The 72,089-nt window shown below is 46.1% G+C and overlaps 1 protein-coding gene across 1 annotated transcript; it reads right to left on the bottom strand.

Moving 5' to 3' along the window:
* Window positions 1–34,793: 34,793 nt before the first annotated feature.
* POFUT1 (protein O-fucosyltransferase 1) lies at window positions 34,794–58,962 on the bottom strand. Its single transcript, XM_078651778.1, has 7 exons — window positions 58,794–58,962; window positions 53,644–53,765; window positions 51,337–51,519; window positions 50,436–50,548; window positions 49,638–49,830; window positions 40,613–40,855; window positions 34,794–37,646 (listed from the first exon to the last, which is right to left on the bottom strand). The coding sequence occupies exons 1-7, from the start codon at window positions 58,885–58,887 to the stop codon at window positions 37,458–37,460; spliced, it is 1,137 nt and encodes a 378-aa protein (XP_078507904.1). The 5' UTR covers window positions 58,888–58,962; the 3' UTR covers window positions 34,794–37,457.
* Window positions 58,963–72,089: the final 13,127 nt, after the last annotated feature.

Here is a 72,089-nt window from a genome sequence, read left to right as displayed (position 1 = left end):
TGTGGGGTACATGCCTCTGTCTCGTGTGACATAATGAAAAAGAACAATCAGAGTCAAAGATGATGGTGCATTTTTGTACCGAGGGTACACACATGATAAAACGTGGAGATGCTAGGGCAGATATGAACGTTTTGAGAGAGAAGAATACAATTTCAGTGTTATTGCAGATGTGCAGAGTGAGATTGGATCCAAGAAAGAAAAGCAACATAAAACAGTTTTCAATGGGCCAATGAAGAGCAGATGACACATAATATATGAAATATATGGTTTGGAGCTATCTTGTTAGACAAAATATGGCACACTCATTCATTCACCAGAGAGTTAGTATGGTGCTTAGACCAGAGCCTTGCGTTGTCATATTGGAGGTGCTGGGAAGAAGAATAAAGAGTTAAAAAAGAAACTGATTTGGAAGAGTTAGAAAATGTGAGAATTGTAGGACTCGGGAACACGTGCAGGACTGTAGAATAGCCTACAAAAGGGCCATAGATATCAGGTAGAAAAGGAAAATAGAACTGAGGCGTAGGAATCACTATTAGTTGCAGTATAAAGTACAACGAAAGACTGGCAAGCATTCTGGAAGGTGGTAAATAAACCGTTTTTTAGTAGGTAACAGACACAGGCTTGGATGTTGTTGGGCAGCCTGATATCTGGTTGGATCATTCCTCCACTCAGGTTGACTCTGAGACTAAGGCTAGTGAAAGTAAAGACTCCGGACCTCTCAAAGGGCTAGGGGCAGAATTATGTGAGGTGATGGGTGCACTAAACAAGTGCCCAATATTTAAAGCCTTGGGCCTGAACGGTTCCCAGTAGACCTATTTAAGGATAATGTAACTCTCTGGGTAACGCTTCTGAACAATGTTTTTAACGCTTGTTCCAGGATAGGGCCACCAAAGTCGTAGCCTCATGCTATGATTGTCCCCATTATCAACAACCATTGAAAATCCAATAGGTCTCGCCTTTGATTAAGTTAAAGCCATTTGCTTTGCTAATGGTATTGTATTGTAGCTTTACATTATTTAGTGTATATTTGTGATATGTTGTTAGCTGTGTAGTATTTTAAAACATAGCATTAGTAGGAAAAGAGCCGTTTCAGATTTGGGAGGTGAATGAATAGAAGAATAGTATGTGTGTTAATTTTGTATAGTGAGGATTACAATAGCATAAGGCAGACAAAAGGGGCGAGGGGAGAGCAAATATATGCACATATCATAAATATACACTAAATAATGCAAAGCTAGAATACAATACCATTAGCAAAGCAAAAGGCTTTAACTTAATCAAAGACGAGACCTATTGCATTTTCAATGCTTGTTTTGTTAGTCACGTAGTGTCACGCCCCTGTACCTCACATTGTTTCCATGTCCCTAAACTTCTTTTCGTTTTGACTGAAAAACTCCTGCCTGGGAGAGACCATCGGACACTGTTCACTGAGTGCAAACATCCAACTCCAACCAGACTGGTCTATCTTCACAGTGACGTGAGAAAGGGAGCTCAGTTGACTAATGTAAATGTTATCCCTTGTAAACAACACCATGTCCCCAACTTGACTGACAATCGCACAAGCTTGACAAAATACCAGTAATCATTGTTAGTTTTGATGGGAAAACGTATTTCATTTAGCTAAAACCGTCACTCATTGTGAGCTGTTACTACTAGAGAAGGGACACCGATAACACCACGTGACCACCTGCTCCGCTCTAAACAGCATCTATTAATCAGTGCGCTTACACTGTGAGGAAAATGGAAAAAGATACTCCTGCAAACAGCTGTGGAAACAGTTGATAAAAAACCTAGAGAGGCACCAGAAGGGGGAAAAAGAAGGAAGCTATAAGAAACTAATAGTGCCCGCAGCAACTGGACAAAGAGTGAAGGTGAAAGAGAACTGAAATAAGGCAGGGTGTTATCAGGAATTAAGATGAAAAAAACTGGAAGGACTGCTGATTAGCAACCCAATTATTTCAGGGCTGACTTTACGTGACTGCGAAGTTGCATTTTCCATTCTAATCAAAGCACTACAGGTCATTAGCTAAGATTGCATCTGGTTACTCGATTAATCTCGTGCAGCAGTGCAAGTGAGCTCTTCCGTGGCAGAGGTCACGCTACTGATACTAGTGCATGTGCAGCTGTATCCAGTGATAGCTGTGTGGACAGGGGCCTGGCAAGCACCAACAGCTCTTAGGTGACATCACAGGCCCGAGAGGCTGAGGTCCGCTTTCTGGAGAAGCGCAGCAGTGAGACAGCAGGAAAGAGGACCCGAGCTTGTTAACAAAAAGTGCATCTTAAGACATTCATAACACTTATATAAACACGGTACGGCACACTATGCGAGTCAGAGAACAACCCCTAGGAACATTTTCTCAAACCTACTCCTATGGAGTAGCGTCCATCGTGTAATTTAGTTGGGAGGGTGAATATCGGAGTCCCAGATTGCCACAAGTAATCAGATTTCGAGTCAGAGCTGGAAAAAAAAGCATTGCCCTAGCCAATATTTTTATTAATGTTATATGTCTCACATTTAAATGCGAGACATATACAAACGTCCGCATTGCCCATGTGCCCTTTAAAAGTGAAAGTGGGCATGCGTGCTCAATGGAAGCGATTTCCAATCGCGAGGCAGCATTTGCCAGAAACCTAACCCTCCCACGTCACGGCAAACCAAGATGGCGTCGGCCAGTCGAAACGGGCCGTCCTAAAAGTGGACAAGGTGGAAACCAAAAACCCCGGTTGCCAATCACATGCCATCGTTTAACATAAATGCTGACGCGAGCCAATAGAAAAAAAGGGCGTGGCTTAAAGCCCCCTTCTGAAATCATATCGATTCCAAAAGGCCCTTGCATGGTGAAGGCAGCCCATGCGCGCTGCTAACGCCAGGCGAGACCTAAAAAGGGATGCAGAATTGATCGTAGGTTCTATTGCCCTATATCCCTTATGAACTCAAATGCAAAAGTCATGGGGAGAATCTTGAGCGATCTAAAATGTGGGCACAAAAAGGTTCTCTAGGATCTCCAGTATGGCTTCCAGCCTACTTGGGCACGGTAGAACAGTGCCTAAACCTTTATTTGATCATTAACACATGTACAAATTAAGAAGGGGAGCATTTTTGGACCTCTGCTTAACTTCTGACGTAGTCAAAATCGCTCTAAACTATGGGGCGTTATGACAGGGCTGGGAATGGAGCCTGCTATTGTGCACTCTCAGGCAGCTTCACGTAGATGTAACAAGTGGGAGATATGGCATAAACGGAAAACATGTTCTTTTAATATAGATAGGGTGTCAGGCAGGGGTCCGTGCTGGCACCCTTTTTGTTCACACTATATATTAATGGTTTAGAAAGCTACTTAGTGAAGCAAAAGGTAGATTTTCCATATGTTGGCACTTTATTAGTTGATGGCACAGTGTTAATTGCCCGGATCCCAAAGGGATTACAACTTCATTTAAGTCGCTTTACATATTTCATGAAGGGCTTGGACCTAATGGTTAACCAAAGATGCATGTTATGGTTTTTGGCATTAAAGAAATAAATACAGTTCATATCGGGTAAATAACGTCACAATCCTGACAGTGACAACATTCCATTATCCAGGGGTCCTATTTGATGAGAAGTGTACATGGAAGTGAATAGACAATATGGTAAAAATAAAGTTAGAGAGTAGCGCTGAGGCACTTTTACAGTTCGCCTTTCGATTTGGTGCTAAACCTCTTAAGGAATTTTAGTTGCGGTATATAAGGCAAAACGTTTACCAATAGCTTAATATGGAGCATGAGTGAGGGGGAATTTGGACTTTACCCCTACCCAACAGATCTTCCCAGGTTGCAAAGTATCTTTATGCCGGCCTTTGTTGGTTACGGCTACATAAGGATGCGCCTGCACCACCCAATATGGCTGCCATCTATGCCTCCTGCAGATGATATAAAAAATACAGAGCTAAACACGCCCATGCCCTCCAATATGGCCACCGAATATTCCCCAGGTGGATCAACCAAATAAGTGCCAGCCACACAGGAGAACCGTGTTGGGGCCGCGATCATAATAAAAGAGGGACCAACGGCACCCTATGTTGTCAGAGAAGGACCAGCGAGTGAGTTACGTGTGGAAGACGGCTTCTGAAGTAAGGAGACACTATAGAGCGAAGATCAAGGGGAGAAACTTCCTTCAGCAGAGGACCGTGAAGCAGTAACCGAGGGGAACCGGGAAGGCGACATCAGACCAGACGAAGAGGGAGACCTCTTTTGGAGCACTGCCTTTAAGTCCAGCAGGCCCGAGTAGTAGTTGATGCTCTGGCCCATGTGCCACAACCCAGTAGGGCCGTGGTACCAGGCAAGCCCTGTCACCACACGTGGGGTTATTTGAAAGGTGGTGGCATGGGTTACAAGGGCACAAGTGAGGGGTTCGCTGAACCACCTTCACGAGCGGGAAACACTGAACTTTGAACACATGGTGGCGGGAACATAGATTTTTGAGGCAACTGCTGGTGGTTTCACTGGGTACCTCGACATATATGTCATTCATAATTGGGACTAGAATATCTCTCTGATTATATAAGATTGCAACAACTTCTTCTTTGGATGTCAATATGGGTCAAAGAAGAGACTATTTTTAACCATTTGATATTATTAGATTCTTTAAAGCTTGATAATGCCATAAAGATCCCATGGCTATCTCATACATGAAAACAATTTGCTATAAATTAAATCTAAAAGATTTATTTAGTAATCCGTAGATTTTTTCCTTATCTTTTAAACTGATTCTAAAAGCTCATTTTTTTAATGATATGCAGAAGTGAGAGAGATCATATAGAAAGTAATAAACATAGGGTCTCATATCACAGTCCAATTAAAGTTGTATCGGGTACAAAGCTGTATCTCTTTTGGATAACAAAAACTAATCATAGATATCTGTTACCCAGATTGAGGTTAAATGCAATACATTTTTGGTTGCCTTCCCAAAGCCATTGTCTTACTCTAATCCCTTAAGTGACTGTCTACTAAAGCAGGGTCTATTTTTTTATCATATAGTACCCCAGGCCAATTCTGCCCACCCCTGAGGCTTGAGACCCTGATAAGCCCCAACCAGCTATCATAAAAGGAATCTGTTAGGTTGACCAAACTGTCCCAGCTGTTCTTTTTCTTGCTAGGCCCAAAAGTGTTTCTCTCATAAGACATCTCCTCAGTGAGGCGCAGCTCCCCCGAGCCCCACTCTTCTCCTTGCACTAGATGAGCTTGTCACTTCTCCCACCTATTGAGAGATAGCTAACCACAAGAACATGGAACACTTGTTGGCTTATAAAAGTTTCCCTGAAGTGACGCAAATCCTGTTCAATAGATGTTCAATTTCATTATGATTCATGGTCAAACATCCTGTGACCTTTTGAGAAACGTTTTGGAGCGTGGGTGTCACTTATTTTTTCTTAAATATTTGTGACCAAAATGCGTCATGTCTATAGTTCAAAAGCTCCTGATAATTATTTTAAAAAAAAATCTTTATGTTTGACATTTTCCAGACAAGAACAGAGTTACATAACAATGCATCGTGACATGTATAACCAAATACAAGACAATTTGTAGTGATGTTGTATTCATACCCTCAGTCCAGTTATATGAGGCGTGTCTCATCACGTCCACATTGTTCAACAGTGATGAGGAGTTTTTCGCATTAGGCATTGTGATATTACTCCTAGAACTATCCGAGGGAGCTTAGGCATTAAAAAAAGCGCAAGTAAGTACATAGGTGTCCAGCACAACATTATAGCTCAGCAGTAAGACAGACACATGGATGACCTGATCACATACATAGCCTGCACAAGTAATGAATAAACATTATGGAATCACTCCAACACCCGAAGGACCTATTTACAACCTTCAGCAGTTACTCACCATTCGGTGAGGAGGAGCCCGAGCCTCCCTCCTCCCCTCGCATGAGGTACGTTTGTAGCGGACCCCATATATCCCTTGGCCTAGAGGCCATCGGTAGCGTTTCAGCATATATGGAGGTTTGCTCCTGACAATAAATACCGTCTCATAACCACTCCTTACATTTTGATGCCCTCCCAAGCGGCATGCCACCCTACGTTTGGCCATTAATAACATAATATCCAGGAGTTTTCTACTGTGTCATCCAGCATGCGTTCAAGGGCCTCGTGCACCTGCGTCCAGTACTCCCATACCATCGGGCTTTCCCACGCCAGATGCATGAAACCCACCCCAGTCCTATTACATCATTCACATCTGTCATTATCCGAAAGCCGATATTTATATTTTTTGGCGGAGGTGTAATAAAGACGCTGCAAGAACCTATAATGTATGACCTTGAATCGGCAACTAGCTGATAAATATTCTGTGACATTACAACAATACTTCCAATGGTCGTCGGTGATTTCCTGTCCCATATCATCGCTCCAATGCTTGCAAGCCGAGCCTTCCACCCCCCTCTGTTGAGCTCGTATACTACGATATAAACCAGACACCAAGTGCTTTCCTTCAGGGGAGCTAAGGATGAAGTGCAATGGAGCAAAGGTTTCCGGTTCATGGGGAAAATCGGGAAGAAATGCCCTCATTCCTTGCCTCAATTGTACATAGAGAAAGACCTCCAATGGCGTGGGCCACATACCTTGGAATAAGTGCTCCACAGAGCGAAACGTTCCTTCATGAAACAGGTCCCCCCATGTAGTGACATGAAGACGCTTACATAAAGCCTGAAAGCCCATTTCTCTGAGTAGTACTATTTGCGGGTGATATGTGAGTGGAAGTCGCGGTGAATACAGCAGTGGAAATCCCAGCATACGCCCCGTACGCCTCCACGCGTCCACAGTGCAAGTTATGGTAGTGAGTGGTGTCTCTATAGCGCTAATAGGGCCATGTATAAGGCCATTTAGAGGAAGGGGGTGCGCCAGCCAATCTTCAGTTGCTAGCTGTGGCATATATGGTGTAGGTACCATCCAGTGATACACGTAATGAGCTTGCGCACTGATATAGTAGGTTTCAAAGCCAGGAATGTCGAATCCACCCCATCATAAGGTTGGGCGAGGACTGCCCAGCTAAGTCGTGGCTGTTTACCGCCCCACAATAATCGTATTAATTCAGTGCGTAGAGTTTTAAAGAAAAAAGCCCCAGGGTAATAAGGAATGTTAAGAAACAGATATAGAAATTGGGGGAGAACCACCATCTTTATAAGGGAAGCTCGCCCGCCAAAGACAATGGCAGAGAAATCCAGCGGGTGACATTATTGGTCAATCTTGTGATTGCTGTACCGTAGTTCAATCTGAGTGTTTCCTCCCTATCCCTAGAAATTTGTATACCTAAGATCGGAAGTGCACCATTCTAGAGGAAAATCCAACGGGAATGGGGATACAGCAGGTGTGAGCGAAAAAATTGTGATTCTCCCCAATTAATGCTGACACCCGATAGCTGTCCAAACACCAGAAATTCCCTCAAAAGGGGATTGATATTTTGCTGAGGTTCCCTAACATACAGCGTGATATCATCCGCGTATAGTGACACCAAAACGTGTTGCTGAAAACACTGAAAGGCCCTTTCTCTGTGGAGCTGACGCAGCCTGGACGCTAAAGGCTCAATCGCTATGGCAAAAAGTAGTGGGGAGAGCGTGCACCCCTGCCGGGTGCCACGCGATATGGAGAAAGCATGTGAAAGATGACCATTAATCAGTACTTTGGCAGAAGGCCGATGGTAAAGCAGCTGCACCCATGAGATAAATAGCGGGGAACCCCATCCTATGCAAGACTCCGAACAGGTAACTCCACTCCACAGAGTCAAATGCCTTAGAGGCATCTAGGAAAACGGCCGCAACCGGGAATTCCAGCGCCACGGTCTATATCAGAGAAAACAGAGTCTGTAAGTTGGGAGTGGTAGCCCTGCCAGGGAGGAATCCCGATTGGTCAGGGAGAATAATCTTGTCCATAAGGAGCGTCAGACGCATAGCTAAAACCTTGGCTAATATTTTGGTGTCACAGTTGATAAGTGAAAGTGGCCTATAGGAGTCACATACTCTGGGAGGTTTACCAGGCTTTAGCAAAGAGATGATGACCACTTCACGCATCGTGGAGGGATGTATCTCCACTTCCAGGGACTCTTCAAATATTTCCTGTAAGACTGGTGCCATAATATCAATGTAACATTTATAAAATTCAGTAGGCAGGCCATCTAGGCCCGGGGCATTACCGTTCTGCAAGGACATGATGGCCTCCCTGATCTCATCCACCTCGAGTGGAGCGCTAACAAACTGTGTATGGACATCACTAAGCCAGCATAGTGCCATGTCCCCCATAAAATCGTCACGCTCTATCTCTCCATGCCGCTGCGTAGTGTATAAGGCAGAATAGTGAGATGTGAAGGTTTCCATGATACCAATAGTGTCTCGACATATCTCACCCCCCCCCGGTTTCTCTATCTCCATTATACTGTTATTGAATCGTGGGCAACGTCTGAGTTCTGATAATGCCCTCCCCGGACGCTCCCCCTCTCCATATCTCCGCGCCACCCAATAGCGCCCTTGAAACTTAACTTCCCTGGCCACTTCTTCCTCATATGCAGATAGATTGGCCCTAAACTCTTTCTGTACCTGTCCGGTATCTCCCCCCACCATCCGGCCCTCTAACCCCTTCAGCTCCTGCTCCAAAGTCCGTAATGTGCGTTGTATGTCTCTCAATACCCTGAAGCTTTTGGAGATTTAATACCCCGTATAGTGACTTTAAAGGCTTCCCATATTAACTCCACGCTGTCCACAAAGCCTTTATTTTGTATAAAGAAGTCCTTTATTTCCTCCCCTACTTCAGTCCGAAAAGCTAAGTCCAACAAGGCATTCGGTTGCATTCGCCATGTCGGCCTGGGCCTATCATAACCAGGTACCTTTATCGCAATTCTTACAGGGCAATAATCAGAATATGTCCTAGCGAGATTTCTAGCCTCACTTAAACCTATGCCTAACCTCTTGGAGAGCAGGCAATAGTCTAGCCGTGCCCATGTCCCCTTGCGTGACGTAAAGTGGGTCCATTCTCGCTGCAATGGGTGTAACCATCGCCAACTATCTACCAGACCTCCCTCCTCCACAATGCCAGCCAGTATCGTGCAAGATTTGTTGATATAGTGTACGGCAGTGTCAGCTCTATCCTGAGCAGGGACCAATGTGACATTAAAGTCACCCCCCCAAATAATGTGTGTCGAACCTAAATCCAAAATTGTACCCCACAGGGATGAGAAAAATTCAGGCGTGTCAACATTAGGGGCATAACAATTTGCAATTGTGACAGAATCAGTCCCCATCCTCCCCCATACAATTACATATCTCCCCTGTGGATCCGAAATCGTACCTGCAAGTTCAAAAGGGGCACGATTCTTAATCAATATGGCAGTACCCCGTGCATATGAGGAATAGGAAGAAAATGCTCTTATGTTTGCCCATCTGTTAGCAAATGTAGTACGAGCCTGAGGATGTATATGCGTCTCCTGCAGCAATGCCACCTGTATCTGCTGCCTATCCAAATAAGCGAAGACCTGCCTGCACTTCCTTGCATCATTCAGCCCTCTAATATTCCAGGATAGCACCTTCAGGTCTGAGTCATCCCCCCCTCCCCAGTCATACTGTTCCATGCTATCACTCTGGCTGCCCATCATCATGGACTGATACAACGCACCTTTTTTTTTTTTTTATTGTATTTATATGGCGCAACAGCTACCCTGAGGGTTTCCTGGCGCCCTGGATCAGCCTTCCTTGTAAGCGTATAGCGGTAGTTATAGATCAAATAACCAAGCTTTCACTCCCTTGCGGAATCGTAGGTAGCAGGGTTCCAGTCTTAGTTGAGTAGGGAGTGAGTTCCATAGTGCTGGTGCTAAATGAGAAAAGGAGCGTCCCCCTAGTCGAGCTCTCTTTACCCTGGGCACGGTAAATTTTGCTTGACCTGCTGAGCGTAGATTTCGCGAGGGGAGGTATTTTCTAACCATTTTACATAGATACTTAGGTGCTGTTCCTGCGTTTATTCTGTACATGTAGCACAGTGCTTTAAACTTTACTCTGCTGGAAACCCTCAACCAGTGTAAGTTTTTAAGATGTTCAGTCATCCTTGTTCTCCCTGGGAGATTAAGGAGCATTCTTGCTGCGGAATTTTGCACCACTTGCAGTTGGTTCAGTGTTCTATTTGTAGTTCCCAGAAATAGGACATTACCATAGTCTAGACGCGACATGATTAAGGCCTGGATGACAGTCCTTTGTGCCCTATCGGGTAGTTGCCATAGTATTTTTCTGAGCCATCTAAGGATGAGGAAGCATGTGGAGGCAGTTTTGGCTATGTGTGTCTGCATAGACATTTTGTCATCTATAATTATCCCTATATTCCTTGCAGACTGCACTGCAGTAGGGGGGTCACCCATCTCATCAGGCCAATGTATTGGGCTCCAGAGATTCTTTTGATTGCCGAATATTAATAATTCGGTTTTGTCTCCGTTCATTTTTAATTTATTAGCCTGAAGCCAGGAGGCCATTTTAAGTAATCCAGCACGAAGGGGAGAGACAGTGTCTTTGTCTGGGGAGGAGAGGGAGAACATCAGTTGCGTGTCATCAGCATAAGAATATATGGTAAGTCCCATTTCTTCGGCAATTTCAGCTAATGGGGTGACATATTTATTGAATAGAAGGGGACTTAGTATAGAGCCCTGAGGTACACCATAAGGAGATGTGTGTATCTCTGATCGATTATTTTTGGAGAAGACCTGATAGGTTCGTTGCCGGAGAAATTGCTCCAGCCATTTCAGTGCCTTCCCTTTTATTCCAATATCTTCTATTCGTTTGATGAGGGTATCATGGCAGATGGTATCAAAGGTGGCACTCAAATCCAAAAGGATGAGTGCCGTCGTGCCTCCCTCATCAAGTTCTTGGCGAATAATTTCTGTGACCCCAAGTAGGGTGGACTCCGTGGAGTGCCCTATCCTAAAGCCCGATTGGGAGGGATGTAGGAGATCATTATCGTTAATGAAGTCTGAGAGTTGCCTATTGACATGTTTCTCTATGATTTTAGACAATATTGGCAGTAGAGAGACCGGGCGAAAGTTGGAAAACACCTCCGGGTCACTGTTGGCCTTTTTTAATAATGGGACCACCATTGCGTGTTTCCATTCTTTAGGTAGCACCGCTTCTTGTAGGGAAGCATTTAGCAGTGCTCTAAGTATCTCATGTGTAGGCGTATCCAGCTGTTTAAGGACATGTGTAGGCAAGGGATCTAAGGGCGAGCCTGATTTAATACTATTCAGGGTAGTTTTGAACGCCGGCGCATCTATTGATTGCCATGTTCTGATTTCTTGTTTTGAGGAGGTCATTTGTTGGTCCTCTATAAGGGTAGTAGAGGGGTACCTTTCTCTAACATCTTTATTTGGTAGGAAGTTAGCGTATATTGCGTTTATTTTATCATGGAAGAAGGTAGCTATTTTATTACATTGGGTGGAAGATAGAATGGGAGGTTCCGGTGTAGCTGCTTCTCCTGCTAGGTTCTTTAGGACCTTGAATAGCATCCCTGAGTGGTTCTGGGCTTCTAAGATCTTGTTTTTAGTAAAATTTCCCCTAGCAATTTTACATGATAGATGGTATGCCTTAAGTGCTAGCTTATACTTTTCTTTGTTGTCAGGTTTGTAATCTTTTCTCCATGACCTTTCTAGTCTCTTACATAAGCTTTTTTCTGCTTTTAGTGTATATGAAAACCAAGGTGCGTGGGAGCAACAGGATTTTTGTTTACTTTTGGTTGGAGGAATACCCGTCAGTGCAGCGTCTGATAGCCAGCTATTAATTCCTGTATGATCCTTAGTTGTAATTTCTTCTACTTCAAGGCCATATTTGGACTTAGATAGCTGTGCCTCCAGATCTGAAATGCACAGTTTCCTCCAATTTCTGACCCACATATCTGTTTTATGTTGGTTTCTATGTGCTGGAGCCCAGATGGTAAATTTGCTCAGAAAGTGATCAGACCATATAATGGGTACAGTCGAGTCCCATTTGATACGGTCAAAGTTAGCGAATATGGGGTCCAGTAAATGTCCTGCTTGATGGGAAGGGCCCGAGTTCCATAGGTGAATATTTAGTGCCTCCAGATCTGAGATAAAGTTTGCCGTTATTGGGCAGTTAGGATTCTCTAAATGTAGGTTTAGGTCACCCAATATAGTGAACATAGATGCTTCGAGTACAAGAGGTGCTATAAAATCAGGAAGGGCCGCCGCCCATTGCCCAGCCGCCCCGGGAGGGCGATATATCAGGAGTCCGGTAAGTGTAGTTTGGGGCGTTAGTGTCAGCTTAAATAGTCCTGCTTCACAATTACCTAACTTTGCGTCCATCCAATTGCATTTGTATACATTTTTGAAGATAATGCAGATGCCTCCTCCTCCTTGGTTGGCCCGATCTTTCCTCACGATCGAATAATTGGGAGGGAGGGCAAATGCTATGTCTGGACCGGAGCTTTCTGTTAGCCACGTCTCCGTGAGAAACAGTGCATCTGGCTTCTGGTCAATTAAGAGATTAAAAATATCATTTTTGTGTTTGGGCAGTGATCTGCAATTGGTTGTTAGGAAGGAGAAATGAACCTCTTGATTATTTAGTTGACGTTCAGAAGGAGGTATAGCGTCCCCTGAGACTCCGGTAATTCCTAGTCGTGCGTGAGAAAAAGAGAACTCACAATGGGGGCAGTAGCTCGTGGGGTCTGAGGGCTTCTAAAGTATCCCTCGAGTGTCTGATGTTTGTACTATTTTGGGCAGGGGTTGTGGCCCTGGTCCCGGCCGGGCGCGGCCGGGCGCGCCGCCGGCGCGCCTGCTGCGCTCGTCCGCTGCGCGTCGAGCTCATGGCCGTCTAAATAGTGCTTCCCCAGGGTAACTCCCGCCCTCCGACCTCTGACCCGTCCCTGCCCCGCCTTCACTCCCTCCACGTCAAGCGGGACGAACCCGTGGTGGAACGGGGAGCCGGCGGGCAGAGCAGAGCGTCAGTGAGGCGGCGAGAAGGTAGTTCGTGTTTAAAATCCAATCTTTAAAAACACAGTTATACGCAATATTAAAATATATTTCCTCTAAAATCACGTTATAATTTCTGCAGGTTCAGTGCAAATTAGCAAAAAGCAAGTGCAAACAGTGCTAGCGGTCATATAGTTTATCATATAGCCGCCCGTCTTACTGCAATCCTGATCCCGTGTGTGTGTCACTTTTCAGAACCATAAAACGCAATGTACTGTCACCGATGTTGTAAACTCCCCGTCCCTGACCTCCCCCCTCCCACTGAAACATCCCAATAATGCCAGTGTCAATCGATCTCGCCCCCTCCCCCCAACAACCATGAAAAGTAATACAACAGGGGTACTCCCATTGGGGGACTCTAACCAGGTAGCACACGGGTACCTCACATCTGTATGGGAGACCTACAACAAGTGGACCATCCCCCTTAAGGCAGTGAGGTTGTCCGGCTGTCCATATCCTCTGTGTTCCACCCTCTTACGTCATCCCCTTGCAGGGGCTCTCACCACTAGATATGTCCTAAGCAGACGTCTGACAAAATAATGCACATTGTGAAAGCCATTTGCGTGCAGGGTTGAAACATCGTCCAATTCGTCGGAGATCATTCCACATCTGAGAGGTGCGCCTCTGATGCGCCCCCCTGTTCAGGAGCCACACCCTTTCTCCGCTTTAGTTTCTCGAGGAAGTCCTCCACCTGCTGCGGCTAGATCGTCTGAGTGCCTTGATACGTTACTCTAAGACGCGTCGGGTACAACAAGGCATATTCCACCTGCGCCTGTCATAGTTTCTGTTTCACTACGGTAAACTTGTGCCTCTCCTCTTGGACATGGGTGGTAAAATCTGGGAAGATAGTGAAGGAGACACCGTCACAGTCTAGCTGTTTCTTTTCCCTGGCTATCCGTAATACAGTGTCCCTATCCCCGTAATTGAGAAGGCGCACTATGATGGGTCTCGGTGTGCTTACAGGAGGTGGCCTGGGGTCGAAGGATCTATGGGCCCTTTCCACAATGAACTGAGGGGAGAGTGCGCCAGCACCAACCACCGTAGTAAGCATCTTTTCGCCATTACCCCTCAAGCCTTCCTGTATTTGTACTCTCCGGCACACCTATAATTCGAATGTTATTACGCCTATTTCGGGCTTCAATGTCCTCGTTTTTGGCGTTTATAATTTTCAACAGTTTCTCCATCTAGGGCACTGCTGTTTTCAGTTGTGCCGTGACATCCTCTGTGTCGGATATTCGGTGCTCCGCTTCCTTGAGGCGTGTATCATGCCCATCCAATTTGTGGGCTATGGCATCCACACGTGTAGCAAGGTTATCCATTTTATCCGCTATAGTCGCAAACCCCTGTTGCACCTTCAACAAAATCGCTTGCATGTCATTACCTGCTCCTGCACTCTGCTCAGGGGGCGCCTCCATTGCGCCATTCTCCGCCTCCGTGGCCTATTGACGCGTGCTCTTTTTGGTCTCAAAGGTGAGGCGCGGTTGGCGCGCATCCGTTCGTCCCATCATGCAATGCCCACACGAACCAGAGCGCTGTCGAAAATCACTATGCGTGCAGGAGACAGAGGGTGCGAGGAAGGAGCCGTGCCCGATGACAAATAAGTCCAGTGGCACCTCAAGCCTCCCTATTGCCCATCAACACTTCCATAAAACAGGTCTGCTCCAGCGTCTCACCGCACATCCATGTAGTGCCTCGCAGTATCAAAACCAGATCGGAGGCTATTCCATACGCCAGGGGCACACACGTACAGTCCGACCCCAGCAGATGTCGTGCAGTCCACCCACCGGGCACCGCTCTCTTGGGCCCAGTCGCCACACACTCTAGCAGCTCAGGGACAGAAACACCCCTCTTCAGGCCACTAGGATCACTCACCAGAAGCGCTTCACACAGCCCTCATAGGCCACACATCAAGGCTGTTCAGACCTGGCACTCCATTCAATGGCAGCCAGCAAGGTATCCCAGTAGCAAGCAGCGCAGGAGATCCACCAGTTCACAAGTCAAATATCAGCACAACAGACACAGGATGCAAGATCTCCACGCTGATGGCCCACATTGGTATCCCCCGTTAAGTTACCAGGCCCTCCGGCAGCCCGCACTTCCGCTGAAGTCATCACGACACAGCCCTGCAGTGACGGCCGCTATGTTGACATTCAGAGGGCGCCGCGCTAGTGGACTCGTTCCACCACTTCCCGGGGTATAGCAGCTCAGAGAAGGATTCCGCCTAGGAAGCACGGTCTTCACAGGATGTAGGCGTTCCAATGTGCCTACCGTTAGTAGCAGCGCTCTGCGGCAGGACAGTGACGCGGGGGGAGCCGTCCGGCCCACTCACCACATGGCCGCCGCGGCTCTTGCGTAGCTCCGCTCCCCCGGGCAAGGCTCCGATCTTCTCCAGGGGGCACACCGCCCGGCACCACTCACCAGTTGGGAATCAGTCACAGTGCGTCCGAGTACGCTAGCTCAGCCACAGCTTGCACCACAAGTGACAGTCGTCGCTATTATGCTGTAGAAAATCGCACAGCTCAGGCAGGAACACAGGAGAAATGTAGGATTAGTGACCGGACTGCAGGAGCCTCACGATGTCGCGGCCATTCCGCTCGTGCGCCACCTAGCGCCCCCTCAAAGGCTCCTGATAATGTCGTCATTTTGTGGTCCATAGTTCATCATTGAAAGAGTATAAAGATCTGCTCCTTAGTCCATTCGACTAACTACCCCGCTGCAGCCTGTGTGGTCTCCTTCAGCCCTCCAAGCATCTTTGGCTGATGCTTAGTCCATTCGACTAACTACCCCGCTGCAGCCTGTGTGGTCTCCTTCAGCCCTCCAAGCATTTTTGGGTGATGCTCTATTTGCTTATTGTACTTTGAAATTGTCTCTTTCTCTCTCCTCTGCATTGCCCTTATTCTAAAACATTATTGCAATTGCAAAGCAATAATGTTTGTTCCTCCTAACTTAACGTGTGCATCCCTAGCATTGCAGTCAAGTGTATTTTGCATTTTGAAAGTATTTCCATGGATTTCAAATATATTTACATTGCATTGCATGAGTTTGTTCTTCACTCCAGAAATGTGTCTTTAAATGCCAAGACTTTGCTAAGACTTCCAGGCTCATTATTGAATTTTAAAAGGGTTCTTCTATCATATAAATCAGAAAGCTATTTTTCTCTATCGTTTACACGTCTATTTTGTCATACATTTGCAGAAGCACCCCCACAAATTAAGCTGCCTTGGTCCAGTGCCCCAGGACCATGAAATTTCACCCTTTTATTGCATTTAATGAATTTGAGAATTGTAATTCTTCGATGGCTAATTTTCTCATTTAAGGGTTTGCCTTCTAGGCACTTGCTCGTTATAAAGATGCATTTTATGTTACTATTTCTTTTTTTTTTAAATATTTTTATTTGCATGTTGTTCATAACTCAACATTACAGTCATGTAATTGGTAGAATGTAATCCCCCTCCCGCCCTTCCCAATGGTACTTTGCTTTAAAGTCTTCATATTGTACAGGTGCATTATCCATTAGTCCCAGAACCCGGTAGTTCACATCGCCCTCTCCCAACCCTTCCCTCCTTCCCATGCCGATTTGTATATTGTTATTGTGTACCTCCCCCCCCCCCAACCCCCATCCAGACCATGGTAATGTCTCCACTTGGACCAAACCTTTTTAAACTTCCTAGGGCAACCCCGTGCCTTATAGGTCACCCTCTCAGCCGCCATGTAGAGGTCTAGTCCTCTTCTCCACTCCTCAATATTCGGGGGGGGGGTCGATGAACCCCAGTGCTTTGCAATGTCTCTCTTTGCCACCACTAGGGCCAGAGCGAGAAACACCAGGAGCGGGCGTGCCAGGTCAACATCATTAGTCATCCCTAACAGGGCCAGTTTGGGCTCTTATGTGATCGGTACCGCTAACACCTCCTTAAAGACCTGGGTCCAGTAGGTTTGTATCACACCACAGGCCCACATTATGTGATAGAAATCTCCGCCCTCCCGTTGGCATCGGAGGCAAGTAGTGTCTGCTGTTTTCCCCATTTTGTGTAGCCTCACCTTATCGTAGTAGGTTCTGTGTAGCACGTTGAATTGAATGAGGCGTAGTCTAGACTTAATCGCCACCTCACGTGGGTGCATTAACACTATGTCCCAGTCTATGTCCTCAAGGGGACCGACCTCCCCTTCCCAGGTTTCTCTAAGCTTCGCCAGGTCTCCCAGCATGTTGTTGGTTAATGTTTTGTAGGTGACTGAGACTGCCTTACACTGTATCTGTTCCTGCAGGAGCCTACCCTCCAGTGGAGCATATTCTGGCAGGCCCTCCAAGTGTATATTCTGCGCCCTCCAAGCATGGCGTAGCTGAATGTATTTGAAGAGCTGTGAGTGTTGAAGCCCAAACTCTGATCTCAGGGTCTGAAAGGGTTTCAGTTCCCCCCTAACTATCACATCTCCTATTGTGGAGATTCCAATATCATCCCACCTTTTGAAGCCCTTAAGTTTAGAAAGTTTGTTTAACCACTTGCAATGCCATAATGGTGTCTGCCGCGTGGGTGTCTTTTCCCAGCCTGTTCGCTTTGTGGCTTTATTCCAGGCCCATAGTGTAATGGCAGTCGCCGGGAGCAGTGGCTTCCCGGCGGTGCCGCCGTATAGGTAGGACAGCAGGTTGTTCGGGGACAGTCTATGCCGCTCCAGGGCATAAGTAGGATGATCTGCCTGTTTATGCAGCCAATCATTGATGGGGGCCATGTGTTCAGCCCAGTAATATGCTTCGAGGTTGGGGAGCGAGATCCCTCCACTGTATTGGTGTCGTTGGAGCGTATTTAGTGCTATTCTCGGCTGTCCACCCAGCCAGAGGAAGGACCTGAGGTCTGCGTGTATTTTATGTAGTATCATGTCTGGGAGTAGATAATATTCGTTTTGTAAGGCGTATAAGTATTTGGGGAGTATGATCATTTTGTACATGGCCGCTCTGCCCAGGAGTGTCAGGGGTAGCTGTCGCCAACGATCCATATCAGCAACGGAGTTTAGCATTATCCTCTCTAAGTTTTTTTTCAGAGAGAGTTTCTTGTCTAGGGTGATGTATATGCCAAGATATTGGAAGCCCTCAGTAGTAACAATCAGCCGGTCTGGCAGTGTCCTCTCTCGGTCGCTCCCTTTGGGGTCATAAAGGACCGACTTGTGCCAGTTTATAGCATATCCAGAATGTCGGCCATAGCGTTCCAGTTCGAGGAACAATTCCGGAACGGTGGTGTCAGGGTTGGTGACATAGAGGAGTACATCGTCCGCGTACAGGGACAGCTTCTCCTGAGCCAGGTCCGTATCCGTCACACGGAAGCCGGTAATCTGTTGGTTCTGTCGGATCCTAGCTGCCAGAATCTCTATAGTGAGTGTGAATAAGAGGGGTGACAAAGGGCATCCCTGCCGTGTCCCTCTTTGAATTTTAATTTCGTGAGACAGTCTCCCGTTCACCCTCACTTTGGCTCGCGGGTTGGTATAGAGGAGACGGACCCATGCCTGAAACTTTGGGCCGAAACCGAATCTCTGTAGCACCCCTTCCAAGAACGGCTAGTGTACCGAGTCAAAGGCCTTCTCGGCGTCTAGTGAGAGGAACCAATGCGGTGTCTCCCTATCCCTCACCTCTTGTAGCCAGTTATGGGTGCGTCTAAGGTTGAGCTTCGTGGCCCTGTCTGACAGGAAACCGGTTTGGTCCAAGTGTATTAGATCCGGAATTATCGATCGCAGCCGCTGCGCCAGGACCGTCGCCAGGAGTTTCACCTCCGTATTTAGCAGAGAAATGGGTCGGTAAGACGAGCAATCCTCCCGTGGTTTGCCTTCTTTATGGATTGGGATAATTATTGCTAGGGACAGGTCAGTGGGGAGCCTTCCCTCCTGATATGCTCCCAGGAAGAGGTTCCTCAGGTGCGGGGCCAATATGTCTGCCGTGCATTTGAAAAATTCCGCCGGGAAACCTACAATGGCCGCAGCGACCTCCTCCACAGTGATATCAGCCTCTAGGGTCTTGAGGGTCTCGGAATCTAATGAAGGGAGGTCTGTCTGCCCCATATACCGGAGAGCATCGTCACATGTGCCCAGGTCCCTGGCTGTGTAGAAACGCTCATAGTAAGCTGCGAACGTCTCTGCAATGTGTGGGTCTGTGTTGACAAGCACCCCTTCTTCATCCCGGACATGTTCCACCCATCTCGCTGCCCGTTCCTTTTGGCTAAGCCAGGCCAGTAGTTTGCCTGACTTATCCCCCACATCATATAGTCGGTGAAGGGTGGCCAAGTTCTGAGTTCTTGCCTCGCCAGTTACCAGTTACCTATATTTTCGCTGCGCGTCTAACAGCTTCCGCAGCGTTCCGTCGCTTCTGGTGGCTAAGTGATCCCTTTCTAGACCCACTATGATATGCTCAACTGCCGCTACTTCCTCCCGTAGTCTCCTTCGCTCCATCACCAATCTACTTTGTATTCTGTCTCGCATCACCGGTTTCAGGGCTTCCCACAGGGTTACACCCGAGTCCACAGTACCTTCATTCTCAGCCAGGTATACCCGTGTATCTGCTCTCACACCCCTGCGTACCGTTTCATTTTTAAGATCCCATGCAGCTAGGCGCCAGGAGGTCCCCCTGGCATATCGAGTCTGTCCTATCGTCACCAGTATCGGTGAGTGGTCAGAGAGTCCTCTCGCCTTGTATTCCGCTGTAACATCTGTAATCAGGTCCTGTCTGGACATAAATATGTAATCTAGTCTGGAGAACACTTTATGTGCGGCTGAGTAAAACGAGTAGGCTGTTTGGTCCTGGTGTACCTGCCTCCAGACATCAGTGACATATGGTGTCAATCATCTGGGCTAAGGGGGTCTGGCCTCCCCTGATAAGTGTCAGTCCTGATCTGTCCCTTCCCCTGTCCATCACATCGTTGAAGTCTCCGCCCACTATTTGAATGGTATCTGCCGTGTCGAGGAGTATATTGGCTAGTACTCTAAATGTATTTGCCTGTAGTTTGGGCGGTGCGTACACTGATATCAGCGTATACATGCGTCTACGCCATGTCCCCTGAACCCCCACGCAAGTCCCCAGAGGGTCTCCCCAGGTGCGGGTGATGCAGAAGGGGGAGGAATTCTGTATGATGATCGCCACCCCTCTAGAGTCAGATGTGTAGCCCGCATGTGCCAATACTTTGTACCTCCCCCTAGCAAAAAGGCGCTTATGTTACTATTTCTAACTGATGAAATTGTGCTTTTTAAAATATTCTTTCTAAGGCTAATGAATTGATGAATATATTTTCTGCTGTGCTAATGACTTGATGAATAAAAGTGCCACTTTAACGTGAGATCTGCGTTCATTACTTTTAGAGAAGCAGTGTTTAAGTGGCCCGTGACCAACATAGAAGGGAAATACTTACCCTTCATCACCATGTGACCAAAGCTCCTCACAGTCTACACTGTACTTTGTTGTTTTTGCAAATTTTATACCTGCATAATAAAGAGTGTCCTGTTGCCAATTATGAAAGAGGGAAATACCAGGTACTGCAGACAAACTCTGCTATATCTTCAGTCCCTCTCTACGATTCATATTTGTGCTGCAACAGTTAACTACATTGAGTGCTCAATTAAATGGAGAAAGTGCCTTGGTCGGGCTACCACGGTTTAAGATCTAATCTATGCACTTAAGCATGACAATGCAAGAAAATGATTATGACAGGGAAATGCTGTGTTTTTCTACCTGTTCTATTTTTAATTCTGATAGATTAAGTCTTAATGTATGCAATTCAGCACTAATTGCATTTTATTACTGGAAAATGCTCATAATAGACTTTTTTTTATTAGTGCCACTTATACATTTGTTTTAATATTTATGTATTGTAAATAATTATGGTTGTATTTATTGTGACATTTATGTCCTATATTGGGCTGAATACACCTTTTAGGAATAGACAATACAGAATTGAACAGTAAAAAAATATACGAGATTCAAATTCCATGGCAGAGTAAGGGTTTAAAACACTTTTCCAGTGAATGGCAGATATATATAGGCGTCATGACATTCTACACATGTAGCACATTTCTAGAAGAGATTATAGGACAAGCATTGCTGTTGTCAGAAATAGGGCGTTTAGCTCTCACTGAAGCTAAAAGACATCTTATTTTTGGTATAAAGATACTGCCAGGAAAATACTCAATTTGAGGGAATGTTGCTCAATTCCATGCGTGTATGCTGCAAATAGTAAAAACTATTTTTTTCCAGTGAAACTTATGATGAATATGTTTAAGGTTTCAAATTGGTCTAATGTGATTATGAATTACATTTGAAAGCATGTGATAAATAAGGTAGCAAAATAAATCATTAGTGCCTAGGTTACCATGTCACAGCTAAAGAAAGGAAGTGCTATTTCAATGCAAAATTTCAATCTATCAAATAAGTTAGTAGTGTATTGTAAGAAATTGGGGTATCAGTTGAATGGGGGGTAAGTATCCACCTCAAGTATTAATCACAATTCTTGTCAGGGTGAACCCTTAAAGTCACTAAATTAACCTGAGAACAACCCCTTGCAGGTTAAAACACAGAGCATACATTAGAGGCAACTGGTAAAGTATTTATTCAGTACTAAAACAGTTATAAAGTTGAGAAGCAAAACAATTCAGTTCCTAAAACTAATTGAGAAACAGTTAATATACAAAATGGCAAAAATCCAATCAGGGGAATATGAGACCTAAATGTAAAACCGTTAGGTACAAATAACGCCAAGAATCACAAAGTGCCAATAAAGTGGCTACTGTAAAACAGGTCTTAGGTGCAATTTGACGCTGACCAAGATGAAGCGCAAGTCGGATACACTAACCAGGTTTGTCCTTGTCAAAGATGTTACCCTCTGACTTTGGTACTTTAAGTCCCAAACCACCACAGTAGTACACTTGTATAGCCCCAGGACGTCGGGGAAGGTATTTAGGTGCTCACAGGGTGGCAGGAGTCCAATCCTGGTTGAGTAGCAGCTGGGCCCTTGCAGTAAATGCATATTGTAGCTTGTTGTGTCCCTGGAGCTTTAGCAGGAGGTTAGCCTTATGACCCTTGGAGTCCACATCTTTGTTCTGGGTTCAAGAGGATAAGTTGGTCCAGTCTTCTAGGCTCATCTCAGGTCTCAGACAGTAGGTTCTGTCCTCTCAAAATCTTCCACAGGCCCAGGAATGTTCTGGAGAGGGAGCCTGTAGGGGGCCCATTCTTCATGATTAGCACAAGCTAGTGCATGGGAACGACCCATTAGGACACACTAACCAATGGGGCAAAGGTTGCTGGGGCTAACATCACCAACTTTGGGCATTTTTAAAATGGCCAAAGTCTTCAGCCACACTTAACTTGGGCTCTGTGAGTGGGTGTGAGGAGTGTTTCTGTGGTAATCCTGGTTTATCAGTCCAAAACTAAACTTCAGTTTAGGCAATTCCTGTACTGACCAACAAACTTACAGACAGATGTTTGGTAAAATCAAAAGTGAGCTTTAATCACACAGACGGTGGCTACACAGAAAGTGATTTCAGTATTGTTTCCCTTCTTTCAAGTGCACCACCAACTGTTCTATATAGAGACAGCATACCTGTCAGACAGGCTGTGGCAGTGTAATGTCAAAGAGAATTGCACTCTGATTGGGACCTCACTGACAAGAAGGACAAAATGGGAAGCAGGCCCAGTTATGAGCTAGATCTGCCTGCGACAGGGAAGCCCTTTTAAAAAACACAACCAGGGTCTGGGCACAGCCCCAGGACATCTTGTCAAGGGGAGGACAACTCCTCCACACACACAAGGCACACAGGGGGATATTATCAACAAAACGCGTTACGTATCGCAAAGCGCGAGTAGCACTTTTTTTTTATCGCCCTTTATCGCTGGTTCACATCGCATCATTAGCGGACTATTATCAAGGCGCCGCTAAGATGCGATGTGAAAGCCAGCAATAGCGGGTTTTAGTGGGAGAAATCCTGCGATAAACCCAGGGTGCTGAAATAATAAGCTTGCTAATAGGCAAACGTGGTCGTAACCTGCCTATCCACCTTCCATGTAATGTATGGCAATGTATGGCTAAGTCATGTTTTATGTAGGCGTCAGGGAAATGCGATAAACGCGCTTAGTGCACGTTTTTTATCGCATCGCTGGATTCGGTCTGCATTGGTAATAGGGTGATGGTGTGTCAGCGACCGTTTTCATGGACTTTTAAGTCAGGAACGCCTACCTTGCATGTCATTAGCGATGACATGCAAGGTGTAATTGAAAACGGTCGCTAACATTATCAAGCAAGCGCTAAAGCAGTTTAGCGCTTGCTTGATAATTGTGCGATAGAATTATCGCCGCTTTAAAAGCGTTGATAAGTCTATCACAAGCCCTTGATGATAAACCCCATTGTCCCTGTCCTGAGAGCAGTTTACACCTCACCCCAGGGGAGCCAACAAGCTACCAGATAACAGTTGAATACTTACAGAAAGACCTCCAGAGGTTTTAGGTAGGAAAAGTGTAACTTTTCTAAAGTACCTGTTCTATAGGGTTGAGACAAAATATGTGACTTGGCTATTACATCGGATTTTGTTGAACTATTTAAAAAGAGTCCTTGAAATATTTATTTCGAAGTTTCCTAGGCAGAGATAACATTTATTAAACTTTAATAGTGTATTCAAATTCTCTTCTATGCAATAGCTAACCCTGCTATAGTGGAAAAGGATTTTCACAATAAGGACGTGTTTAACAATAAACCTTTGTATGTCCCACTTTAAAAAAACACATGCACAAAATTAATTATTTCGTTCGTATATGGTGTGCCATGAGATAATAATACAGATCGGTTGACAATGGTGTTGTTTAGTCTCTTATCTTGTACAAATAAATGCAGTAACCTCGTCCGGTTTATAAGGACATTGTATGTGCATAGTGTAATATGTACTTAGTTAATGACAGCCAACATGGCGTTAATGGCTATTCTTTAGATGCGCACGAGTGGGTCAGTCCTATGGTCCTGCCAATAACCTCAATATACGAACGAAATAATTAATTTTAAACATTGAGAGAAGTTCAGTTGCTAAAAATACGCTTGTAAGCGAGAGCCCATTGGCGGTTCCAAGTACTTCCGGTAGTCTTCAGGGACCAATCAGGTCCGTTCTAGTCCCGTCTCTCAGAGCGGTCCGCTCGATGCAGGCTGTTCGTTTCCACAGGAAACGGTGCGCGACTCTACATTAACATGCGGGGCTTGCCATTTGAGAGCACAGGATTGGTCGACACAAGCACGCCGGGTTTAACCTATCAAAACGCAGAGAAGACGTGTCTCTCTCTGGTCCGCCGTTTCCCTTTTAAAACTCGCGACCCGCACTAGAACACTACCTCCCCCTCGGCTCAGTGAAAGCCAGAGGTAACGACGGAGAGGTAGGTGTCCTATAAACTGCGGCATTGACTTTGATTTAGTCTTTTCTTTGTCTTTCCTTGGAGGATTTTGGGGAATCGGATAAGAGGAGCGCATCATCCTCAGTGATGACAGCGCTTTACCGCGCTAGTTCCTTGAGCTACAAAGAGCCGACTTAAGGAGACTCTCTCTACTCGTTTAAAGGTGCATAGAACTAGTATGCTGTGTCTCACTATTGTTGTCAACGCTTCTAGTATAATATGTACCATTTATGTTTCTATGAGTAGAATGTAAATAAACTAAACAATTTTTAATGTTACCTGACTGGATGTAGAGGTCTTAAAATGATGAATCTCTCTTTAAAAATTGCACATCTCTTGCCTATGGCTACCAGAGTCACCTACCTATATCTAATCTGGAATATAACAATTTTTTAAGATAAACTAAAATACACCCCTTTAAATGAATTTCTTTTAGTGCGTGGCCTCCTTTAGCCTGAGCTGTCGCCAGGTGAGGTGAGGTTCCTGATCCCAAAAATTTGGGTAAGTTGCTAAACAGAACACATTGTACAAATCAAAGTATATACATACAACTGTTACTAGAATGAACATAACTGGTTATTGTGTGTTCTGTGTTGGTTTCTTTTTTTCTTTTTTCTTTTTTCTTTCCTTTGACAGGAGGGGATACACAACCCATGAAAATATCTGAAGTTTGTTTTTCACAATATATGAAGTAAGTGTTGCAGTAGTGATTCATAGGTCCTGACGAAAGCCTTTGAAGGCTGAAACATGTTGACCAGAGAACATCTATGGTAATTAGCAAACCATCTTTCTTGCTATTATCACTCTGTTTTTTAACCATACCATCTTGATGGGCACACTCAATAAAGTTTCCTTTTTGACATCAAGATAGGCATTTTTAAACCACTTGGATCATTTTCCTTTTTCCTCACACATTCTTATATAATTTCTTTGAGCACTGCAACTAAGCCCTATCGGCCTCAAACTCTGTCATTTGTTCTGGTTGAGGGTTCAACCATTGGGTCCTAGGCTATCCTCAATGTCCACTTGAGGAAGTGCTTTTTGGACACCAACTTTTCAAGCATGAAATCCCAAATGACGAAGTTCCACTATTGAGTGGGCTGATGGGTACTTTTCCACCCTTTGTATCTCTTCACTATCCTGTCACTCCAGTTCTTCTTGTGGAATACTTTGTAGGTTCCTAAGTGTTTCTGGATCGTGCAAAGACCTGTGGCATCTTCCGTGCGACAGTAAGGATAATCAAGATTTGAAAAAGGGGGGGGCTGATAAGGGGTCAAACTGTTTAGCTGTGCACCATGCCACAAACTTGTGCCAAAGACTAGTGTATACCGTCTTGGGGAAGGGTCGCTGAGCCACCAAGATAACATCACAGACTTCGAGCAGAAGGTCAAAATCTGTCAACTGCCACCATTTAATCTCCTAACACGTAATGGCAGAGCATTGACAGGTTCGAGTGCAGAACCCTCCCCAGCTGTTGCGACCGAAGATCCTCCCGAAGCGGCAGACTGATCGGAGACGCGATGGACATGCTCAACAGCTTGGGGTACCACACTCTCAGAGCTACAAGGATGACTTGGGCTCGGTGGTTCCTGATCTTCTTGAGAACTATGGGCAGGAGTGGTATGGGCAGAAAGGCATACAAAAAACCAGAGCTACACTTGAGACAAAAAGCAAAAGCGTCTCCGAGCAAGAGCCGCCTTGAAAACTGCAGCACGCAGAAGTACTGACACTGTGCATTCTCGGTGGTGGTGAACAGATCTAACCAACCTCAATCTAGTCTCCACTGCTGAAACAGTCCTTGTACCACTTCAGGATAGAGACGTCGTTCATGATCCACTAGGCATTTTTGCCTGAGTTTGTCCGCTCAGGCTACTGGTGATCCTGCCAGATGTTGAACCACCAGGGAACTGCCAAAATGTTCCAGCCAAATTCAGAGCCACAGGGCTTCCTCACAGAGGGTCCATCACCCCACCCCGCCCTGTTTATTACAGCACCACATGGCAGTGGTGTTGTCCTTGGAACACCTGCACTAGTCTCCTATTGAAGAAGGACAGGAAGGCTTTCAATGCCAGTCAGATTGCTCAGAGCTCCAACAGGCTGATGTGGAGTCTGGATTCCGCCAGAGACCAGAGGCCTCTGCTCTCCACCTCTCCTGGATGGTCGCTCCAGGCCAAGAGTGATACATCTGTCCCTACTCTTAGATTAGATCTGGTTGGGGAAGGGAGAGGGGTCTGGCTCTGACCAAATTGCGGTTTGTTAACCACAACTGCAGATCTTTTGCAGTGCTCTCCAAGATCTAGACCATATTGGAGAGATTACACTGATGCTGCGCCCACTGGAACTTTAGGTCCCACTGCAGAGCATGCATGTGCCAGCGGACATGTGCTACAAACAGGATGCCAGGAGGCCCACCAGCCTCAGAGTCAGTCTTACTGAAATCCAGGAATCAGGCTGAAACATCGGTATCATAGCCTGAATATCCTGGACTTGCCATTTGGGAGGATAAACCCGAAACTGCGAGTCCAGAACAGGCCCGATGAAAGTGAGCATCTGAGAAGGGGTCAGGTGTGATTTTGGCAGGTGGATAGTGAATACTTGAATCACTCCCCGTTGTCAAAGTGGGAGTCCCAAGGTACCTTCTAAAGGAGTTGAAAAGGTACACATAGGCTATAAGGGCTAGGAGACAGTCATTAGTTAAACTTATTCACATCATTTAAAAATAACCAAACTCCAGCCAATCAGGCAACAGCACCCTCTAGAACATTCTCCCCAGAGTCATCTTCACTCACATTTTCAAGCACTGGTGAGAACTGCCTCCCTACATAATAAGGAGAGCTTATGTGGGAAGAATGGTGAGTCACGTGTGAATATATGAATGATACGAATACTGGAGAACGGTAGTTACAAGTAAGTAACTTATTTTGTTCTCCAGTATTGGATCTTTCATTGATTGGCATGCTTGAATCAGAATAGATAGCAGTTACATAATCATTTATATCATACCAAATATAAACACAATAGTGACGGTGGGTATAAATATAATCAAACAAGGGTCACCTTATTGGAATAGATGGCACACTACTGCTTGTCCCACAGCCACATCACTGTGTTGTGATGATTCCAGGCAAACATGTTACGTGAGCGTATGCCTATTTTTCCATGTCAATGCTCGATATATACTTTCAATAGGAACTCCAGCAAATAGGGCTGTTGATGTAGAGACCACTCTAGTAGAGTGTACTTTGACTGTGTCGCTCAAAAGTCTACCAGTCTTAGAATGGCAGAACTGAATAGCGGTTTATATCCATCAAGCTATGCTGTCCTTGGAAACTAAACCACCTCAGTTATGGTTCCCATATGCTGCTAGCAGTTGGTCTGTGTTTCTGAACTACTTAGTGCAATTCAAATAAAGCTTTAGGCATCTCTTTCTATCTAGTGTATGGAGTGATTTTAGTGATTTTAACACTGCTGTCTGCAGATTCAGTAGAACAGGTTAATTTAGATGAAAATCAGTAGGATTTCATCACTAGAAGTATTTTGAAAAAGCAAACTGAAACTGCCTTTTTCCCCCCAATAGTTTGCATGCTAATATTAGGAGTCTTTTCTGTCTTTCGTTTGAGAAGAATGCCTTGTCTTGGAGAGTATCCAAAATTGCCCCCAGGAACATTATCCTCGTTGAAGGATGGAGGAGTAACTTCTGATAGTTGACGGTTAAACCCAAACTTTGGATCAACTATAGACAGGCTGTTGTTGCTTTCAACGCCTGATAGGCATTTGGTGCTTTTATGAGCATATCGTCTAGGTATGGGAATTCCTGGAAACCTTTTAGCCTTAGGTGGGCTACCACTGGGGCTAGACATTTCGTAAATATGCAAGGAGCTGATTTAAGAACAAAAGAGAAGACTTTGAACTGACAGTGAATGGCGGCTGCCCTGAATCTGAAGAATTTGCAATGTTTTGGCTTAACAGGGATATGAAAATACGCATCCTGTAGGCAGAAGGTTGCCATGTAATTCTATGTTTTAATGTAATTTCTGTGATTGAGGAAATGGTTTGTAGGGTTATCCTATGAAAGGACTCTTTTCAGGTATTTGTTCGACCTTCGGAAATCTCAAATACGTCAGCATTCCCCTCATTTCTTCTTTATTAGGACAAAATGGGAGTAGAAACCCATTCCTTTCTCAAAATGTGGGACTTTCTCTATTGCTCCTTTGTATAACATGGCTAACATATACTGAAGTAGATGGAGATGAGGTGGGTGCGCTCCTTTAGGTGGTGTTCGGCAGATTCTGTAGGAATTCTAAGTTATGACCGTATGTGATAAGATCCAATACCCATCTGTCTTCAGTTATTTTCCGCCGTTGATGGGAAATGTTGGAAAATTCTTGCTGCCACGGGCCGATCTGTGGAAGGTGCAACTGCACTTCAGAGGTGTCACTTTTTTCTGCCAGTGTCTCTTGTTTGAGGTGTTTGCCTTTTATTTGGTCGAAGCTGCTGCTGGAAGTGATCTATACGCCGGTTGGCAGGGAGGTCTGTATTGCTACTGACAAGGTTGGTATCCCTTAAATAAGGTAAAACCTGAATAGGATTGAGGAATGCTTGGAGTGCTTGAATATTGTTTTGACTAAATGGTAACACGTGCACTTTTTCTTTTTTCTGCTATAGTTCCAGGTCCTGATGATAACCCCAACAGAAAATCTTTAGGGGCTTGAAATGAGCCGACTGTCTATACATAACCAAACAAGTGTTCTTTAAACTGGAGTGTCAGGTTTATATGGTCAAAAAACATTTTAATGAAAAATGAATTGATATGCTGATAACCTGAACACAGGACTGTTTGGTTAAATATTCCTCCAGGGGCTGTGTTGTATTTTAAGAATCTTTTCAAAACAAAGGTTTCACGCTTTCAACTTTTCCCTTGGTGTTCTGTTCTCTTTCTTTACTTTTTATTTATTTTTCTTTATTTCCCTTTGGAACTTGAGCTGTCTAATATCTTTTAAATGTCTCTAAATACGTTGTGGGATGTAATGTTTTATTTGTGATCAACAAGTAATGGTTTACATGTTTCTATAGCTTTTTATGTGGTCCTAAAATTGTGAGAATTTTCATTGAAATAATAACATGAACTGATTAATTTTTTTAATGAAGTATATATAAAAAAGGAAAAAAATGTGTTTTTCAATCACTATGAGTGACACGTGTGATTGTGAAGAGCCAATTTTTGAATAAGCATCAGTTTTGGCATTTGTGTTGTTGTGTAGATGGTTTTATTGGCCAAGCCTTGCTGATTAAGGGCCAGAACTCTTTATTGATTCAAATATTTATTGCTTCCAAGACATCGTTAAAATGCCTGATATACTTCCCAAACTGAGCCTCTCCAACGTATGGCTTATTTAATATTTTGCTCTGCACTTCAGGTCTGAATGATGTGGTCTTCAACCATCCTTGATGCTTAAGAACCGCAGACCCTGCCAGCTGCCTAAATTTTGTTAATGCTATATTTGTAGCACAATCTATAATCTTGAGTTTCTCTTCCCTTCCTGCAAGATTTTCTTTGCATCACCTATTTTATCCTCAGACAGAAGATCTATATATGCGGCGATGTCTGACCACATTTGCCTGTCCTATCTGCCCAATATTGCTAGTGAATTGGCTGCTTGAACAGTCATAGCTGACCTTGTCAAGATCCTTTTGCCTATATTACCAAGGCGTTTGCCTTCACCATCAGGTGGGGTTGATATTGGTGTTGAAGGATTCTTTGTTGAAGGATTCTTGGACCGGCACTGGGCCTCCTGTGTCAATAGACTCTGGCTTTAGGTATCCAACCAGACATGTAGGCGAATCCTCAGGTGCCTTGTATTATTATTATTATTTTTTTTTTTCAATCAATCCTTATTAGGACAGCTGATACAGTAGCAGGAGTTCTCGATCTATATGCCTTCCTCCCAAAATGTAATCCACTATTAGGATTGCACTAATGGTTTTTTTGCTGGTGAAATCATACAAGAAGCAGTGGGATTGCTTAAAGAGGCAAATGAAATAGTTTTGCAGCTCTCTCTATGAGGCTATGAAAGCCTCCGATAAACTCTGGTAGGGAGTCCACTGGTTGTGGCTTAGGTGGAAAAGGTGTTGGAATGAAAATCGTCCCACTCATTGGGAGTAGACTGATTAACGGGGATTTCCCCTTTCTCCCTGTCGTCGCCCGAGGACGATAGCTCCTCCACCGAAAGCATTCCAATGTTAGACACTGGAGTCACTTTAGGAGTTGCAGGTGGTGACATAGGACAATAAAATCTCAGCAGTAGAGCTGGAGGTGGACGTATCAGAGGTGTTGACTTTGCAGGTTCTGGGAATCCCTTATAATAGCCCCATAACATGCCATGAATGTCTTGACCTAGGGCTATCAGAACCTGAACCATAACCTTTTGAGATGGTGGTTGAGCGACATGTTGAAAACCCCCAACATATACTGCTGAAGTTCCTCTCTGTACTGTTGACTTGGGTCATAGAACTGTTCATAGTAATTCTTCTCATCCTCTTATTTTACATTCAGGGAATATTGGCTGCTCCAAATAGACCATCATCTTCTGACTTCTCTACATCTAGTAAACGGCTTGGTGGCAGAAGATATACCTTGCTAGGTGAAGTGCGCTCTGGTCGCAAAATTTCTCGAATTGTTTTATCCGTCAACGATGTCGTTGCTAGGACAGTTGTTAACAAATGCTGGCGGCTTCCTTCTCAGTGGTTTTACCGCACACTATGGTGTCTTTGTCAACCTCGGTGTTGCCATCATCGAGGTTTCATCACAAATCGTTGACGGTGTCACGTAACCGTCAATAGTGTCGTCAACATCACTTGTCAACAATAACATTTTTAAGGCGATGCTGCTGACTTCATCTTTGCAGTCAGCCTGGATTTTACTACTGCTGGCTCCGAGGAGGATTTTTAAGATGGAAAGCCAGTTTCAAAGGAGTGGTTTACTCTCACCTTGTGGCGTCTGAGGATATTTTCCCCCCTTCTCTCTGCGAGAAGCCTCGCTCAAACACTCATGGTGAGTCTTTCTTAAAGCTTTCCTAGGCACCTCTGGCGACCCCTAGCGTGATCTCTCCCTTTTCTTAGATCTTCCCTGAAAGCAATCTTTACTATCCTCCTCCTCAGAAAGTAGTCTTCCTTGATTTTAATTTCTGCAGTGACAGTAAAAGCCTCCCTTCTCGATCTTTAAGAGTTTTGGTATAAAAATTGCAACAGAACTTCAAGCCTTTTACCTTGTGGGCAGGATGAAGTCAGTAGATACACTGCTTGTGTGGCTCCTCAGAGTGTAACCTCTTTGTTCCACAGGATTTAAAAAATCCTTTCCCGGATGGTTCTGACATTTTATTGTCAATCTTTGGTAAGTGACAGTATAAAGTGGTCTTTACTTTACCCAAATTTGGTTAAATGCTGAAGAACTGAGCAGAGCTCAGGGAGACTCCCTTTCCATGATGTGCAGTAAAAAAATAGTAATGGGAAGATGCCTCTGTGGAGAGCGTTCTAGAGGGTGCTGTTGCTGGATTGGCTGGAGTTTTACTGTTTTTAAATGATGTGTATAAGTTAACCTAATGACGGTCTACTAGTTAATATAGGCTGTGTGTACTTTTTCTACTGCTTTAGAAGGCACTGTGGTACTCGGGCATGTGAACCTATGAAAGATCCAAAACTTGATAAGGCAATGTGATCCCCAGCCAGCCTGTCGCAAATAGGTGGCATGAGTGGAGTAGACACGAAGGGGAGGGGGTAGTAGCTACTTTGGACAATCTGGAGAATCCATCAGTCAGATGTTATCACCTTCAGTGGTGCAGGTGATGGCATAACTTGCCTCCCCTTGGGTGCCCCTGATGTTCTGAGGGCAAACTAAGGAGGCTCTGAAGCTGTGGCTGCTGGGAGAGTGGTAGAATGGCCAGACCTCTGGCTATCTGACCCTTGAGGCCTGTGGATGTGGCATCCTCTGCCACGCAGGGGTTGGGGCATTTGTCTGCAGTGGTGGCTGGGCGGATGGAGACGTGGGTGGAAGCTCCTTCTGTGGCCACAAAAGGAGTGAAAGGCAGACTGGTTGGCGAGGGACCATGGAAAGGCCCAAAGACCTGGCATAAGCACAGAGTCTGCCTTGTCTATGAAGAGATGGGAGCCATCAAAGGACATGTCCATAAGCAAGGCTTGGACATCCCCTGAAAAGCTATAGGTTCTCCACCAGGGATAACGATTAAACCGTCCATCCCAGTTTGTCGTATCCAGTACTCAGCGAATGGTGACCTTAGCTTTGTGTCGCCCCCACCCTCCACCCAAGCTTCCCCCGAGACCATAGACAGCACTTGTGCAAATGAGTCCCAAAGTGAATGGGAGTATTGGCCCAGAAGGCACGCAAAGTTTACCAACCGCAATGCCAGGCTGGCAGAAGAAAACATCTTCTTGACTAAGGAATCCAGTCTCTTGGTTTCCAAGTCCGGTGGAGTGGTAGAGAATGTGCCAGGATTTAGTTTGGGCGTGAAAGCTTGGACAACCAAGCTCTCAGGTTGGAGTGTTGGATGAGGAAGTTAGGTCCCCCTGGGGCGGAGCAATGGCAACAGGCTATTTACCTACTCACAGGAGCCCCTGGGCTTTATTAAAATGGGAGAAGTGCTTCAGATAGGGCGACTAACCCACAGGAATAGGGCACAGGCTCTGACCTGGAGGGGGAATAGCTCCAGTCGGCATGAGACAACACTCAACTGGCTCCATATCGAAGTCCGGATAAGAATTTGGGAAGGCGCGGACGGAGGGTGCCTGGGAAAGTCTGCAAAGGAGCCAGGAAAGTTCGAGATGGTTCAACCGGCAGAGATCCAGATCCATCCATGGATCCAATGGGCCCGACTGACATCGGGTGGCAAGCCCACCAGTGGAAAACCAGTAGGGGCCACACCCAACCCTGCAGGGCCTGAAGGCGCACCAGAGAGGACTGGCTACCCAAATATGAGGTGCATAGCCACATAAACTCACGTAGTTAGGCAGGAGTCGGTCCGGCTCCAGGAAACTCAGGGAGGCGTGGAGACCACCCAGGCTCATCCACAAAGGCAGGCCTTGAATGCCGACGTTCTCGCGTTTCGTCATTTAACCTTGACAGATGGGGTGAAGGGAAGGATCGTTTTGTCTTCTTGCTTTTCTTTCAGGACTTATCAGAATGTTCGAATGACTGCGACAAAGATAGATGGCTCTGCGACCATTCTCAGGACCTTTCTCTCACCTGGGATCAAAACCGTTGTGGCGTCACGGGGCAAGCAGCAAGGAGCTTGAAGCACCACTCCCTCAAAGTCTTGGGGTGCATGACAACAGCACAAGCAGGTCTTGGCATCGTGCTCTTATTTGAGACACCAGAGGCAGAAAAGGTGTGGATCAGTCACGGACATCTGCCAGTGACAGTAGCCACAGGGCTTTAACCCAGCCTTCCTCGCAGACATCCTGCCAAACCGGGAGACAATGTCTCAACAATACCTTTGACATAATGTCAAAAAAGTTTAGTCAAAGAATGACTGGTGGTAGCCATCTCCAACTCTGCACTGACTGGCGAGGAAATAAAATAACGGTCCTCAGCGCATGGGGTGGCGCCTATATAATCACGTCACTTCCAGGTCGGAGAGCATCACGTGGAGCTGAACTCACCACCTACCAGCACACAGGGGTACTGCTCATGGACATTTTCGGAATCTGTCTGACACCTGGGGATAATTCTATGGTAAGAAATATGTGGACAGAAGTCTCGATCAGATAAATGTAATACACAGTGCGGTCTGAAGTGTTTGCATGTTGACATTTGTAGTAGTTCTCTAGATGTATGCTTACAGACAAGTCATTCAGTAGACCCTATTTTAGTCCTACAGAGCTTATGTACTAGTAAAAATAAAAAATATCCAGAAACTTGTTGGTCCAATAAGTCTGGAATGAATAAGAACTATTGAAATAAGTACAATTTAAGCTCATTTCTGAAGACATCAAAGGTTATTTTCTCCACTAGTTTGTAGTGTATTGATACCAGACATCCCTCTGCATCCATCACAACGTCGTCAGAGGACTTGCATTGATTGATGACAAGTAACTCACTGTGAGTAAGAGTACAATGCAGTCCTAATTGACTTTTAGTTAGTACACAAACATTAGATGTTCAAGTGAATCTCCCTTTAGAACTAAAATGTTGCCAGCTCATTTGTCATAATGCCCACATAATGGCAGTTTCCTCCATTTCCAGAAAGTCACCTGTGTCAGTTTTTCATAAGCACTTCCCTCACACACCAGTGCCTTCTTCATAGTCCCTTTAATAATCAGTATGGCTTCTGCATACATTGCTGGCGTTTCAAACAGGTCTTGGTGTTAGGACCCTGGATCTGATGCACACGACTCAATGTCAAAATGTTTTATTGAGAAAATGAATTCACATGATCAAATTACTCATTGCAACAGGTGCCACAGCAGCTTGATAATTTGTATAAAATTGTCACAGCAGCATGATTAACACGAAGAAATATCTGATCCTAAATCTTGGCACCGTTTGATTAAAAAAAAAATATTCAGGGATGTAAAATAAAAAAAATAGGAAAGGTAATTTACAATAATTAGCAGGATCGAAGAATTCATGGTCATGGATCTGATGTTATCCATTGCAAGCAGGTAAGTACTTCTTCTTTTCCTTCCAGGGACACTTCATCTGGTGCACAAATACATATTTTTACTCTTCTAGATGCATAAGTTAGTGTTCTACCCACAGTGTGCCTCTGCCCCGGCATACACATTGTTCCCTCTACCTTTCAGGTGGGAATACGTGCATTTACTTAGACTTTTACCAGTGCACATACACCAGTTTTTACTCTTCTAGATATAGGGTGTGTGTTTACCTGGACTGGTCACTCATCCTTCAAGGGCAAATAAACATTGGTGGCATGCCCAGGCACTCCTCCTGTGAAGATGCACAAAACTTGATAATGCAACATTTGCTCTATCTTTAAGACTGAGTGTCTCAGCAGAGATCTAGGACTGCCATATCATGTCAACAATTTCAAGATATTCATACTAAGTAGATTAACATGAGGCTCAACTAAGAGGAACGCATTTACTAAAGGGATAAGCAGAGCATGGATACTGTTCTCATCGACCTGTACTGGGCAATCTGCCCTCACCAATTTGCATTAATGGCACCCCAAAAGACTTGATCTTATGCTGGAAATCTTTGCAATGCAGGGTTTAGCACCTTTAGCTGAATTATTCTCAAGTCATGTGTGTTTGGCTCATGTCCTGTTTGCTAGTTTTCTCCGAGTACCTGATCTGTTTCAAAGAGGCTTTGAAGTCCCAACACAGAACGTTTCCTTTGAATATACTAGGATAACACCAAAGCTTTAGTTCTTAATTTCACATGCTGCATGACAGTGCTTTGTCTTCTTCTAAGGCGAAAAGCTGAAAGTCTGAGGACAATAACACTTTCTCTTCAAGAGACATTGGTAGACTACACCAAAGCCCCTTATGCTCCCTGGTCCAACAGGGACTCAATAAAAATAGGAACATTGAATACTTGCCGTTCCTGTGACCGTAATCAAAAGAGCCCTGGATGCCAGGAATACGTCATGGTGGGGGCTTGCTTTTAAATGCCCCAAAATATGATTATATAGGCCATTTAAAGCACTCGGCAAGTAACCTGGATCAAATAGGAAACCAGTGTGGACTGGAGAGTAAGCCAGGAGTGGAATCAAGCTTGCATAGTTCCAAAAGTCACCAATATGGTGCCTATAGTATCTGTTTCAGGACTACAACTCAAGGATCACTTCTAGAAAATGGATCATGCAAATGCATTCAACAGTCCTTTTTGAGTGCATTGAAAATCATTGTATAATGGCTTATAAATACACTATCCATAAGCACCCTACAACAACTTGTATGTAAAGTCCAGAGAATGCACATCACATTAGCAGAGCTCATCTAAAGCTACAGAAGTTATTGCTTCTTGGGCATAACCATGAATTTCATCTTATTAGACTACCACTGGGGTTCTTGGGAGAAAGGGGTGCATAACAGACACAAAGTCCTGCAACACTCCACCTTACTCGGTAGGCTATGATAAAGATCCCAGAATACAGAACATTATTTCAATAACAAACCTCTATAAGAGAACAAGAACTTGTTCACGAGAGGTCTTTGTCAGACATTCGTTATATGAGGAAACGGTCTCAACATACCAGATCATCCTAGTACCCTCCATTTTTCTTCTTAAAGTTCTAGGGAGGAATGTACATCTGCTCAAGGTCGCAGCCATCATGCTCTATTCATGAAGCTCCCACTTTCGTGGGGGCTGCAGGAGACTATACCTGCATATCTACAGCTCAATTTCGCCTCCCAGCAGGCAACGTGAAGGGACAGTCCCTGGCATTTTGCAGTCCTCAACCACACTCATACCTTCAAAATGAAGGCAGCAGGTAGCTGCTGCACGGAATGAATTGCAGTGATCAAGTTCTCATGACCCTGACATGTGGAGGAGAGCTTCTCCTCCATGGTCCCACAATCTCAGTGGGCGGTACTGTTAGTTCAGAATTATTACTACGAAATCTATGTACAAAACCGTGGACAAGCACCGTTTCTGCAAGGGCTTTCCCAAGTACCAACACTAAAACCCTGGAAAATGTGCTTCATTTCAAAAAGTGTTGGCATTTTTACTGACTTTCTAATGGCTTCTACAGAGTATCTGAAATTCCTACATCTTGGTAAACGTTTGCACATTTGGTAAACATAGATGGACACCCTTGTGTGAGCATGTCTGCTCAACTAAAAAGGGTCTCAAATGCGCTTGCTGTGTTGTGGTCTGAACATTTGCCTCTCTCTATACAGAGATGTCAGAATACCTTTAAAACACACAATTGATGAACCAGCACACAAAGTGTGATCAGGAATGCTTGTCAAATTACACAATGTGTGCCGAGAAGATCCTGATATCACTGAACATCAATTTGCTACTGTGATCCAGGAGACATAACCTGGAACTGAACCTTCTGCTCCAGAGTTGCTAGGTGGTGTCTGGATTTCATAATTCATCCCGGGGAGCTGGGGGGTGGTCCATGCCAAAGAACGAGGAAGGTCTCCCATGCACATCTCTTTCCCGCTTCACAAATGCTGTGAAGGAGGAGACGCAGTTCCCAATGAAGTGATCGGACTGGCTCAGGATGTACAGGTCTATAACAGCTACATCAGGCTCCAGACTCACCACCTTCACCTGAAACAGAAAGGAGGTTAGGAGATTGAACTGAAAAAAGTAACTGTGGCACATCAAAGTCAACCTCCTGCCGCTCTGCAGATTAAAAGGTTTCCAGCCACTTGCCTGAATCTTGTGTTTGTGTAAAGCTCCAGACCAGCAGTTCTTAACCTTTTGACTTCTGGGTACCCCCAATGAATGACTACTAGACACCGGTAACCCTCACCTAAGCAATTTCAATAGTTTAAACCTCAAATCAATACACAAAAGTACAGAAACAATATAAATTAAACAAATTATGAAATATTTCATCAGATACACAGACAAGGTATATCAAAATTGATATTTTAATTGAAAGGCTGGAGTGTTAAAACATCTGGATTGATTACAAAAAGAGAAAGCCATATGATCAGCTCCATCTATGGCTTTGTCTTTTTTGCTCCTAATTTGTCGGTGCACATTAGTGCTTTAATTGAGTTCACAACTGTCCATACTACTGTTGGCTGTACCAGAGCAGCTCCCTCGAATCAAGCTAAGGATATCAACTTCATTTTCAGTTTCCAATTCCTTCACATTTACGGAACATTAAAAAAAAATTAATGTATTTTTTTTATGTAGATATAATTTAATCTGCTAATATTATTTAACTTTTAAAACAGTTGTGAACCCACTCCCAAGTAGGTTTTCCAAACCCAATGTTATGAACCACTGCTCTAGACAGCAGGTTAATAGCACCGAGTAAAACGGTACCCCTTGGAAATTCAGAATATAAATCACTAGGGTCAATATTGGGGTGAAAAAATGAAGAAACAACTGAAATACATTACTTCAACTTGCAACAATGTTTTGGAAATAAACCCAAAGTGGTGTGTAGAATAATGTGACACAACCAGTTACAATTATTGTTCACAAAAATAAAACTGCATCCTTTTATCAATTTAGCACAAGCAAAAGCATGCATGTACCTAATGCTGCATTCAATGATTCAACTCCATGCACTGCTTAACTGAAATACCCCATGTCTCAACCTAAGGCTGATATTACCTGTAGAGACCTAGGCACAGATGCATCAAGGTCAAATCCGCTCGAAAGGGGGCCCGATTCTCAGAATCTGCCCCTTTGCGACCGGTATTTTTGCATTTGGGATGCATCATCCCAAATGCAAAAATCGCAAAGTAAGAAATTGCAAAATTGCGATTACTTGCATTTAAGGAATCTCAAATTTAGATTCCTTAAATGCAATGCATTAAAGTTTAAAAAATAGCGATTTCGCTAATAGGGCTCACAAATTACCATGAAGTTGAACTTCATGGTAATTTGCAAAAACTTTGAAAAATGCACTAAAGTGCATTTTTCAAAGTTTCATGCGCAACATATGTGCACAGATCAATTTCAGGGGTGCAACAGGGTGTCTTTTGGACACCCCTGCACCCTTGAAATCGCATTCTCAATTTGCGATTCGCAAATTGAGAATGTCTTCCCATTAATTCCTATAGGCCTCTAGGCCCGTAGGAATGAATGGGGAGGTATTCCTTAATTGCGACCCGCAATTAAGGAATTTTAAGAAATCGCTATTTTTTTTGTGATTTCTTCATGCATTGCATTTTGCTATTCCTGAATAGCAAAAATTGTTATTTTTCGCTATTAAGGAATAGCAAAATGGGTTCTTAATGCATCTGGGGGTAAGACTGAGTGAAGTTTGAGTTTTTTTTATTTAATTTTTTACCCTCTCTGGGAGAGAATTTCTAGCAAAAAGTATGAAAAGGCAATTAAATTTAACATGAGATTGTATTTGAAAATGGGCCGTGCATATTTATTTTGTACATACGTTTAATTTGTGTTGACTCACAAGAAAACAAAACGATGCTAGGTACGAACTTGTGTACAAAAAAATTCTCAATTTACTTTTGAAACATTGTTTCACAGCCCTAGCAAGGAAAACAAAACTAAGCAAGGTACGCACTTGCATGTAAAATGTTCACGATCATTGGTGTTGCCTGTTTGAGAGCACATATAACAAAAAGCTAAGCAAGGTTAGTACTTGAATACAAAATGTTTGCAAATTACTGGAGTCACACTCTAAGACCAAAAATAAAAAGATCCTTAGGTGTAAGAAAAGCAGGAAATGTAATTATGGGCAGGTCAATAATCAGGAATTCAACAAAACTACATTTACACAAATCGTATATTTGTAAAGCACACGTTCACCCATGAAAATCTTGGCGCTGAATAACAGATGTTTGTTAACCAACTCAATGGTGAAAGGCTGGGTGGACCTGCCGGAATTTGAACTGGTGACCATGAGATCAAAAACAGGTCCCTACAGTAGACACATTAGTCCACTAAGCCACCAGACCCAAGACACTAGAGTAATAGAAACGTTTCACATCCCTAATAGTCATTATTAAGTTACTAGATCAATGCGTCAATCAAAATAATTAAAAGGCGGTTGTGGTAAGGACAAGTGTTTTTCTTGTGTAGTATTAAAATAAAGCTATGGCAGTAATGTTTATACTACAGAGGAGAGCTGTATAGAAATTGGTAAATTCTTCTGGCAGGAGTTTGGATTTTCTGAAATTTCTGGACTCTCTATAATTACAAATATGCAATCCATTATGCATGAAAAAATAAATTAAATAAAAAAAATATATAGAGCAGGGCGCAAAACACATTTATAAAAGGGGAATCCGCTGGTGCAAACAAGCAGACCTAACACAGAGTTACATTGAAAGGAAGAGGTGTGTGGGAGGGTTGGATGGTGGGTAGAGGGGTGGAATCTGTGGTCAGACAAGCCGCTTTAAAAAGATAGCACAGGATTCTTACATGTTCAAGAGCAGCATGTGGAGCTCACTGGTGTTCATAAACAATATGGAGAGAACCACTTCTGTATCGGCTCCCTCTCCAATCCAAACCTCCTTTCACAGACTGAGTGCCAGTCATGGGTATCTAGCAAGCAAACAAACAAAAGACAAACCAGCAACACATACCTTTCCATGGAAGAGCTGCTGTATTTCCTCTTTAAATGACTCGGAGTCAGAGGCGATGTAGATCGATAGAGCCCCGATCTCCTGCACCCAAAGTTTCAGGGCTCGTGAGATCTCAGCAAAGTCCGGCAGGCACATATCCATGGTAAGCTCCGCAGCCTTCTGGCGGTTGTACCCAACACACTGGGGGGAGGCCATGAAGTGAGGCCCTGCTGAGCCATCAGTTACCATTTTGCAGGCATTTTTCTGTAGGAAGAAAACACTACATGACTAGTGGTTTTTCTTGCATATGGCCTAGTGCACTCTTATGCTGGATCGGGCCACTAAGCAAGCAAAGCTACCCTTGAGGTATTTGCTCACACCTACTGCCAGAAAACATGGTACTGGCTGCACACGTCACATCTTCTGTGAACACATCACCACCACTTTTGATCAACGTCTTGAGGAAAAGCCCTTAGGACAATAACAATGTGATAAATTGCAAATGTTGGGAGCAAAAGTCCCAGTCAAAACAAAGGGTTGCCAGATTTATAGAAGCAGCATTTAAAATCCATCTGAAGGGGTTTGAATCAGATAGTGCAATTCGCACCTTGCTTTTCCTGAGACTCTGTACCTAACAAATCCTCTTGCCAGTTCCTCTGTCCAACACCGGTTGAATATCAGAACTTAAGGCATGGTGTAATAGTAAACTGGCATTTTGTCAAACCAAAAAAATTTTAATTTGAGAAACTAGTTCTAAAAAGAACTGTAAAACTACTTTTCCAGCAAAAGCGTCTCACACTGATTTATGATATTAGAATATATCAACCTCAGGAGATGAAGTAAACATTAACACTTCGAACGAACTTCTGTTTCACTTGTGTCTCACCTCTTGCATCAGAATCTACGAAAAAGTGCTGAAACGTAGGCTGAATTTCTGGTTCTTAAACTGCACTTTTCTGCTAACACACTGATCCCTGGAAGACCTGCAATAGCCATCTTCTCTTACAGCTAGGGAATATCTGCAAGCTCTGGTGGCCCTTCGTTAAAACTGTAATTGAAACAGTCCGGCATGGCCTGCTTGTTCCAGAGTACTTGATTCATCGTGAAACAAACTTTGGACTGGACAAGCAACTCCTCATTTCATGCCAAATGTTATGTAAGGCTTCTTGGTGGCATGAGAAGTGACCAAGTAAATGTTTTGCCTGGTTAAGGGGAAACAAAAAACTTCGGTTCCTGGATTCCCTTTTTGGTCCGAAGGCAACCACACTCTTGTGAAAGATAGCAAAAAGCTCAACCGCCATAATAGCCACCAGGAAGCTACGTTTCAGGTTGATATTCTTACATTATGTATGCATATTAAAAGTACCCATTCATTTTAGGTTTAAAGTATTTTATTAGAGTTTCTGCAACAAGAAAAACAATAATACATACAAAGGAATACAGACATCATGAAAGTATACTGCAAAGACTCTCCCCAAGAACCCCATCAGTATCCGGAGAGGACTAGCCAGGCGAGTGTAGAGCCCCAATAAGAGCGTGAGCGCCATGATGCACTTGTTCCAAAACTAGAACACCCCCCCCCAACTCCCACCCCTCCCCATCCCAACTCCCCCCCACCCCCCTGTGCCTGAGCTAATGTCCAGCAACACCCTCACTTCCAGAAAGGAACCCCGTGCCCTCCCCTCCTCCCCCCCCACCCATTAGGAAATCGGGGTGGTCAGCCGCAGCAGTCGGAGATAACGTGGACAGGTGATCTCTTTGAATTCTGATTGCAATAGGACACCAAAAGGCTGCCACAGGTCATCAAATCTGTCTACCTCCCCCGCCACCGTGAGGGACATCTTCTCCATCCCTAGAACATGCCACAACCTGTGTAACCAGCCCGTGGTTGTGGGAAGCGTGGTGGTACGCCAATATATAAGGATGTTCTGGATCGCCGACCCCAGAGCGATCGCTATCTGTCTGCCCCTCCTAGAGCGCAGTGGGTACATCAGGCCATTGGGTAACCCTAGCAAAACATATGCAGGAAGGCGCGGCAATTCTATGTCAAAGCACTGATCTATATCATCCAGGACCTCCCGCCAATACGGACCCAGCAACGGACAATCCCATAAAATGTGCGAGAGTGTTCCCGTCTGCCCACATTCGCGCCAGCAGGTGTCCTGTATGTGGTGGTTCATGTCGTGCAGCCTCTGAGGCGTATAGTACCAGTACGTAGATATCTTCGTAAAAGTCTCCGTGAGCCCAGTGTGGTAGGCCGAGTGCCGAGCTCGATATGAAATGTCGTCCCATTCCTTGTGACTCAGCGTCCTCCCCAGCTCCCGCTCCCAGCGCGCCCTCCCGGGGCTATAAAAGTGATGGGGGGGGGGCTGTAGTAGCCGGTAAAGATCCGAGATAAGCTTGGCGTCGGAGGAGCGCGTCGCGAGCCACAGCTCGTATGGGGTAAGTTTCCGATCAGCCAGATCTCGCACCTGCGGCTGTAACGCCCAGTGGCGAACCTGCAGATATCGCATACGCTCCGTCTCGGGTAAGTGGTATTCCCTGCACAAGTCAGTGAACGACACAGCACCCTCCGGGCCATAAATATGAACCAAAGCACAGCACCTGGCCGTCTGCCAGAGCGAAAAAGCTCCAGGCTCTGTTCCGGGCCGGAAGTCAGGATTCCCCGCCAAGGGAGTAAGCGGCGACGGGAAGGTGGTAAGTTCATGTCGAGTGCACACGGCATCCCAAACGCGGAGCGTGGCCTGCGTGACAAAGGACGCATACAGATTGGGGGGCCTGTGACTCCTGCGAAGGAAAGGTATCTCCTGCAGAGTCCTGCCCGCCACCGCCTGATCCTGAAACAGCCAGTGTCTGTCCGACTCCCATTTACTCCATTCAACCAAGTAGCGCAACTGCGCCGCCTGGAAGTACTTGTGTAAGTCCGGGATGCCGAGGCCCCCGGACTCGGGTGCCAGTGTGGAGAGGGCTCTACGGAGTCTAGGTTTACGACCCTGCCAAACAAATCGAGCGATATCAGCCTGAGTCTGTCGTATCCATCCCTTCGGAGGCTGTAAAGGCAAAGCACGGAACAGATACAGCACCTGCGGCAAGAGAGTCATTTTCACTGCAGCAATGCGTCCCAACAGTGATAGCGTACCTTTGCTCCACCGGAGCAACTCTTCCTTCAGTTTGGTCCCTAAGGCCGCATAGTTAGCCGTAACCATGGCAGGCAGGGATGGTGCCAGCAGTACCCCCAGGTATGGGATCAGATCTCTAGACCATTGCAAGGGGAAGCGGTTCTGCAGCTCCAACCTGGTAGCCGAGGCGAGCGAGATGTCAAGGGCCGCCGATTTCTTTATATTCATTTTGAACCCCGCCACAGCCGCAAAAGCGTCCAACTCTGCGAGGCAGGCAGGGAGCGCCTCCTTCGGGTTGTCGAGCATAAAGATCACGTCATCCGCATAGAGGCTGATCGTGTGGATGTAGCCGCCCATCTTGACACCCGTCACTTCTGGGTTACTTCTAATCCTCTGGGCAAAAGGCTCCATGTACAGAGCGAAGAGCAGTGGGGACAGGGGGCACCCCTGCCTAGTACCCCGTTCAATCGCGAATTGGCCCGAATTGCAACCATTGACCCTCACCGTCGCAGTGGGAAACTTGTAACAGTTAAGTATTAGGGTGCGAAACTTCTCGCCCAACCCCAGCTTACAGAGAACCTTCTCGAGGTAGGGCCAATGCACCCGATCGAACGCCTTTTCGGCGTCCACCGAAAGCAGCATATGCTCCCCGGGGATCCGAGAGGTCTTCTCCAGAACGTGGACCACCCGTTTGGTGTTGTCCACTGTCTGCCGGCCCGGTACAAACCCGGCCTGATCCGGATCCACCAACCCCGGCAGATGAGGCGCCAAACGTGCGGCCAGGATCCCGGTGTAAAGCTTAAGGTCTACATTGAGCAGCGAGATCGGTCTATAGGAGGCACATTCGGTGCGGGGCTTTCCCGGTTTGGGAATAACCGACACCGTCGCCCTCAGTAGATCCGGGGGGATGGCCCCAGACTCCGCGAAGGAGTTAAAGAGTCGTGTCAGCAGCGGGGCCAGTTCCAGGCAGAATGTTTTGTAGAAGAGTGGTGTATAACCGTCGGGCCCCGGGGCTTTCCCATGCTTGAGTCGGGAGATAGCCCCAATCACTTCTTCCGGGCGGATATCCCGGTCCAGGTACTCAGCCTGTTCCGGTGTGAGTACCGGGAGGTCGACCGATGTGAGGTAATCAGCCTCTGCCGAGGCCGATGGGGGCTCGCCAGCGTAGAGGTCCGCATAGTATCGGCGGAAGCCTTCCGCTATCTGGTCGTCCTCCGTGACCAACCCGCCTCCGGGGACGGACAGGCCCTCGACCTTCTGGCGTTGGTGTCGTACCCGCAGTTTATTCGCTAGCAACCGGCCGCAACGGTCACCGCCAGTATAGTATGCGTGCTTCAGGCGCAGCGCCGCATATTCCGCCCTGTCCATGTCCAGTGCGGCGAGAAGCTTCCGCGCCGCCTTGAGCCGCCTCCAGACTCTGGGGGCCCCTGTCCTTTGGTGTACCTGTTCTAGCTCTCGAACCGTACCTGTAAGTTCGTCCCTCTTCCGCTGTCTATCCCTGTTCTCCGCCGAGGAGATGGAAATGAACTCTCCCCGCAGCACCGCCTTCAGGGCTGACCACTGCGTCGCCCGGGTGGTATCGTCGTTCTCGTTGTGCTCCCGGAACCCAGCAATTGCGGCCCGGATCCGCGACAGTACCTCCCGTCGGTGTAACAGAGTGTCTCGGAGGCGCCAGACCCCGCGTCTCGGGGATATCGGCGGCAACTGGAAGCATCCCGACACCGGAGCATGGTCCGACAACGTGAGGACCCCTATGTCAGATGCCGTCGCAAGTGCGGCCAACGGCCCCGTCACCAGGAGGTAGTCCAGCCTGGCGTAAGTCCTATGTGCGTGGGAGTAATAGGAATAGGCCCTCGAGGCGGGATGTAATTGTCTCCAAAGATCGTGCATGTCAAGGTCTCCTAAGTGTGAGGCACTAAGCTGTGAAATTTCCCCAGTCCGTGGATGGCGCTGCGCGGATCTGTCTAAAGAGGAATTGAAGACCATATTCAGGTCACCACCAATGAGTATATGCCTATCTGGGGTAGTCGCAATGTCGGCTAGAGCAGACTGCAGAAACAAGTCCTGGCGATCATTAGTACTATACACAGAACCCACCGTGAAAGGGAAACCCCCTAACCTAAATCTGTATGCCAGGAGCCTCCCCTTCTGCTCCGCCACCTTGTGCAGTACCTCCCCCCTGAACTTCCCAGACACCAAGATAGCAACCCCTGCCGTTTTAGTAGTCCCAGAGGAAAAAAGCTGAACCGGGAACTTCGGGGACCGCAACCTGGGACAGTCCCGGGCCAGGAGATGCGTTTCTTGTAAAAGGCAGATATCCGCCTGGGTGCTCTCAAGAAGGGATAGTATCGCCCTGCGCTTGACCGGGTTATTCAAACCCTTCACATTAAGGGTAACGATCTTCAGGGCCATGAGTAAACAAAGGAGAAAGAGCTGCAATGGGGCCCGGAGACACGGGAAACACCCCGCCAGGCGGGGAGGCGGAGCGGGGCAGGCGCAGGAGCGAGCCACGGTGAAATAACCAAAGGGGAGGCGACATGTGAACCTGAAGTAGCAGGGGCCCAGGGCGAACACAACAGAAGGCCAGCACCACCCCTCCCCCCCTCTCCCAGCGCAGGAAGAACACAGCAACAACAGCACCCTGAAACCAGAGAGCCCGCCCAGCACACCATCAGAATCCCCTCCCGAACAGATACCTCCCCACTCAAGAAAGGCAACATGAGGGCACAAAAAGCACAGCAGAAGGCAAATGAGGCACATCCCAAATCCCGAACCCTCCCCCCCCCAACACCCCAAACAACCCTCAAACTCCCCAACTCCCCATCTCTCCATCTCTCTTCCACCCCCTCACACAGAACCCTCCCTACTCTCCCCAACATCAACCTTAATGGTTTGAAAAACCCCATTGTCCCAGTCCAGCCCCTAACGGGCAAGTCTGTGGTAAAGTGTCCGAGTGGACGTCCAGCCACCATCCATGCCCCCCCAGAGCCCCCCACCCCCCCCGGAACCCTCAAACCTGCAGTGCCAGTAAAGCCAAGATGATCTCCCCCAAGACGATGCTCAAGCCGTCAAGGCCACGTCATTGGACGACGTGGAGCCGGATACCTCCCGAATGGCGCTGTCCATTTCCGCTCTGACCGTAGGAGAGTCCGGTCGAGAAGGCTGAGGCGTGGTCCGGCGCCGTCGGACTGTCTGCCAGCCCCCTCTAGAATTGCGGCGGCGTGGCGTCGGGACATCTTCCTCAGTAGCGGTGATTCCTAGCACCCCACACGTGTCCTGAAGGGATCTCAGTTGGTGCAGTGTCCCGTTCCAGCGGAAAATAAGCCTGAAGGGGTGGCCCCAGGAGTATTGCGTGTCATGCTCTCGTAGAAAGTCCGTGGCAATTTTGAAGGATTTGCGTTTCTGCAACGTAATCGTGGACAGATCATGAAACAACGCAATCTGGTGACCCCTGAAGCTCAACGGTTGTTTCTGACGGGCCTCGCGGAGGATACGCTCCTTCAGAGGGAAATCCGGGAGAAAGGCCAATATATCTGGGGGTGGTGCCGAGGCCCTACGCGGGAGGCCCACTCTATGCGCCCTGTCAATCCTCACCGGAAAGTCAGCCGCTTCGCCCAGGACATCCCGGAACAGGTCTCGTAGGTAGGCCGTGACGTCCTCCCCCTCCTCTTTGGACGGAACGCCCCTGACCCTGATGTTGTTGCGCCTTGACCGATTCTCAAGGTCCTCGGCGTGGGCCTGGAGGTCGATCTGCTGGTCCCGAAGCCGCAGCACTTCCTGTTGTAGGTTCGTGATCTCCTCGTCCCTGGATTGATTAGCGTCCTCCATGGTGGCGACCCGCTCACCAAGCGAATCAACTTCCCTCCTCACTTCTCGGACCTCGCCCGCCACCTCCTGCTTCAGGGTCTGAAAATCCTCCCTGAGTGTGCTAAACAGCGACTCCAGAAAAGACCTGGTGACCGGGGGCTCACCCCCCTCTGCCCCACGAGATCCGGACGAGGGGCTCGGCGTCGGCTGGGATCTGTCCTGTCTCGGGGCTCCCCTGCCCAACATCTCGGGTAAGGTACGCTCACCTTTCTTGCCTCCCCTGTTACCTGACATCGCAGAGGCGGCGGTGCGTCGCAGGGAGAGGGCCCGCGAACCACGTGGGCTCCCGCAGCAAGTCGGTCCAGTGCAGACCCGGGGCTCCTAGGCAGCGCCCCAAAGCTCCCCGACAGTCTGGATGAGAGATGAGCACGACCAGCACTCCACTGCAACACTCTCTTAGTGCGTCCCTGCTTCCCAGGAGCGGGTCACCACCCTGTCTTCAGGCTCCCGGCCGTGTCGCTGCTCCACCGCAGCCTTCCAGGTAGGCACCGCCGCCCTATGAGACCCTGCGCCGGGCAAGCCACACTCCGTCCAGCACCCTCCGGCCAATCAAACTCCTGCAGGGCCCCAGGCGCAGCACGCGGGCCCAGCAAGCCCACTGGGGGACGAGGGTCGGTAGTACAAGCCCGAGGGGCACAGGCCCGGCGGTGGGCAGGGTCACCGAAGTTCGTTGGCGCCCTCCGCCCGAGCCCCGCGTGTGTGCCCCTCAATGCAGCCACCAGATCAGTCTCACCGGTCACAGGCAGGCATAGGCGTCCCACCGGGGTCCACGCCGGGCCGCTCCAGAGCCGGGGCCCGCAAAGGAAGTCCACCTGCGTCTCCGGCCCGCTAGGCCTCCAGGCTCCGCAAATCCCCGGGTCCGCGCAGCGCTCCTCCCCGACTCCTCTCACCACCAGGGGCGGATGGCGCCGCACCGCCAAGGGCCAAGGCCGCCGGCTCTTCACGCCAGGGAGCACCGGCGCCGCCGGGGGTGGGCTCGACCGCGCCTCCGCTGGTCAGCAGGCCCGGGAACGCTCCACCTCACCGGGGTGCCGCGGGTCAGCCGCTCTCCCTCCGCCCGGCCTCGTTCAGGCCGCGATGTCCGCCCGCCTCAGGGGCCCGCTCTGCGCGGCGTCGATCTCCGCGTCTGTGCCTCCGGGTGCTCCCCAACCGCTCACACCTGGCTCCCGGCCGCTTCTGCTCCCCTCTCCGCTAGATCTGGGGGAGATCAGCAGCGCAGGATGGATCAAGGGCTCCGGGGACTCAGGAGCTCACGGAAGGAGCGACCGGTCAGCCCGCCATCTTGGCCACGCCCCTACCCATTCATTTTAAAAGAAAAGGTTCATACACAGGTGCACGCAAGGAGAAGAGAGAGAACCAGCCTCTTAAAGTAATTCCATAAAGCCTTTTTTGTAAATTAGCATGTTCAAATTGGAGGACCAGAGAACACGCATGAACCAGGCTGAGGAAATGTACATTGTGGTGGCGAAGGAAGATCACCATCTCAAAAGCAGAACTGATATAAGTGGCAGCTTGATATGTTGAGATGAAATAATGTTAATGAACTGGCGTCTTGACAACAGGGAGTGGGCAATGCCATGGTGAAAGCACTCTTCAAATGTGGGATTTAAGGAGTTGGCATACTACAAAAGTGGTTCAGCTATTAAGAAACCAAGGTAAATAATTCCCCCCACAAGATCAGAGCTTTCCCATGCAGGCATATGCCGCCATTCTTTCACCACCCCGCATTAGAACATCTTTTGTGGTAACCTTTCATGGGTTTGCAGTCAAATCAGATAAGTATCCTTCACGAATGTAACAAATCCATTCATCCCACACTGAGAGACTGGCAAGGGGACCAATTCTGGAGGGCCAAAAAAGACAGAGGCTACAGAAATGTTCACCCATACAGATACGTAGAAGAGTGGAACATGCACTTTTGTAAGACACCTATATGAAAAAGTAATTTGCAATGCATTGTAGAAGATAAAAGGTGTGTGGTACCCAGGGCCACCTTCCAAGGCGTTATCTATTTTGACGTCACAAGAGTCACGCTAAGAAGTCTATGCCAAGTAACTTACCCAATCTGAGCCAATTCGCAGATGGATTCCCACATAGGGACGGACCAGGAGAGAACGAATGTAATCCTTCCCCTCCTGCATCATCTTATCAGACCAGACAACATATTTGTGAAGCCACCGATGCTCCTCTAGAACTGGAAACTGGGCAGGGGCACCAGGAAGGGCCAGGACTGGGTGTTCAGATGTTGGGAACCTAGAACAAGAAAAAATGTAAACATCCTGGTCAGAAAAGTATAAAAAATAAATAAACTAAAACATATAAAGACTATAAGCGCAGCGGATGACCCCTAATAAAGGGTCCATTAATCCCCCATCAATGTATTTTTATGTTGCTGTACATTGAAGACAAATAGAAGCTCATTCAAAGAGTGGTCTTCATAAATCATTCAAGAGCATTAGTCTCTACAAAATAATGCAAGTACCAAATTAGATACAGTACCTGGTTTTGAACTCTACCAGACCAATTAAACCCATTGGCGTTTCTGCATTTGAACATTCTAGCCCACCAACTAATCATCCATCCAAATCACTAACGATAATCTGTCCAAGGGCCAACACATCAATTCGAACATTAGTACACAATAAGAACTCATAAATGTTACCAGTTGCGATCAGTGTTCAAGTCATTAATAATTTAAAGATGATCACTTGATATCTGCATTTACACCCATCGTCTCCCTGGCCCAAGTAACAAAACAAGTTAATCCCCCTTCTGCAGTCCCTCCAGTAGACTACATGCAACCAGCCCCCAATATGGACTCAAGGTCCATCACATGTGCCTGAAAATGGCTTCCATACCTCCTCAGCCATTCATCTTTATAATAGGCACTGAACGAGATGCCCCCAAATAAGTTTGACTGATCGAAATCCACAGCAAAGTTGTCCCAGAAAGGGCCAAATGGACTTCCATCCTGTACAATACAAAAAAAACAAAAACCACATGAGAATCGACAAGTAAACAGGAAAAGTCACAGGTGAATCAAAACAAGTGCCACACAGGAAATGTGGAATAGCATGAAACATATATGAGAATCAGTCAGAAATGTAGACTTCAGAATGGGCGAAGGTGTCCAAGACTTACACGGAGTAGAAAGGGCCAGCATACAAAATCCCCAAAAGTACAAAAAAGTCAAGAGTACATGTAAATGTCTTAGGAGATTATGGTAGAAAGGAATACATTTCAGACAGGTATCAACAACACCAACTCAGCAGCGATCCAAGGTACTTTGAGGAGGTTATGAATATACATCACAGTGAAAATAAAAGAAGTTATTTGGAACAGATGTTTTAATAAACAGGTCTTTCTACACTGCTTCAGTTCAAATTCCATGCGATTAATCCGTACCACCATGAATCCAGTTGCTTCTGGTAACTCTTCTCTTGTTGCTTCGCTTGTTTGACATCCTCTAGTTTATCTTTCTGACATTACCAATTATGCTCTTGCCGATCTCCCACTCACCACAACTTATGGGCATACTGCATTACAAAGCCCAGCTACCCGAAACAGTCTTGTTTCTTTAATTACCCTGTAATTCTATGTATTACTTTGTGTACATTCTGTTATTTTCCATTGCACAGCGCTCAGATACCAGAAATGGTCTTGTTCGCGCTATATAAAACTTAAGTAAAATTGTAAAAATAAAGACAGCAAGCCTTTTACCCTGCACAAGCAGGTCTTCCCCAAGTGAGACCTAAGTACCTTCATTGGGCATGTCTTCCCATCAACACTTCTCTGTGCTGCTGCTTCGAAGCAGTATGCCACACGCTCACCAGGAGGCCAGTGCTCTGGTGCCAACTTCTCCATGAACTCTTCAAGGCTAATCACCCGGTGATAATTCTTGAGGGGCTCCAACTTGAAGTACTCCTGGTAGGGAACATGAACCTGAGGAAAAGTGAGCAGTCAGCCTCCAGCCAGTGCAAATCTGAGTCACAAATTGTTAACCTTCTTTAAACACCCTCTCTGTACAAGGACATTCACTCCAAACGTCTCCCAACAATAACCTTGGTAGCCTGATTCATCGTTAACAAAACATTCACACAATCCATTGTATCCATAGTTTGGTTTTAATTGCTTAGCAACATTAATTCAACCAAGTCTTTGCACAGCTCAGCTAATGTAACATTTTACTCCACTGGACTAGGTTTTCTTGGTTCTAGATTTTTCTTGTATTTTGTGCTTTACTAGTTCAGACATCATGGTTCTCGGACCAGGACAGTTCGCCAAAAAGATCACCAAGACACTGCGACCAAAGAGCAGGTCTGTTTGGTAAGAAAGCGTATTTACTGTTGCCCATCCAAACAATCTGCATGGGAGGAACACCAACCAATTCGCCTTTCACTCTGTATCTGAAACAGTCTATAAAATGGGCTCAGTGCACTTTGAACCTGCTGGACCTTACTGTTTTTGATGCCATAACTTGTTCTTTACTACCTTCCAAGTGAAGTTAGGTGTGCATTATCCCCATATTTTTACTGCCCCTCAGAAGTGAACTGAGTCAAAGTGTCAAGATACCTCCGGCTATGTTGTTTTGACACTGCCTATATGCCCTTGCTCTTCTGGAGCTTGACAGCATATCTGTCAAGTAATTATTCTTTTTATGCTGAAGCTTAGGTCTGGGCAGGAACTGCTTGTAACCCATAACCTTATCCTACCCCTTTCGGTATTGTTCTGTGTGCGCTTCTGAGATCCACTTGTGAATTCCAGACCACCCAGCAAGCTTCAAATACTATATTTAATCTGTGTATTATCGAAGTTGTGTGTTATGGAGGAGTTGGCATGCATGTATTGATTCCCGAGCACCCTTTAACATAATTTTGCTTCTAATGCCTGAAGTTGAAGTATGTTTTGGGAACCTTACGTTGCTTCTGTGAAATAGTCTGATCAGGAACTTTTCAAAGTACCAAAATTCTTTGTTGTGGACACCCTACTATCTTGCCAGGTGGATTTCTTGCAGACCACCACAATAACTGTTCCATGAGAGCTGCAGGACCATTCCCCTTAGTTGAGATGTAAGCTTCCACAGGAGCAATCCTTAATAAGGGATGTCAGCCATTATTTGTACTTCCCCACCCCAACTAAAGTCAGTGGTTATTACCCTTTTGACTTCTGTGGACCCCCAATGAATCACTAATGGAAGGCAGAGACCCCAATATAAGCAATTGTACAACCTACAAATATCTGCCATCTTATATTCAGTGAATAGGTTCAGAAATTAGAGCGCTCTTTCTAAAAAGATCTTAATGCAATTATGGTGTTCGAGAATTTGATTGACGATTTAGTTTTAGCATATATGTGTACATTTACAGTACTGTTTTAATCTTCTCTTCTCTTTTTTATTGCATTTCCTGTGTTTCTTTAACCATTTTAACTTAAGTTTCTCCCTTAACTGCCTTACCCTAATCTGGTTTTACTTTTACCCAACAAATTCCCTGAATGATATTGATTGGGTGCATGAATACAATAAAAGTACACACCATATAGCTTGATTTCTTCAGTTAGATTGACTGTTAGGCCCTGAAGCAGAAACCATTATCTATGAATAGTCACAAAACATGGTGGCCTTTTCTATGTTTGTCCGTGACAACAAAAATTGGAGTCTGTTCTTTGAAATTGAACTAATGTTGTAGCAATGAATAAACAATGATGAACTTAAGAAACCCAAATCATGCTACTTTTAAGACCTCAATCCTGTCCACATTAAGTTTAAACTATGCAGTGCTAAGAAGAGCCACTGCAACACTTTATGGGGTCTTTTTTCCTCTGATTGCATGGAACTCTACGTTATCAGGATGCATCTAGCTAATAAGTCTGAAGTGTAACTATACTTTCTTGAACAATATTTTCTTGCTGTAGAGTCACAGCAGCTGAGAAGAGTGAAGAGAACTATGCACAGGATGCCAAAGTACCAGAGTAAAGTCACATGCAGGAGCACAAATGGGTATGCTCAAGAAACATGAACATAAGTAACCTTGTACCCGTTCCGGAAACACATGAAATTTCACTCACATTGGTGTAGGGAGGACGGTGGTGTCTATACTCAATCCAAGGAGGCACTGCCAATGTGCGATTAACCATCTTTGCAAAGGCCAAGGATCCTAAGAAGTGATCTGCTTGATTTCCAAACCGCCCTAGAATGAGAAAAAGTGAACAAAAAGAATTAATCATGAGAAAAAACAAGTCTCAGCTGGTGGTTCAAAGCCTGTGACGGTTAGAAGGCATTCCCAGGGAAACCTAAGCAAGAAGGGGAGGCTAATTCAGAATGCTAGTCTAATAGCATTTACAACTGTCCAAAGGGTCAATGAAGGTCCTGGCTTGCCCTTCAGAATGTGGGGCATTGGAAAAGGGATCAAGGTCATAAGGCTTTCAAACTATGCCTTGAAAGGCCAACTGTTTTAAGTACAGGCGACTAGAATTGTCCTGAAAGAATAACCAGGATAGAGAGGAAGGGCTATCCTTCTGCACAGCCCTGTCTCTAGCCGGCAAAATATAAGTGGGATAGCAGTGCACACTAGAGATAATGGAAAGGAAGTTGTGATTACTCCCAGACAGTTCTCAATGTAGATTACTGGATGTCCAAAAATGTTTTAGATCGGCCCTAAAGTTCTTGAATGATTAGGATTCTTTCGCACCAGGGCTTCCTATACGCGAGGACACGTTTTGAGTGGGATCTGGAATACAAAGGGCAGGATTTGATAGGTGGAGGGGCGGGGGAAGGTTCAGGACTAGAAATGGAGAAGGCACAGAAAGCAAATAGGATGGGATTTCCTGCCATGGGAGTATTTAAGGTAGGAGAGGAATTGTGTCAGGGAGACAGTTTGGAAACTGGAAGTTTTTTTTTCTTCACAACAGATTTTATTGTTGACAGGCAAAATAAGACCCGGAAGACCCAGGGCAAAACATCATATGCATAACAGGGCATTAGTAAAGATGTCAACTTTTTACAATACATTCGTCAAGAAAATGAAGATATACAAGACTGAATCAAACATAGATGAACATTATAAACAAAGAACAGCAGTGTTGCAATGTCCATGTATACATTATCAGATATTGACTCCAATTGTGAGATGTTAGCATAAATACAGTTGTTCACAGTGCGCATACCCAACTTTGGACCATCATGGCAAGCCATCAGAGCATGTTGCCGGAGGGATAGGCTCAAGATATAGACCCCCAATAATCGTCCCACCGCTTCCATATTTTCGGGTGTTTTTGGGGACATCCCTGTGCGCCTTAAAAATTGGAATCTCCAGTCCCAAGGGGAAATCAAGGCCCTGTTTTCATGCCCCAACAGAGGGTGGGGAAGTCTCCTTCCAAGCCTTGGCAATGTCACGCTTAGCCAAGGTAAGCCCTAGAAATAGCAGATGTCTTTAGTATCTCTTACCTTCGATCCCTTCGGTGATGTGAAGCATAGTTAAGCGCAGTGACCGTGGAACATCACACCCCAAAACCTCGGAGAGGCAGGTCCGCAGGAAATTGGAACAGTTTTGAGGAAACATATCTAATTCGCACTTAGGAAGAGTGTAGGTTTGGGGAGCATTTATGAGGTGGAACCCCACCAGTAAAACATTTAGGTTTAACAACCAAAACTGCCATGCATTTAGGAGATAAAGCCAGATGAACATTTAGGAGGTATCCCAAGCAAGAAATCAGGAGGTAGTGGCAGATATGTCAAGCATTTAGGATGTAAATGATGGATATTTTGCGAAAGAGGCAGGTTTAGGGGGTATTTCAAAATAAGACGACGGTATGGAGACTATGTCAACATAGGGCTCAGGTCATCTTTAGTGGTCTGGTATCATCTTGGTGGGGGTATTCAAGGAGATTGGTTCTACTGTATTTATGGGTTCTACTGTATTTATGGAGGGTTTTTTCTCCATATCTTCTGCATTTAGAGTCACCCCTTGGAGGCATCTGATTGCAGGGATTGTTGTGTAGGCATGAAAAGATCCGATGCTTGTCAGGAGCATCTACTTAGGAAGAACTATGGGGGCAGAGTAAGAGGAGTTGTTTGCACAATATCTGGGAAAGTCAGTTTGTACCCAAGGAAGGGGTGGAGTTATCTGACAATCGTTTGGTCTAGAGGGTATCTAGGCAGACCCTGTAAAACATCTGGGGGTGGAGAAGGAGAAGACTCCTGTATATTCCTTGCCTCTGTATATGGAGGAGGTTTTATATTGTGAATCAAGGGATCCATGAGAGGGAAGAGTCAATCTGGGGTTTGATTGACATGGCGAGAACTGGCATTGTCTGCAAGATAGCCGAGAGGAGTAGTGTAATGTCTTGAACAGGGATAAACAAGTAGTTTAATCTGGGCAATGGGGAAGCTAAAGCATACAAGGATAAATGGTGGAGGGATGCCTAGGGATCTCCTGTCAGATGTACTGAGGCACAGGCAGCTCTGGAGCTTGTTGCACCAATGGAGGCGGCACAATCTAAAGGAAATCAAGACACAACCGGTACTGAGCATCTTGGAATGTTTACGGGAAGGGCCAAGGGTATCCAGGAAGGGAGAGTAGTTACACTTCTGAAGCAACTAGCGATGCAGGTCTTGACAGAATACCGGATACTGATAGCTTGGCCAATGTTATGTTATTTGAATTTAATGAGCGCACAAATACCCAGATGTGTCTCGGCACTACAGCTCAGAGCAATAACCACAAGACCTGCGGCTTAGATCTGAAAAAGCCAGCGTTTAGGGCCCTTCCTAAAGGAAGACAAGGACTGCAAGGATCTAAAATGCAAAGTAAGAGTGTTCCAAAGTTTTGCTGTTCCATAACTTAGGCTGTGACCACCCCAATTAGTTTTAGGAAATCTGGGAACAGTCATATACTTAGCTTCAGCGGACCGAAGCAGTTTGCTAGGAAGATGCCAATTGAAAAGATTTTAAAGAAAATCGGGTCCTGTGTTGTTTAATGCTTGATAGGGAAGACACATGGTCTTGAACTTAATACGGCTTATTACTGGAAGCCAGTGAAGTTTCCGAATTTCTTTGGAAACCGATCGATATTTAGGCAGTTCCAGTAAGACTCTTGCAGCTGCATTTTGTATCATCTGTAAATTTTTTAGTTGTTGACCTTGCATATTTAGGTACAACCCGTTACAGTAATCTAATTTAGATAACACAAGTGTAGTTACCAGTCTTCCTGGAATTGGCTGGCAGATAAGGACATTTTTCTTTATTTTCCTTATTGTGAGAAATGAGAAAGACACTAGTATTTATTTCGTTCACATTACAATTCCCAAATTTTTTTTTGCCTTGGTTACTGGTTTGGGTTACCTCTTCTAGTGCAACTGGCCACCCAGTGGTGTAACTCAGGCCCCCACGGTGCGGGATGCCCCCAAATCCAGGGGGCCCCCCTTCAGCACAGTACTCTGCCCGGAGAGCTCTTGAATGGGTCCAGAGGGGCCACTCCAAGTACCTTGCAGGGGGCCACCTCAAGGTTCGTTACGCCAATGTGGCCACCAAGTGGCGTCCCATGTTGGCGAATGTGCCAAAGATCATTAGCTCAGTCTTCTCTGAATTGAGCTTTAAACAATGTTTGCTCATCCAGGTACTTATTTCCGGTATGCACTGTTTAAAGCGGGGTGAGATAGAGGATTAATTTTTAAAAGCAGCGACCACAATTTGTGTATCGTCTGCGTAAAATGTCAAACTAAATACAAATTGTTGAATCAAGGGTGCCCTTTCCAATGCATAGATGTTAAATAATGTCACGCTGAGGGAAGAACACTGTGGAACACCACAAAGCAGTACATAAGGCGCTGATTTATAGTGACCCAATGCAACAGACTGAGTTCTATCCGCTAGAAATGAAGAGAGCAAGAGTGCATAATCATTAATGCCCAAGGTCTTCAGACGCAGTTTCAACACGCTATGATCGACTGTGTCGAAAGCTAATGATAAATCAAGGAGTATTAGGGCAGCCGACCCGCCTCTATCCATCACTGCCAACAGGTGTGTGGAGCATGGAACTTTGACAATGCGTGCCATTATGTAAACATCTATGGTGTGTGGTCCGTCATTGGTTGGAACTGGGATTATCTAGTGATTGGTGGTTGTGTATTTTAAGGTAAGTGTCAATGCAGATTAGACTGAGGAGGAGGGGAATGTAAAGGAGTACGAGCATACTGAATCACTGTATTGTGCCCAACTAAAAATGATGACGTGAGAAACTGGTAATGCGGGAGGGAGGTGTAGTTTAACAATGCCAGGGGGGCTAAAGATATTAGAGAGCTTGGAAAAAAAATTGGCAATACATCTGAAAGTGAAGCACATACCTGAAATGTACAGGCTTCAATTCTTGTGATAGCTCGGAAAGATGAATATCTGCTGTAGTAATTGCTCTAGAGGGCAGGCTGTGAGCCTGTGATAACCTGCAGGCCACAATACCTGTAAGAAAGCTTAATGGGTGAATTCACCTACTGCATAAACATTTGAGTGAGCAACACTGAGTAGATGTTAATTACTTTTGTGGTGTGCATTTCGTATTAAGTTAACGAAGCTCATGCACCACACAGACAAGGTTTATGTCAGCAGGAAAATATTAAAAGTGATTTGCTGTTTATAAAAATAGATTGGCAAGCATGGAGACTGAATAAATAGAAATGTGAAAAGAGCTTGGTGTACAACCAATTGTTATTGAGCTATTGCAAGGCTGTGCACTGTACAGTTTTATGCACTGCGTAATCATTGCCTGACGTATGAGGATTTGTCCCAATTGAAAATAAATACAGTTGAACCCAATAACAACATCGCGTATTTAAAGTGTAATTGTTTATCGTTTCGAACTCCAATAAAAAGGCACCCTCCAACACTGATGACAAATTCCATTTATCCTTTTTCTTCTCGACACCCCAGCCCCCTTCTGCTCACTTCCAAAGACCTGGCAGCTAAAAGACAACAGGTAAGTCGCCTGATTGACAAGGCTCCTGAATGAAGAATACAGTTTCAGATTGTCTGTGAACCTCCTGAAAAATAGGTTAAAATTTGCCTGAAAGCACGAGATGGAAGTACAGTTTGAAAAGCGTAGTTTCACCAAAACCGCTCCTTAACAGTCAACACAAAAGCGTTCATGTTGTTAATCCGCATTGTATTTCTGGCGGTGAGTAGTCGGGGATTTCCGCTAACCAGATGTGACGGGGACGCGCCTTACCCATGCACGGACAGTACAAAAGGTAGCCGGACGGGTCCCAACAGCTCACGGACCCGAGCACCACCAGAAACAATATCTCCACCGCAGAGTTCATGGCAGCGGCTCCCTCCACGATGCGCCTCTGACAACACCAGTGACTTTTAAACCGGCAAAAGCCACGTGACTGGGCCGAGAGGGGCGTATTGGACAACGAGCCCTAACCACGCCCCCTGCTTCGGCATTGGTGCCCGCTGTGATCCCGCCTACTTAACTGTGAAGGGAGGTGGCATTTCAGTGCATATCTAGAACGTAATAATAGGTATTGAAAAGTACTAGGAATGGGCGCCCTATTGCTAGTAGGGTAGGTTATGAATCATGTGATCCTCTGGGCAGCCTCTTAAACGTAGTAAGACTGATTGGTTTCTGCATATTATGTATGTAGTGTAGTATGTAATGTTAAGCATTATGAATCTGTAAAGTACTTTGAACACAAAGAAGAAGAACCATTGAAGTGACCCAACAGTAAACGTCATGTATGGTAACAGGATATCAACCTGGAATTTGTGGCTAATGGCAAGTAAGGTGGTTGAAATATCATGCAGCACCAAGGGTCACTATTAAGAGACCTGCTTTGTGATTAAAAGGGTGCCATCCATGATTTGGATGCTTGCTGTTTCAGTGCTATTCTGCAGTATGGCCTAAAACCAGATTGCTAGGAAAAATCTAATGTTAAAATAGTCTTTTGGTTGAAAAGTGTCAGCTTACTTCTGGTTTGAGGAACAGTCGGTGCTTTAAATGGTCCGGTACTGAGTACCAGCACTTTTCAGTTTTCTTTCTTTGAGTACCGGAACTTTTTTTTTTTTTTTATATATTTTTATTGTTTTTCTTTGACAGGATACAAATATACATATAACATTTAGAACATTTCGCAGTTTCATTTGGCATATATGTATTGTATAAAAGCGTTTGGTGGTTGGTTCTTGGGTGTCATTTGAAATGTCCATCGTCTTTCAGTCATGAGCTTGGTTATAACATATATAACGTATACATATAACATATAGGCGTTCGGCTGAAGGTTGTGGAACGACCGTCGAACACTGTGGGTGGTTCTCGATCTTAGCTTTCTCGCTGCTGTCTACGGTGGTTTGTGTGGGTTAAGGAAGCTATCTAAAGATGACCACATCTCTCTGTTGGTTTTTCTCCAGGGTGTGTGTCTTAGTGCAGTTGAGTCTGCCCCTCTTAGGTACGTCACCCAGTTCAGCCATTCTTTAAAGGTGGCCCTGGTGGTGTCTTTCCATTTGGCTAATACTGTTTTTGTTGGACTGGTGAGGAGGAAGTCAAGGAGGTTTCTGTCTTGTTGTGAGTCAACGTGTTGACGTGTGCTGTGGCTAAAGTGCTGAATTCTCGTTTCAGGGTGCAGCCTAGGACCTTATTGATATAGTCGAACACCTTCTTCCAGAATTTGCTGACCTTGCTGCAGTGGAAGATAAGGTGGGCCAGGTCCCCTATTTCTCTGTCACAATTCCAGCATCGGTTGTTCTCTCTTAGGCCTAGCTTTGCTAGTTTAACTGTTGTCCAGTATGCTTGGTGCAGAAGTCAGAATTTTGTTTGGGCTAGTACTGGTGATATTATGTTGTGTGTAGGGGCCCTCCATATGATCTGTAATTCTTGTTCTGTCAGTTTCAAGCCTATCTGTGTTTCCCAGTATTCTGTGTTTTTGGCGTTGAGTTTTGTGGATGCTGTGCGGAGGAGTTTGTACATCTGTGATACCTAGTGGCCGGTCTTGTTTATGTTTTCCATGTATTGGAATATTGATGGGGTCCACCTATCTAGATTTGCTTTTGTGATGGCTGCTTTAATCGCCAGGAAATTGTATAGCTCTAAATCAGGGAGGGCATGTTTTTCCTTCATGTTGTTGTACGTGAGGGGCATTCCCTTCTCCTCCATCTGAGCTGGGTGCGAGAGGCCTGTTTGTGTCCACGTTGTTATATCAAGGGGTCTGCCTCTGTATTTGATTTTGGGATTTGTCCAGAGTGCTACCCATAAGGAGTTTTTTATGCTTATCTCTAGTTTTTGGTCTACCTTGAGGAGAGCTTGTTTTGTTATTTTGAATATCGGGTTCCCTTTTAGTGCCTTTTTGTTGGTGGTTAGGAGAGCGAGTGGGTCGGTGTTGCAGAGGATGGCTTTTTCTAGTAATAGCCAGGTCGGAGTGTATTGTTGCTTGTTGAGCACCCAGTGCATCCCCTGCCTGGCTACCGCGGCCTTCTGGAAGGTTCTAGGGTCTGCTACGTTAAGTCCCCCTTGTTCTTGCTTTAATCTCAGTTTTGCAAGGCATATTCTCGGCTTTTTATCTCTCCAGATGAAGTTGTTAAGAGTTTGGTCTGTTTTCTTGTGGAAGTCGTTGGTTAGTGCTAGGGTAAGCATGCTGACTAGGTAGTTGACTATTGGGGTGATCATCATTTTGAGCACCCAATTGGCTGGCTGTGGCTTGTTATCAGGCAGCAAAGCTTGCGCTGCAATCAGCAGAGAGCAGTATCGTCACTTGCTTGAATGAATGAACGTGTGTGCACTAATCGTGTCTTGCATCGCCATCTTGCACACAACCACCCATTCTCATTGCCCGATTATGTTAAGATTAGTCTTGCTGTGCAGGCTGATGTATGCACAATCGGTCTGCCCGTCCTAGTCTGTTCTGGTGCGCATTAGAGCGGGACGATTGTGTGCCTGGCCACCAGGCGCACTGTAGTAGACACAGGTGTTCTGGCTGGGGCTCTGACCAACACTAATCTGCATTAAGCTTTATCTCGCCTGTCACAATGTAAAGAGGGGAAAGAGGTGGGCCTGCACTTCCCCACAACTGCTTGGGTTAGAGAGCAAAAAGGGAAGATAGGTAGGGGGATAGAGTGATGTAGAAAGAGGACAGAGTGATTGGTAAAGACAGGGAAAATAGATGAAAAGCTCTAGAAAGACAAGAGAAAGAATGAAATAAGGCAACTGAGTGAAAGAGGAGAGAAACATAGGAGAGAAAGAGACTGGGCAAGGAAGAGTAAGACAGACAAGGCAGAGGAGAAAAAGAAGAAGTGTGGATAGACGAATACAAGGAAGGAAAAAACATGTGCAAGACATGAGGGACAGAAAGTAGAAACTGGCATGGGAAACGTTTAGGCATGTGAGATAGACAAAAGTCAAGGGGTGAGAATAAATGGGTGGGCATGGAAAATAGGTGTTTCATGGGTAGGAGGAGGAGAGACATCAGGAAGAAAGAAAGGGGAAAATGCTTGTGGACACCATGTAGCAATGCATCACCAAGGGAATCTCGAAAGGCTCTTTTTGTTGTTTGTTTGGTTATCTGGCAACTCTAACATAACCTTTTAAGTCAGAGCTTTCCAAACTATGTGTCCCGACACTCCACTGTGTCGCTTGCCATGTGTGGGTGTGTCGCGCTTGTGTCCATTCTTTTGTATTATTTCAAATTAGGACGATGAGACTAATCATGCAGGACGAGACTAATCATGCAGGACGGTACTGCGCCACATGGTGTGGAGGTCAGAGGCGCAACTAGAGTCAAGTTTCAAACAAAAGGCAGAGTGGATCTGCAGGGGCTCTAAGCAGGGGGGGGCAACATCAAAGCCTCATTAACTAGCAAAAGGTCTTTTAAAGACGTGTGAAGTGCTCAGGTGCGTGCACGGGAAGGTGTCTCATCCCGGGCTGCCACCACGAGGGGGGAGGCGGGGGTAGAGAGGGGGGCTGAAGCCTTTTGAGTCCAAGTGGCGTTGCACGCCTGATGGAGGTGTGGGCATGATCAGCCGTCGCCTGCCATACCACAGGGCACGTCGCTGTGATCGAAATGGAAGAGCACTGCTGCTGTAGAGATCCGTGGCCTGGGCAGTAGGAGTGAGCCACAGAGCGGGAGCTATGGAGGAGACCCCCCTAAGAGAGCCCTGTAAACTGCGGTACCTAATGTCTGCACCACTGCAGGGCACCTGTCACTTTTTCCTCCTGTAATGCACCGTTTTCCACCTCATGTATTTTGTTTGCTCACAATTGTCATTTTCGCCTCATGTAACTTAACGTTTGCTCTTGTAATTTGTTCACTTGTAATGTTTCTCATATATCAGTTCTGTTCCTACTGTGAAGCGCTCTGACGCCTTCGGTAAAGTCTGCACTATATAAAAACGCATACAAAATAAATAAAAAAATGAACTGCCGGCCTGACTTTTATAAAATTGCAGCTTGTTCAGTGCTGTGCATGGGGTGGCCCTGAACAGTGGAGATACAAATATAAGCTCTCTGGCCTGACCAAAACATTAAAAAGAAACATTAAAAAAAAAAACAACCGCAATAGTTGGAAATCTTTTACACATACTTTCAATGAGACACTCATTGCATCCCTATCTGTATCTACCCCTTTGATTGCCAAATTTCTGCAGACCCAATGTATGTGTGTTCTTACAAATCATATATTTAAAAAAATATCAAGAAAGGCTTTCGTGAGATGTTGCGTCCCCATACATTTCGTTATTTGCTAGTGAAACTGAATTACTGTGTCCCAAACAGATGCATATCTAAAAAGTGTGTCACCAACATTAAAAGTTTGGAAAGCTGTGTTTTAAGTGGTTCAGTGTTTGAATAAGAGTCCTGCAAGAATTCCGTAGGGGTGTGAGCAATCTATTCTAATGTATAGAACTCATACGCTTTGCAGCTCCCATTTAAATGCTGATCCATAAACAAATATAAAGGATATAGATGTAATTATAAAATCAGCTTTAAATGGAAAACATACTTTTTTTAGAGAGTTTTATTCTCATCAATATCTGTGCCACAGCTTCAACCTTCAAAACAGCTGACCATGTACTATTATTCTGTGAATGGCACATTGCCCTGTCCCTTCAGTATACACATGCCTACTTGTCGGGATGTGCCACTATCCCCATGCTCTTGACTGTGTGCATAACTGGGCAAGAGAGTAGGGCTTCGACTTGAGGCCACAGCCAAATCTGTAATCAAGGAAAGATACACCTATTGTACATCCTTCAACAGTTGAGAACCCCAGAGTCACACAGGGCCTGTTTTGCGTCCCCTACGTGGGCAAATCTCTTGACCTCAGTCAGAATCTTATTGAAGAGTGAACTAAAAAACGTTCTCCAACCTACCACCCCATATGCGATGCTTCTTTCTCTCTTCTGAACTATCACTCATTATACAAACTTGCAGTGAAGCAACTTCTCTTTTGCTCTCAAAACTTGTCAATCTCCTAACTAGAAAGGGATCATGGTTTATTATTGCACATGTTTCTTTCACAAATTGCCCACAGTATCCATAATTGTGCATAATGTGACCATACAAATAGCTTTCATGAGCCATAAGCGCAGTCGAATTGCACTCAGAAAATTTGAAAGTTACTGTTAAAATTACCCTTTTGTACAAGCAGAGACACAAAGAATGCTCTACAGATGGCAGAACAGTTTCTGATTTACTCTGCACAGTTGCACACCAAGAAAATTCTAAATGTTTGACTCCCAACCACACCCTTAGCCATGCCCCATTTCCACCCCTTCCGTTAAAACTGGTGAGTACCTGCACTTATTTTTTTCCATTTAAAGCACTGGGAACAGTACGTTTGTGAACGGTTGGTAGCTGGCAGCAGCTTTATGGTTTACTTTTGTTTTCTGTAGCTGGGGGATCTGTCCAGTTTTGATTGCATTGGGAAAGTAGCTTTGTGGAAGAGATGCATTTAAAACAGCCTTTGGTGGGAGTGCTTCTCTAGACAGAAGCTTAATGATGGTATGTTTGAAATGTTATCCCCATATGAACAGAATTTGAGGTTGTTATAGCATGACCTTGAGGATATTTTAATAAGGTTCTCTACACTTGAGAATATTGCCAGGGGAATGGGATAGACCACAGTAGTTTGAGTAATGAGTAATTGACTGATGGTATTGCAACTGCAGATTGAGTACATCATTATGTAGGTGTAGGATCAAAGATAGGCAACACCTAATGGTTTTTGATGAGGGCCTTAATGGTTTTAGCATAATCAATCACTTGTTTTAAGTGGATTTGGCTGTATACAGGAGGTTTCTTTGTGAATAGTGGAGAGACAGTGGTCTCTGATACAGGTTTTGTAATTTTTCTTGCTTAGAGCTCATTTGTTGTGAGTTTATGGTTGCCTCTTTATGACAAAACTTTAATCCTATACAACGTATCTTCTAGGGGTATAAGGACTGATATATTAGCTTTGGAGTCAGTTTTGATTGCCAGCATGATGAGTTCTTGAAAATTGTCTCACATGCAAGTTCTTCGAAAAGCAGTACTGTGGTTTGGTGGGGTTTGTCTGACAGTAGTAGTTGATGTCAGGGAGATTATGATCAGAGTGGTCTGATCAATTCAGTGTTATTTGGAAGTGTGAATGTTGAGAAGACTAGATTGACAATGTTGATTTTGGTCTGTGTTGTTTCAATGGATTGTTGGGTGTATCAACAAGGAAGAATATTGCTTCTTCCAAAGTTTTGGTGGTGGTATTGCATAGAAAAGTGAAGTCCAAGACAAAAATATTTTTAAATTCAACGATGGGTGAGGTCCTGATGTGGTGTGTGATTTCGTCAATGAGGGTTTTACTTGGATTGCATCTGCAGATTGGGTGGAATGTCAGAGGCTAAAAGGGGACATTGGAGAGAAGTAATTACATAAAGTCAATGGTAGCAGTTTCCTAGTGAGGTCAACAACAGGGTTGTGGAAAATAGGTTATTTCAACCCTATGGCTAAATGTTCCAAATGGGACTCCAAAATATGTGTATACCTAGGACCCCCACATTCTTAGGATGTCTCCGATCTAACAACATTGTATGAGCTTACATATAAATGTTAGAACCTTCTCTATTATGTTTTCTGTATGAGTTGGCTAGATACTTGTAAACAATAGGGGTTATACAGCTGTCTTATGGGCACTGAATAAGTCTCGGGTTTATGATCACTGTTTTATATTATGTGGGCAAGCATCATCTAAGGTGTTATGAAAATGCACCAAAAAGTATTCTAAAAATGACAATCATCCAATTTCACAATTTTCACGTTTCTGGAAATAGTGAGAGCACGGCATGCATGCTAGATGGAGCCTCCCGTCATCAGTTGTTCAAATGACATACTAAATGTTTCTGAAAATCTGTATTCCATTGCCTAACAGTGTATTAAGATTTGACTTTAAATTGTTATGATAAAAAATCTGGTCACCCTAAATAGAAATTATTACTCTTAAAGGTTTGATGATTGCTGATATGATATAGGACACTGTAATGCTCCTTACATGTTACGATATTACATTTGGTCTCCTAGATAATATGTCATTGTATCTGGTTATTTCTTGTAACATTTGAAGCAATTTATATAACTCTAAATGTGTACATGTTTTTTTGTGAACCAAATCAAAGTTCATGATAACATTTTCTTAGAATCAGTAAAATGATTTGCAGTTACGGATCTCATTGTCCAATTCAGTTCAGGAGTGAGCTAGTCTAATGAATATATGTTAGGGTCCATAAATGTAATCTTTTCTTGAAGCCTTGGGTACCATACTTACACGTTTTGTTGGGTCTGTGACATATTATAAGATTGGAAAGCAAATCACCATGCAAATATCACAAAGCCCCAATCTGTTTCTTAGGCAAAACATACTTCTTTTATCTGTCAACAACTGCAATAATATTACTGAACAATGTGGTATTGGATGATGTTCACTGCCCTTTAACAAATCAAGTTTGTTGAACATTTGCTAATGAATGGACTAGGTTCTCAAATATACTACCAATAATTTTAGCCAGGATATTTCCATCAACATTTATTAACAGTTGAGCGGTGATGTGGAGTTGAGCGGTGATGGGTATTTGAGCGGTGATGTGGAGTTGAGCGGTGATGGGTATTTGAGCGGTGATGTGGAGTTGAGAGGTGATGTGGAGTTGAGCGGTGATGTGGAGTTGAGCGGTGATGTGGAGTTGAGCGGTGATGTGGAGTTGAGCGGTGATGGGTATTTGAGCGGTGATGGGTATTTGAGCGGTGATGGGTATTTGAGCGGTGATGTGGATGTGGGTGCCGAGCCCCGGAAACCACCGACTCAAATTAAGCACTGTAACCAACCACATTGTGGCCATCCTTTTGCATTTGACCAGTGCACTTTTCCAGCTCTGCTGTCTACACCCATAACTGCCGCCACCCGACAGCCTGGTCCATCAGCTTGACTGGAAGGCGCGCTGCCAGCTGAGATAAGGGTTTCAAGGCCTTACTACTGACATTATCTGTGCATGTGCTAGCAGACCCCCAGTGTCTGAGCGATGGGGGTCGGGGAGGTGGCGGCCTGCTTCCCGGTTGCTCGTTTTATTTGCAAGATTCCAGAATTAAGTGTTCAATTTATAATTAACATATTAAAAAATGCCTGAATGTGCTCAAATAGTGGAGTGCTAGACAGGAGGGGCGCCAAAAGAGGTGGAACGATACGGGGAAGGGAAGGCGGTCAGTAGTTAGCATCATGGTGGTCAGCAGGGAAACACCAGGCTATTACCTTGAAAAGGGTTCACAAATGGAGCAGCGCTGCAAACTGCTTCTCTGGCAAGCCCTTGCAAAAGTGCAAAGCTGGATGTCTGCCGCGGGAAAGGGCCACATAGGAGCATGCCAAACAAGCATTGGCAATATGAAATCATTAAAAAAAAACTAAACGCGAGTTGTGCGAGGAAGAGGGGAGAGGGAGGGAGGGGGAGGGGGGCGGGCGGGTTGTCGCAGCCCTAAAAGGATGTTCTTTGAAGGAGAACATCAAAGGGGCGCTGCTAAAGAGATTGCAGGGCAAGCGAAGGGAAAACAAGCATTGGCAATATTAAATAATAAAAATGTGATGTGGAGTTGAGCGGTGATGTGGAGTTGAGCGGTGATGGGTATTTGAGCGGTGATGGGTATTTGAGCGGTGATGTGGAGTTGAGCGGTGATGGGTATTTGAGTGGTGATGGGTATTTGAGCGGTGATGTGGAGTTGAGCGGTGATGTGGAGTTGAGCGGTGATGTGGAGTTGAGCGGTGATGTGGAGTTGAGCGGTGATGTGGAGTTGAGCGGTGATGTGGACTTGAGCGGTGATGTGGAGTTGAGCGGTGATGGGTATTTGAGCGGTGATGGGTATTTGAGCGGTGATGTGGAGTTGAGCGGTGATGGGTATTTGAGCGGTGATGGGTATTTGAGCTGTGATGTGGACTTGAGCGGTGATGTGGAGTTGAGCGGTGATGTGGAGTTGAGCGGTGATGGGTATTTGAGCGGTGATGGGTATTTGAGCGGTGATGTGGAGTTGAGCGGTGATGGGTGTTTGAGTGGTGATGGGTATTTGAGCGGTGATGTGGAGTTGAGCGGTGATGTGGAGTTGAGCGGTGATGTGGAGTTGAGCGGTGATGTGGAGTTGAGCAGTTATGTGGAGTTGAGCGGTGATGGGTATTTGAGCGGTGATGGGTATTTGAGCGGTGATGGGTATTTGAGCGGTGATGCGGAGTTGAGCGGTGATGGGTATTTCAGCGGTGATGTGGAGTTGAGCGGTGATGTGGAGTTGAGCGGTGATGTGGAGTTGAGCGGTGATGGGTATTTGAGCGGTGATGGGTATTTGAACGGTGATGGGTATTTGAGCGGTGATGTGGAGTTGAGCGGTGATGGGTATTTGAGCGGTAATGTGGAGTATAGCGGTGATGTGGAGTTGAGCGGTGGTGTGGAGTTGAGCGGTGGTGTGGAGTTGAGCCCTGGTTTCTGTTGTGTAAGGAATGTTTGTATCTGCATAGGTCCTGAGGAAGGTGGTATAGAACCCACTGAAACGCGTGTCGACCTTGCGTGGAATCCAAATTTTACACCTTATGGTCATAATTGTAGGCAGAAATATCTTCAATTCTGCCTATTTATGTTTAGATTTATTCAGATACTGCATTGTGTATAGAATGTGTGTATAGTAAATAGGATTGGAATGTATGTGAGTGTATGAATGGTGTTCTATTTATTGTGGTTGCATAATCCAGGGTTTCTCTCTTGTGTTCTTTGTTTGTAATTATTATGTTGATATTTGATATAATATTTATTTTTTCATGAAATGATATACATCTAAAAAAATAAAAGATACTTTTAAGTAATGAAAATGAATAAACAAAGAATGATGAAGTCACAAGAAAAATAAATGAATGGGGGGCGTGGCTTGGGCGCCGATGGCGGAGGTCGCCTAGCGTTCCAGCTCCGCGGCAGAGCTCTCATTTATCCTGATGCTGGGGGGTCCCTGCGACACCTGCACCCCTGGAATGGTCCTGAGGTGACCCGGACACCCCCCGCCGGTGAAAGGAGGTCCGCGGCGGCCTCGAGACCGAGAACGGACAAACGGAAGGCTCGGCGAGACGGAGCCCAAGATGGCGCCTGCTCCTCTTTAGCCGCCTCGGAGCGGAGGACGGACGGAGAACTGGCGGAGCCGAACGCCCTGACACCCCCAACGGCCCAAGCGTTCTCCCCCTGCTGAAGCGGCACCCTGCAAAGTGACCCCTAGCGGCCTTCGAAGGTGTCCGACGCCACCCGCGCTCTGGGAACGCCGAGGTGGTACAAAGTGGGGGAGGGGCGAGGGGTCCTGGTCGCCTCCGGGCGGAGGCTGCATCGACGGCCCGCAACACCGGTATTGCCGCCCGGCTCGGAGGTGTAGGGGCTGCACCGCGGCAGCGTGGAGAGACATTGGACACCGCCCACGCGTTCCCCCGGCGCGGAGGGCCTGCGGCCACTGACTCCACGAGGTGTGGTTGCGGGGAGCCCGGACCGGGGAACATCCGCTGGGGCGGAAGAGCTGTGTGGAGAGGAGGAGAACCAACTCGGGTGCTGCTGAGGGGGACGCCCGGTGTGGCGGCCCCCCATTTCGGCGATTGTCTCCGGCCCTGTGAAGAGAGGGGCCGCTGTTGGGCCCTGTGGGACGGCCCCGCCATTTGACGGCTGTGCACCCTCCAGGGGAGGCCGTGGGACGGGTGAACGACCTGGAGCGCAGTGGAGGCTGGACGGCCCCGGTTCTACCGCCACGCCCGGGCGTGTGGGGCTCCTGTCGTCCGGATCTGCTCCTGGACAGTACTACCGGCGGACGCCCGGCCTGGCGGCTGCTGGCCTCAGGGGGCCCCTGGGAGCCGTGGAGGAGCGACGGCGGTTCTGAGAGCCGTGCCGCGACAGTTCCGGCCCTGGACTTGCTGGCCCCACTGCTGCTGTAGCCTAACCGACGACCCAGTACACCATGGGGAAACCGAGAGGGCCTAAGGGAGGCACCCAACCCTCATCTGACGCAGAGCCACCGGACAACGAAGAGCGATTGCAAGTGGTGGGGCCGGGGGGCCCGCAGATTCAGGAGCAACTAGATAAAATCCTACTGGCGATCACTGAAACTAGATCAGCCCTCCGAGAGGACATTGCTCAGGTCGCGACGGGCCTGGGACTGCTCCGAGCGGATCACGGCAAGCTTTCCGACAGAGTGAAAGAGGTGGAAGGGTCGGTGCGACAACTAGAACCAGCGCAAAAAACTTTGGATGCAACGATGAAGGATGCTCTAACCCGCATAGAAGCTCTGGAGAAGCGGGCAGAGGACGCGGAAGGGCGCAACAGGAGAAATAACATTCGAATCGTTGGCCTTCCGGAAAAAAGTGAAGGTGGGGACATGGTGTCGTTCCTTGAAAATTGGCTGCGGACGACGGTGGCGCCGGAGGGGTTGTCCCCTTTCTACACTTTGGAACGTGCGCACAGGGTGCCGGCCAAGCCGCCACTACAGGGCCGACCGCCCCGCCCGGTGGTGGCGCGGCTGCTCCATTTCCGCGACAGGGACCTCCTGCTACAGATGGCCAGACAGACGGGTCCTTACCAGGTGGACAATAGCCGAGTGAATATTTTCCCGGACTACACCTATGAGACACAGAGACGCCGATCATCCTTCCTGGCCGTCAAGAGGGAACTACGAGCCGAGGGCATCCAGTACTCCCTGCTGTTCCCGGCGCGTCTCCGCATCATCGTGGACGACTCCACCAAATTCTTTGATACCCCAGACGAGGTATGCAGCTGGCTTGAACTATATAGGGCGGGCGCAGACGGATTTGGAACCTCCTCTCAATCCATGAGGGAGGACATTCTGCAGCGGAAACCTAAGAGGTTCAGACACCGCAGGGGCAGGACTACTCGCCCCTCCACGATGGAGACTGCGGCGGAACGAAGAGATGCGCTGGTCATGGTCTCAACCATGTCTGGTCCCCAGACCGACATTGAGAATGCTCAATCGGACCCTGGAGAGAATGGAGGACACTCGGACACGGAGGGCTCTGACATAGACAGTGTGAAGCTCCCGGAGGTCACCCCTGGGACAGCCGAAGGTCTGCTTGACGAACAATGAAGCTATCGGGTGAGCCAGTGCTGGTTGTGGGGTTACGGGAAGGGGCGGAACTGTGGGGAGATCTGGGCTCCTCAAGGGGAATTGCTTGTGCACTGATTCTGGGAGGGGTCGCAGGCGCTCTCTAGGTAGACCTTGATACCATCGAGCTCGGCCGTGCAGCGGCTAGCAGTGGGACCCCGCGTCGTCGCTCGGCCCCCTCGTTGCCCTTAAGGCATCCCTACGGTGGCTACCGTTAGGTTAATGGGAGGGGTAGATATGGGGGACGCAGTTTGGATGGGGACTGGATGGTACTGTTTGGAACCTATTCTGGGGGGGTTGGACAAGGGCTTATGTTTGCAGGTTGTTTTACAGTTGTTAAGGGGGGAACTCGTCATCGGTACAGATTTCAGTAGGTACTTTACCATAGCTGTAGGGGGCTCAGAGGGACAGGAAGACGTGGAATGGGACAATGGCTGACTTATCAAATCTGAAATGTGTTACTTGGAATGTCAGGGGACTGCACACTATGTCCAGGCGTCATAAGGTCCATGCTTACCTAGTGCGCAGAGGAGTGCAGATCGCGCTGCTGCAAGAGACGCATCTCACCAAAACTGAGGGTTTGGCGCTGCAGCGTAGATGGCGGGGACAGGTATACTGCACCACCTACTCAGCTTACGCAAGAGGCGCACTAATATGGATAAAGGCGGGGGTACCCATGCAGGTAGTTAGCCACACTATAGACCCGGAAGGAAGATATGTCGCATTAGCAGGGAAACTAGGGGGAAGGGATCTAAACGTCTGCTGCATTTACGCGCCTAACGTGGACCAAGTCGCCTTTCTAAATGGGCTGTCGGGATCCTTGGCCCGATACCTCTCAGGTCCCATCCTACTAGGGGGCGACTTTAACTCAGTGCTGGACGTTGACCTAGATAGGTCTCA

This window comes from Lissotriton helveticus, chromosome 7, assembly GCF_964261635.1.
Source record: "Lissotriton helveticus chromosome 7, aLisHel1.1, whole genome shotgun sequence".
Classification (NCBI taxonomy): domain Eukaryota; kingdom Metazoa; phylum Chordata; class Amphibia; order Caudata; family Salamandridae; genus Lissotriton; species Lissotriton helveticus.
Note: the sequence above shows the minus strand (reverse complement) of the source record. Positions and strands in the feature narration are given on the sequence as shown.

Bases quoted from the DNA above. Each gene is read 5' to 3' on its own strand.
- POFUT1 (XM_078651778.1), bottom strand. From the start codon at position 58,887: ATGAACTCTGCGGTGGAGATATTGTTTCTGGTGGTGCTCGGGTCCGTG. The intron at 53,766-58,793 runs GTAAGGCGCGTC...TTCTCATTCTAG, and splicing joins TTTGTACTGTCCGTGCATGG to GGCGGTTTGGAAATCAAGCA. The intron at 37,647-40,612 runs GTATGTGTTGCT...TTTCTGTTTCAG, and splicing joins AGCAGCTCTTCCATGGAAAG to GTGAAGGTGGTGAGTCTGGA.